This window comes from Quercus lobata, chromosome 2 (genome assembly GCF_001633185.2).
Source record: "Quercus lobata isolate SW786 chromosome 2, ValleyOak3.0 Primary Assembly, whole genome shotgun sequence".
Classification (NCBI taxonomy): Eukaryota; Viridiplantae; Streptophyta; class Magnoliopsida; order Fagales; family Fagaceae; genus Quercus; species Quercus lobata.
In genome coordinates this window covers 25060172-25132260 of record NC_044905.1, presented here as the reverse complement: position 1 = coordinate 25132260, position 72089 = coordinate 25060172, and the positions used below count along the sequence as shown (strand labels likewise).

Here is a 72089-nt window from a genome sequence, read left to right as displayed (position 1 = left end):
GTCTCTCATTTTCAATGCACAGCTCCCAGTACGTGACTAACCAATAGATGTGTGGATCCTAGTACGCGACTTAATCACCAACTTGAGAAAGATGTTGACTGCAAAGTTCTTCAGTTTATCACACGATGAAGATTGCGAAACTCCTTGGTGTCAAAGCCTTACAATGTATAAACATAACAGCTTCTTCAAGAGAAAGATGAACTAGGACAAACTCTGTCTTTGGTCAAAATTTGCATGAACAAAACTCTGCTTCACACTTGCGTAGCCTTTGACGGCCCTTAAAATAATCTTTATATATGTTTAGGGTCATTAGAAAAGAAAGCCCAAACATATACACACGGATTGGATGAAAATTAGCTCTAAAAAATTAAATTCCATAAACCTCTGTTAGGACATATGTGATTCAATGTTGGGAACATATGTCACTATTTTATGTAATTGGCTAATTCTTTGACAAAACACACTTTACTTGTAATTGGGTAGATCTAGGATGTGTTTAATGCTTCAAGAAACAAGGTTTCACGTTCAAGTGTTAAAGTCATGTAAGTCTGTCCAAGAATCAACTGTGAAAAGTGCTGTTCATTAAAGCTCGACAGCTAGCATCTATTGAGACTTAGAGCTCTCAAATCCCATGACTCGACAGCAGCTCGACAGATACCTATCTGTCGAGGTTTATGAAGTTCAGTTTTTCAGGACTGTTTTTCATCCAATCCATGATTATATGTTTGGGCTTTCTTTTCTCACAACCCTAGACATATATAAGGATTATTTTAAGGGCCGTCAAAGGTGACACAAGTTGCACTAGTGTTTAGCAAAGTTTTGTTCAAGCAAATTGTGATCGGAGACAGAATTTGTCCTAGTTCATCTTTCTTGTGAAGAAGCTACTGTGTTTGTACACCATAGGGTTTGGTGACCAAGGAGCTTCTTGATCTTCATCGTGTGATAAATTGAAGAATTTTGCAACCAAAAACCTTCTCTAGTTGGTGATTGAAGTTGCGTATTGGGATCCGCGCAATTGGTTAGTCACGTATTGGGAGCCATGCATTGAATAGGAGAGATTGTCACTACAAAACAAGTCCAATTGGGTATTGAGGTAAGGGTTCAACTGTAGGTTGGTATAAGGTACTGAGATTCCTTTACTTGTAACCGCTTGTTGTGATAATAGTGAATTCTCGGGAGTGGTGACCTTAAAATCACTCGGTGGGGTTTTTGCCGTATAGGTTTTCCCTATTCGTAAACAAATCACTGTGTCAATTTAATTTCAGCTGTATACTTAGTTTAATTGGTGATTTATTTATGCTATCGCGTACATCGCATGTTAATTGGATTAATTAATAAACTTGGCTAATTAATCAATTAATTTATCACAAGGGGTCAATACGTTTTTGACATATCAAATGGTATCAAACTGGGCACACTCTAATTAGGTTTTAAACTTTGCTGTGTGATCCATTGACCCCTGTTTACCATGGATAGAGGACAGTCTTTTATTATACCTCCTTTATTTGATGACACTAACTATGCATACTAGAAAATACATATGAGAGCTTTCTTGTAGTGTTTAGATGAGAAAGTGTGGCAAGCTGTTGAGATAAGCTGGACCAAGTCGAAGGAAGCGCCGATCGATTGGGATGATGCTAAGATTAAGGTAGCAAACTTCAACAGTAGTGCATTGAACACTTTGTTCAATGCAGTCACTAATGAGGAATTCAAGAAGTGTTAGGTTCTAAAGACTTAGGTTTTTATGTATTTAGAACTCTAATGTGTATTGTTGGCAAACCATGATCAAAACAATTTGTTTAGTAGTGTTTAGACTTGCTCAAAGTTATATCTTTTATGTAAAGTTGGAATCGAGCTGATGCAGAAGTTACTATGCATTTCGGCCTGGCTTGATTGATCGAAGCTTAGGCTCGATCGATCGAATCTCGAGCAGAATGCGTTTTTCTACAGAATTCCAACTCAGCCCTAGTTTGTTTAAAACGTTTAGGGTTTTTCTAATTTGTCCTAAGTATAAAAGGAAAACCCTAACCACATTTTAGTGTTGCTTATATTGTTGTTTGTGTAAATCTCTTGTGAGATCTAGATAAGTTTTCCTTTACACAAATTTAGGGTTTTCAAGGATGAGATATTATCTACACCTTGATGATCAACTCAGTTGCTGCCATTGAAGTTTAAAGAAACATAAACGGGTGTGCTTGTATCTAGTGGTGAATCCAAGAAAGAAGGAGTCCGTGGATTCGGAGTTTGCACGTGGTCATGTCAGTAAGTTCTACTGGTGGGTAGCAATAAGAAGTTGAGTGTGGGGGCTTGTAAGTCTTATAGTATGAACTTCGATTCTTTCAAGATAGTGGATTCAAGTTTACCTTGAGGATAGCTAGGTTAAATCCTCCCCAAGTTTTTATCGGTTTGGTGTTGACACCCTATTTTGCAACCCGCATTTAACCTCACATGGAGGGTAAAATGATAATTTCACATTGAAAATATGCATTTTGATTCTGGTCATTAGATCCTTACTCTCATTTTACCAAAATGATCTTAATGTTGTAACAATCAAATCAACAGATTATAAGCCCGAATCGGACCACCAGATTGAAAGTTATCATCAAATTAAGTTTTAATGGCTAAGATGCACCATCACAAATTGAGTCCGACTATATGTGATTATGAACAATTGATTTCAATTGAATATAAGTATAATAAATTTGAGATCAATGATGTGTCATAATTTGATTAGTTAGGACTACATTTTATGGTAGGGTTGCACACATCTAATTAATTAGATAGTTAAACATTAATTATTCAATGAGTAATTTGTATAATTATCTTTTAATTAGAGTGAATTTGGAACCAATTAAGTCTGAAATGGGAGTGATTGGAGCCATTTAATATTAATTGGGAGCTAATTTGGGACTTACTAATATTGATTGTGTTGAAATCATTTTCTAACAAATGACCTCTGCTCACCATTTCATCTATATCTCTCAGAATATTTTAAATCTGTGAATGAGGTTAATTTTCCCAAAAACTAGACATCTGGAGCTTCAATTTGAGCACAAGAACGAGACAATTCCGATTAGAATTGAGTCAGATATGATTTTTCGAAGTTGGCTCTACAGGCTGTTATAGCAGCTACGGGAAAACCGAATTTTGCCTTGCTCCTCACTCCCACCAATCTTTCCATTTAATGCACTAGATTTTCCCAAATACTAAAATGAGGTCTAAGTTCATGATTCTTTGTCAACCTTCATTAAATGGTCTTCCATTCATATTTCCTCAACCACTACTGTATAAACCCCCCCTCTCCTTCATTCTAGGAGACACAAAAAACCCACTCTCTTCTCTTCTCTTGAGTTCTAGTGAAGTTGAGTAGTCTTGTCATATGTTGGTCTTCTTGAGACTCAAGGTATTAAGTGAGATTCACTCTCCCTCTTCTAACTTTACTTTTTCTCCACCCTTAGAACCTCCATCAATAGTCCCCTCCTCTTCCACCATATGGATTTTGCATGAAGGTATAATCCTCTTCCCTAACTGTTTGTTTATGTTGCCATGATGAGAATTTAAGATTAAAGTATGATAATTCCCTTGAATATGTTTGAATGTTCTTAATTGTTCTTATGTGTTCTTCACATATTCTTGGTTGTTCATCAAATGTTCATGTATATCACTAGATTTAATCTTAAATCCACATCAAAAATATGAAGAACATGTTTGTTTAATAATTCTTTCAAATCTTGAATCTAGGTTATCACCATCCACACAGATTCACTAGAATTTATTTTTCAATTCAAATGCAATGTTTAATAAAATGAATTAGGGTTTATCACATGCACATACATTAAATTCAACATGCAAATTGATTGATAACATATTGGATGATGTGATATGAATGTTGGCCACCATAGTCTAGAAGACCGGTTTCACTGGGCAAGGTGGGTGCCTAACACCTTCCCACCTTGTAACATAGCCTCTGAGTTTAGATCAAGGGTTAGTAGATCAAATGCTTATCCATGTAATTTTTGATTTTTAGATTGTAACTAGCAAATAAAGCCATGTACTTTATCTTAGATTGTATCTAGGACCAAAGTCATGTAATTTTCCTATGATCAATGTAAATTCAATTTCAAATTAATAAAATGAGGAATTTTTCAATTATGGTTTTCTTATTTTTCCAATAATTAAATAAGTGGCAACTCCATTGTAAAACTCTTAATCTAAAAGGAAAAATATAACTAGTCAAACCTTCATTTTGAGAGACAATAACACAACTCCACCCATTCACATGGGTTTGGCCCAACATCCTATAAAAACGGGCTGGGGGTGCGGTCTCTTACATTTGGTTTCCTGGGTGATCATATCTTTGTGTTATTTATCTTTCCGTTGCTTTGCATGATATGATTGTTTTGATTGTGATAACCTAGTTTTGTTAAATTGGACTATGTAACAACTTGACTAATTACCTAGGTTAATCTAATTGTGTTTTTAAGGGGTCTAAAAATTATCAAGAAGATATCCTTCATTGGATCTGTAAAGGAAGCATGGATCATTCTCCAGACAACCTATGAAAGAACTAAGACTGTCAAGGATTCGAAACTTCAAAGGCTCACTACAACTTATGAGTCGTTTGAGGCTTACTTCAAAGTTGCTGCAAAGGATGCTATGAATGTTGAACTTGGCATGAAGAAAATTGAATCTCTTGAGCTTGATAAGAAGAATTTACTTGTAAAAATGTTTGATGCTAATGAATTTTTGAACAATGTGAAAATTGAGAATATGCTATTGCTTGATAAAGTTAAATCTTTGGAACTTGATTTATCTGTTGCTAGATCTGCTAGTTCTAAACTTGATCAAATGCTGAGTGTTCAAAAGTCTCATTCTGACAAATCTGGATTAGGTTATATTGAAAGCATCTCTGTGTCTGTTCCCCATTCCATAAACTTTGACCTTTTATCTTCTTCTGGACCTTCTGTGAGTGAGATTGTGAGTGAAACTGTCAAACCCCCTGTGAGTGAGGTTGTCAAACCCATAGAAGTTTCATCATCTAGGAAGATTAGGGTTGATCTGAAAGAGTCTAAACCTAAGAAGCCTACCCTGTCTAAGGACAAGTCACATGATAAACCTGCATGAGTTTGTCATTTTTGTGGAAAGTCTGGACACATTCGTCCAAACTATTAAAAGCTGCAAGCTGCAAAGAGAGCAAACAAACCAAAAGTACCTGTGCCTCAAGTGCAAGATCCTATGATACTCATTGGTGAATTGGTAAAGACTTTAAACCTTTATTCCAATCATAGAGTTGGTAATCATTCTCATGTGAATAAGAACTCCAATGCTCATGGTGCATCTAAAAGGTTTTGGATGCAAAAGACTCGAATTAATTGAGTTTTTTTGACATGGTCCTTGTGCTTCATTGCTCTACCCTTTGTGACCATTTTTTTTGGTTTTATGTTCTTTTGTTTCTAGGATTTACATTGCATAACATTCATACATTTCATTCTAGGTGTTTTTTTTTTTTAATTAAAAAAAAAAAAGAAGGAAAAAAGGAAGAAAAGGGAAGCAAATTGTGTTTTGCACTAGTTTCTTGGTTTTTGAGAACAAGGTTGGTCAATTTATTTTCACATAACATGTCTTTTGTACCTTATTTAGCCTTGATTAGTTTACTTATTGCACATTACTAGTTGAAGCTTTGTAGTGCATGTTGTGTAGGAAAGATGTTTAAAGTTTTGATCACTTTGTCTTGATCTTGAAGTCACATGTTTTTTGACTGTCGGACTTGAACTTTTAGAGAAACGCATAAATAACCATCTCACCACTGTTCACTAGCCAATCATGAACACCTTAGTGCATATCGTAAGATTTTGTGTTTGAGAAAGTGTAGTACATGCACAAAAAGAACATAAGGTATAGCCTCGGTTTAATTGCTTAATACTTAAAATTGGTGTGTACTATTAGGCTTGATGCCAAATTACATAATTAAAATTGGTGTGTACATTATCCTGGCTTTTTAATAAGTTTTTGAATAAATTAAAATTGGTATGTATATTATGAGGCAAAATTCAAGAAACTTACATGATTGCAAGCTTATGATCTAGGAGATGTGGGAGTTATATGATGTAACTCTTTAGGTGATAGTCTCTTTCAAATTCAATGTGATAAATTTTGTAGACTTTGTGATTGATTTCTATTTACATATCACCTCACATGTATCTCAAGCTTTTGCTAGTTGCACACACTACACAAGTTACTCTTTGCTAAACATTGTACATGTTATTGTGTGTGTTTATGGTCTGACCAACCAAGTTTGCAAATACTTTGAATTTTGTGCAAAATTGATTTGATGCTTGAAAATTTATGGAGAATGTAAGAGATTTTAAATTTGGGAAATTTGGGCTTCAATTCTTGTTTTTGAAAATCATATCATCACATACTCATGCATTTTGTTCCTCAATGTCAATGCTTTGAGTTGTTCCTAATTTTTTTTTCAAAAACTGTGTTTTTTCCTCAAATTTAGTGAGCCTCTGCCAGTTTCGATTGATCCAATCTATTTTTCGATCAATCGAATTTTTTAAAATTTTTTTTTTAACGAGCCTCTATTTGTTTCGATTGATTGAAACTGTTTTTCGATCAATCAAAACTCGTGAATCAGGTTTTAAAAAAATTCAGATTTGACTTGTTCAAGCCAAGCACAAGGCCTATAAATTCCCAACCCATTCCTAAGAGTCTACCTCTAATAATAACATAGCACATGCTCAACCTTGAACCGATATAAAGAGGTTCATGTAGCACATAGCAATTTATTAATGTTGACTCCAAGATATCCTAACATGGGAAGCTTAACAAGAGAAAAATATACACAACAACAAAAACCCAAAACAAATGAAACATAAATTTATCCACAAACTTATTAGAAGAACACTTTATATGAATAGCATAATTAATCATGAATTAACACTATGCAGCTACATGTGAAGTGAACGCTAAGAGAGACAACTTAATAGATCTCTATGCTCCAAAATTCATCAAACCATATAAAATTTTGATCTAGTGACTGAAACTCAGAGAGAGAGAGAGAGAGCTGAAGTTTTGGTAGCTGTAAATCAAGAAGCCAATAATATCCAAACTGATCTTCAATTATATTAAATCATGGAATCACAACTTATACCTCTATTTTGGCTGGATATAAACAAAGATGTGCTCTTTTGTATCAAAAGGAAATGTTCCTTTGGAAAGTATTCCCTCCAAATAATTAATAAAAAATCTGAACATATGAATGCAGCCAAATGTGACTAATTTTTTGGACCATCAAAACTTTAGTTCTAAGCCAGGAAAATTACAAAACAAGAGCACTTAATCACAACATGTGTCATAAATTATAAAACATGATCCTAAACTAGAAAAATGACTTGACTTTATGAACCGTCTCATTCCATCCACTTGCAACGTACTTCCTTGAGTCAACGGACCTCCACTTGCAATACTTCCTTGAGTCAAGAGATCTCCTGCACCATCAATTTTGCCATTGGAGTTACGACATCTACTAATCCAACTAAAATTGCAAGAAACCGAAGACATAGCCAAGTCTTGAATGTTAGCAATCAAATGGAAAATAGACCAGGCAGAACAGGGACCATTGGTGTGGATATACTAATAAAGATTCAATCTTTATATAAAAAAAAAAATAAAAAGATTCAATCTTTATCTCAAAAAAATAAAAAAGATACTCAAAGAATCATCCAGCCATTATAAAGATTCAATCTTTATCTCAAAAAATTAAAAATAAAAGTTTAGATAGACTCTAACTTGCATCCAGCCATCAAAACAACAATATAAACTCACGAAGACAACAATATAAATGTAGAAAAATGAGATTGACTCCAAGAATCATCTAGCCATTATAAAAATTCAATCTTTATCTCAAAAAATAAAAAAATTCAAATTCAAATAGACTCTAACTTGCATCCAACCACCAAAACAACAATATAAACTCACCAAGACAACAATATAAATGCAAAAAAAATGATCAAACATCAAATAAGATAACCATAAACAAGTTTTATGGATATACCTTTGTTTTGGCAAGATAGAAATAGAGATGTGCTCTGAACTTGTTCTCTGAAGCTTTGAACGTGTTCTTTGGTTTTCACTTTTCCCTCCTAAGAGAGCTATAACTCTCTCTTTTTTTTTTTTTTTTTTTTTTTTTTTTTTTTTTTTTCAGTAGAATTTGTCTGGTTGAGTTACAGAGCCCTATAGTTTAAGTATTTAACCACAGTTAAGATTGATATTGGGTTAAGTTATGAGCTGTCACATTTTTTGACCCTTGATATTTTTCAAAAAGATCCTCTCCTGCTAGAAACTAACACATACAAATCAGAACAAAGCAACATCTAAGAGCAATATGCTGGGTATATTTCGATTTCCTCAGTGATTAATTAGCTTGCGAAGCAGCCAAAAATGTAAGAGGAAAGTTTTCAAACCACACAACATAATCAGACTTTAGTCATTAAAAAATGTTCCAATCTATAGTCATTTACAGTGTGTTTTGACCAAGAATTTGTTATTTACATAGAAATTTTATATTTGAACATGTGGCTCTTCCATTGTGACAAGGGTGATTACTATGTTAAAAAATTTGTAGTCTTAACCAAGGGCCTCATAAAGGTCATAAAGGACAAAAGCCCCTTGAAAACAACTACATATGCATCAATCCTTGAGTTAATTACAATTGTATAATTGTATATCAACCACACACAATCACGCATAGTTAAGAAACCTCCCTGAGCCATTCTTCTCTTCTGTGTGAACATGGAAAATGCCATAGTTCTATACCCTTTTCCAGGCAGAGGCCATCTGATCTCCATGGTCGAGCTTGGCAAGCTCATACTCAAACATAACCCTTCTTTCAACATCACAATCCTTATCTTTAACAAACCAAACACAAGTACTAACTCCACCGCACCCCAATATGTAGCCAGCTCTACCACCCAATACATCACCGCTGTCAATTCCACCACTCCATCTATCAACTTTCACCACCTCCCACCAATCTCCGAAGTCCCATCCACTCCTTCCCCTATAGCACAAGCCTTCCTAATCCCACGCCTCAACAACCTTAATCTCCATCAAGCTCTCAAAACTATTTCCCAAACCTCCAAACTCAAAGCCTTTATCATTGATTTCTTCTGTGATGCTGCTTTCGAAGTGGCCACAAACCTTGTCATCCCCACTTACTATTTCTTCCCCTCTGGCGCAAGCGCTCTATCTTTGCTTCTATACATACCCACTTTGCATAAAAAAGTGGAAAAAAGCTTGAAAGATCTCGGTGATATGCTTCTTGACATTCCTGGCTTACCGCCTATCCGAGCTTCAGACATGCCAGGAAGTATATCAGATCGTACTGCTGAATGGTATGAGTATTTGTTAAACACAGCAGCCCACATGGCCAAATCAAATGGAATTATTGTAAACACGTTTGATTTGCTCGAAACAAAAGTGGTCAAAGCAATTTCGGATGGATTATGTGTCCAAGATGGACCAACTCCTCCAATATTTTGTATTGGACCTTTGATATCAAGCAGCAATCAAGATGAAGATGAGCATGAGTGTTTGAAATGGCTAAACTCCCAACCGAGTCGAAGTGTTGTGTTTCTGTGTTTTGGAAGCATGGGATTGTTTTCAGCGAAACAGTTGGAAGAAATGGCGGTGGGATTGGAGAATAGTGGGCAAAGATTTTTGTGGGTCGTAAGAAATCCACCGCCAAATAATGAGGAAGAGCCAAACTTGGATGAATTATTGCCAAAGGGTTTCTTGGAAAGGACCAAGGATAGGGGGTTTGTAGTGAAACAATGGGCTCCACAGGTGGAAGTGCTGAGTCATGACTCAGTGGGTGGGTTCGTGACTCACTGTGGGTGGAACTCGGTGCTTGAAGCAATTAGTGTTGGTATGCCAATGGTTGCGTGGCCTTTGTATGCAGAGCAAAGGTTGAACATGGTCTTTTTGGTGGATGAAATGAAGGTGGCATTGGGTTTAAAGGAGATGGAAGATGGGTTTGTGAGTGCAGAAGAGTTGGAAAAGCGAGTGAGGGAGTTATTTGAGTCCAAAGCTGGGAGAGAGGTGAGAGAGAGTGTTTTGGGCTTCAGAGATGAAGCTATGATAGCCCAGAAAGAAGGTGGCTCCTCCCATGTTGCATTAGCCAAATTGGCCCAGTTGTTGGAGCAAACCTGACAATGGTGGCAGCATTATTGTGCAAGTTTAGTTTTGTTTTTTGTTTGTACCATATAAGAAAAGAAAGACATGAGTTCACTCATCAATATGTCTAACAATTTCATGTTTTTTTGCTGAATTGAAGAAAGGGTTTACAATTTCCTTTTTGGCTAAATAAAGAGACAACTTACTATTATTACTATTAGTTAGTGTATGCTTAAATTGGTGTGGATTTGGTCTCCGAGGAGTGGCCTCTACAATGAAAAGGCATGTTCAGCTCTATTATCACAACACTTTACAATAATGAGTAGCTACTATTATTACTATTAGCTAATTTTTCAAAAACAAAGAAAAAAAATTGTATATTACAATTATTTGCTATGCCTGTCATTTGAAAAATCTAAGTAGTAGTATCACTTACTCAAATTATCATATGAACATAAAATATCGAATCAAATAACATTTAGCTTGTAAGAAATAAAATAATTCAATCTAAACACAATTGAGAAACAAAATAAATTTAAACTATTTTTATATCAAATAGTTCTATTTCAATCATGGTTTCTAAAACCGAACCTGATCGACTGGTTCAACTGTGAACCGGTGTCAATACTGGTCAGAATATTTACGGAATCCGAAAATGCATAAAAATTGCTCAAAACCAGAGAACTGGAGGTTGAATCGTCAAAATCAGCAACCGGGAAGGTTGGACCAATTCTTAATGGTAGAGGAGAATGTAGAAAATAGGAGAAGTTTGACCTTTTGAATCTAAACTAACAATGACCGCAAATAGGAGAAGTTTATATTTTCTTTTGATTCAAATGCTTCTAAAAATCTTTTTTTATTATTAGATTTTCTTTGTTTAAACTTTAAACATTTGGAACATATTATTACTTCCATTATATTAATTGAAATTTCACTTACAAATTATTTTAATTACCTAAAAATTTTTAGTAAATATTATTAGTTATTATAAATGTATAATTAATTTTTATTATTTAATAATTATTAATTAAATTATTTATGACTCATCAAATTGACCACCGGTCAGACATCAGTTGGACCACAAAACTAGTAACCAGTCTCATTTTTGGTTTTTTGTCGTACCAATTTTTAAAACCATGATTTCTACTCAATTGAATTACAAAATACATATAAACTAGTTTTTTTTTTTTTTTTTTTTTTTTTTTTAAGGAGAGTGGAAAAGGAGAAACTAACAAAAACATAAATATATATTTAAAATACATATTATACAAAAAGTAACTAACAAAAATCTATATTCAGTTCTAAATACTTTTAATTAAAAAAAAATAGTTACCTTTAGTTTAAATACTTTTATAATTTACTAAATGTATTTAAATTTAAAAAAAAATGATAATGACATCAAATTAGTAGTCATAACGGAAATACTTACAATTAATTGAAATTGACATAAACTATTATATTAAAAGAGTCATACAACAAATAATTAAGTAAGTCAACTAGATAAAAAAAAATTAAGTCAACATATAAAACACCTAAGCGACATAGACTAAGACTTCCCAGTTCTCCCACGTATGCCATGACGAATGACGAAAGAGATGCTACAGTAGTTGAAGTTATGTGGACAGAACCTGTCTAAAAAAAACACAATCATGATGATTGAGGACCTATTTAACACTGTTAATTTTAATATTTAAACAACTATATAACACTTGATACGCATTTTTATAATGTCCACACAATTGTTTTCGCAACAATTAACTTGTCTAGGCAATTTGTTTTGTTTTGTTTTTGTTTTTTTTTTTTTTTTTTGATGGATTGTCTAGACAAATTAAAGCATTAAGTGCCCGTTTGGTTTCAGCTGAAACCTGCGTTCACGATTTTTTTTTTTCTTGCACCGTTTCTGCTTTAGGAGGACAAGAGTACTGTTTATACATTGTTTGGCACTGTTTATGGGTTAAAAAATATTAAAAATAGGTCTCACGATACTATTTACACATTTAAAAATAATTTTGTTACAGTGTTTTTAGTTTTCAGTTTTCAGTTTCAGCAACAATAAATTCAATCCAAACAGACCCTAAAACACAAACCAGAATGATTGAGTATTTATTGAAGTTTGTATGCAAATTATGATTGTTCATAAGCCTTTGAAAACCCCAGCACCATTCTTCTCTTCTTTGTGAAAATGGAGGATGCCATAGTTCTATATCCTTCTCCAGGCAGAGGCCATCTGATCTCCATGGTAGAGCTTGGCAAGCTCATACTCAAACATCACCCATCTTTCTCCATCACAATCCTCATCTTAAGCGAACCAAACACAAATACTAACTCCGCTACACCTCAATAAGTAGCTAGCTCTACCACCAAATACATCACTACCGTCAATTCCACCACCCCATCTATCACTTTCCACCACTTCCCACCTATCTCTGAAGTTCCACCCAGTACTACTTTCTTTGTAGATCTGAAATTCTTAATCCCACGCCTCAACAACCCAAATCTCCACCAAACCCTGAAAACTATATCCCAAACCTCCAAACTCAGAGCCTTTATCATTGATTTCTTCTGTGATGCTGCTTTTGAAGTGGCCTCAAACCTTACCATTCCCACCTACTATTTCTTCACCTCTAGCCCAAGTAATCTAGCCTCGTTTCTTTACCGCCCCACCTTGCACAAAAATAAGGATCAAAGCATCAATGATCTCAACAATATGCTTCTTGTTGATATTCCTGGTTTACCTTCTGTCCGGGTTTCAGACATGCCCAAAATTACGTTTGATCCCACCACTAAAATGTACGAATATTTTCTTAACACTGCAACCCACATGGCCAATTCAAATGGACTTGCTCTAAACGTGTTCGACTTGCTCGAAACAAAAGCTTTCGAGGCAATCTCTAGTGGACTCTGTGTCCCAGATGGACCAACTCTGCCAATTTTCTGTATTGGACCTTTGATATCAAACACCAATCAAGATGGAGAAGAGCACGAGTGTTTGAATTGGCTAAACTTACAACCGAGTCGAAGCGTTGTGTTTCTATGTTTCGGAAGCTTGGGATCGTTTTCGGAGAAGCAGGTGAAAGAAATTGCGGTGGGTTTAGAAAATAGCGGTCAAAGATTTTTGTGGGTTGTGAGAAATCCACCACCAGATACGGATAAAGATCCAAACTTGGATGAATTGTTGCCAACGGGTTTCTTGGAAAGGACCAAAGATAAGGGATTTGTGGTGAAACAATGGGCTCCACAGGTGGCAGTGTTGAGTCATGACTCAGTGGGAGGGTTCGTGACTCACTGTGGGTGGAACTCAGTGCTTGAAGCGGTTTGGTGTGGAGTGCCGATGGTTGGTTGGCCTTTGTACGTAGAGAAAAGGTTGAATAGGGTGGTTTTGGTGACGGAAACCAAGTTAGCTTTGGAGTTAAACGAGTCGGAAGATGGGTTTGTGAGTGCAACTGAGTTAGAGAAGCGAGTGAAGGAGTTAATGGATTCGGAAGTTGGGACAAAACTGAGAGAAAGGGTTTCGGGTTTGAGAGATGAAGCAGTGTCTGCTGTGAAAGAGGGTGGGTCCTCTCATGTTGCATTGGCGAAATTGGCTGAGGTGTGGCGGCAAAACTAACATGAGTTAGTTCACCAATAACTCTTCGAGTTATTTTCTATATATGAAAAGAGCCAATGAGTTATTGTTATAGTGTGCAACGCAATAGTACTTTGGTTTGAACAATTTTGTTTTTGTTTTGTTTTGTTTTTTTTTTTTTTTAACGGAACTTGCTCGACATTACTTTTGCTGTTTCAATTTTCACTGTAATGCTTGCTTATGTTTTTTCTTTTTTGAAACAAATGCTTGCTTATGTTGAACTTGCTTCTATAATAATAATAAAACATTAACTCAACAAATTATCTATATAAAAAAAGAGCCGAGAGTTATTGCTACAGTGTGCAATGCTACAGTTTTATGGTTTGTTCTTTTTTTTTTTTAATTTTTTTAAATTTTTTTGTTGTTGTTGTTGTTTCAATTTCCACTGTAATGCTTGCTGCCATTGAACTTGCTTATATGATAAAAATAAAACATTAACACAACAAATTATCTATATATAAAAATAGTCAATGAGTTATTGCTACAGTGTGCAACACTACAGTATTTTGGTTTGTTCATTTTTTTTTACGGTACTTACTCTATAGTACTTTGGTTGTTTCAATTTCCGCTGTTATGCTTGCCTCCGTTAAATTTGCTTATATTATAATAATAATAAAATATTAAACACACCAAATTATCACAATATTTTTCACAACACAACTAAAAATAAAGGTATTGTGATGAAAAAAAAAAGTACTATATCCACAACATTTTCATAACAAATCTTAGGTGGTAAATTGTCATTCTAATTTAAACTTACCAATGAAGTCACTTTTTTGTCTATCAATAACAACTTACTACTTATGATTTGTAATGAAATTACAAAAATATTGTAAACATAGTATTTCTCTTGTGAAAATATTAAGACATCTTGTTGTCGTAACAATATTTTAACATCCGCTAAGGTGTCAATTCTTTACGAGTCAAAGTAAAATATAACAAAACTGTAAAGATATTATGAAAATGTTGTGCCATTCTTTGTGTTTTTAGAATTATTTTTTTATTAGTCAATTTTTGTTGAACCAAAATTTACTGTTTCATGTACAGTTTTCTTGAGTTGAATTTTTGTATTTTCAAAACTTTTTTCTCTCTCTCCGACTAGGCAAGGCTCCACTGAGATTTTTTTGTCGTTTTCCTCCAAATTTCTTGCAAGGATTCTCTCTCCCTAAGCCGGTATGTCTATTTTACCCTTCCTTTTGCATTATTTTCACATTTTCATGCATTAATCTCATGGTTTTTGGGTAATTTTCAAACTATACATTATTTTGGTTTTTTGATTAATCAAGCCTTGTTTTATGAATTTGATCAATGGGTTTTGTTGCTACAATGATATATTCATGATCTATGTTGGTTTATTTGATTAATTTGGGGTTTTATGAAAAATAAAAAATTCTAGGGCTTGTATTGAACTCGAATTGGGGCTTTTTGTTCAAATTGGTTCAGTTGATAAAATTGGCTTGTTGAATTGATGTAATTGGTCATTATTTTCTGAAATCTATCTTGTATGATGATTAATTCGTCAATTTCTTACAAATTGATCAAGTGGCTTCTCAAAATTTTGGGGTTTTTGTTAGAAACTCTATGCTCAAGCCAAATTTGTGAACTTGAACTTAATTTGAACTTCATTGCATTGCATTAGGCCATGCATCACTTTATTTAATTTGTTCATGCATCATATAGATTTTTGTTTTATATTTTTTTGTGCTAACTTGCAGTCTGCCCTTGGTTTTTTTATTTTTATTTTTTGCTTTGTGTCTTGGTCCTTATCCTAGCACTATGCCTAGGAAAACTAGAGCCCATAGGACCCCCTCCACTTCCTCTGAGTCTCCCTCTAGGAGTGAGGTGTTTAGGAATGACAAAAGTAGAGAGGCCTTTGAGAAACTGAACAGTAAGCATAAGATTTGGGCTGAGCGTTCTGTGATTTTAGATGAGATTGATTCGGCCATTAGAGCTAACTTTGAGTCTAGAGGTTGGTTGTCCCTCTTAGAGATAGATCATCCACCCCCGACCGCCCTAATTAGAGAATTCTTCTTGAATCTCTCTTGCCACGTCTATGATTCCAACACTCTTGTTAGGAGTTGGATACAAGGTGTTGGGTTCACCATTACTCCTCGGGTAGTGGCTGAAGCTGTTGGGGTTCCGGTTGTTCGAGAGCCTAACTATCCCTATGATGAGTCTCCACCCTTAGATGTTGTCATGTCATACATCACTGGGTCTTCTATCCAGTGGGTTTTGATCCTCGGATCACGTCTGCTGAGCTTTTTGAAACTGCTTATCTTTTCTTTAGGATAGCGTGTCATTCTTTGTGGCCTATTTCTCTTCTCCACACCATCCCTCTAAAGCGATGTGTGTTTTTGTATGCTTTTGTTTCTGGTGCGTCTATCAGTTTCCCTCATCCATTCCTTCGTTCTTTGAACGAGGTTCATAGGAGTTCTGCCATAGGGCATGCGCTTATCCATCATATTTTCATTCATAAGATTTTGTTGTTTCTTGGTCTAGATGGTTTTCCTTCTAGTGAGCTTGTTCATGTTGTTGCTTCCATAGGTGCCACCTTTCTTAGGCAGAGGACTGCTCACTTGAGAGTTGCTCCTTCGCGTCCTAGAGGTGCGTCATCTAGTGCTGTTCCCCCTCCTCCCTCTTCTACTGGTGCTGATGCTGCTGAGGTGTCTGGTGCTGATGCTGCTGATGCTGATGTTCCTCCACCGACTACTTCGGATGATTCGGACATTCGACGTACGTTGGATCATGTCTCGACGTACGTTGGATCATGGACATATTTTGGTGGATGTGCTCGATGAGATCCGTGCTTTGTGCACAGAGTTGGCACAGTTTAGACGATCTTCACCGCCAGCTCCCTTTTGATGATGGATTTTGATTGCCCTTTGGCATTCCGTCACAAAAAGAGGGAGTACATATTTGAATTGATTTGAGCTCTTGTAGAGTTTTGTCTTCAGGGGGAGAGTATTTTTTTTGGTTGTAGCTTGTGGAGTTTAGATTGTATCTAGGTGCTTCACAATGTATTTTATCTTTTTAGCTCTTGCCATATTTTTTGTTGGGATATTCATGTTAGGGGGAGTTACTTTTATTGCTTTATATGTTTCTTGTTTTCAACTGTTTATTGATTTATATTTATGAGTTATTCATTGATATATGTCTTTATTGTGTGTTGTTTGAAATCAAAATTTTAATTTATTTATTTGTATTTTTCACACGTGTGGTTATGTATTTTGTTTAGTGTTTCAGGAAATATACAGGTTGATTCAATTGAGCTGCTGTCTACACTTGAAACTGATGGATAATAGTTAGGATTGAGTTTGTTTTATGAGCATTTATCTTGTAAAGGGCTTTTTCTTTGTAAACTTTGAGCTTCTAGTTGTGTTTTGTCATGGATTGCCAAATGGGGAGTTTGTTAGGTTCTAAAGACTTAGGTTTTTATGTATTTAGAACTCTAATGTGTATTGTTGGCAAACCATGATCAAAACAATTTGTTTAGTAGTGTTTAGACTTGCTCAAAGTTGTATCTTTTCTGTAAAGTTGGAATCGAGCTGATGTAGAAGTTATTGTGCATTTCGGCCGGGCTCGATCTATCGAAGCTTAGGCTCGAACGATCGAATCTCGGGCAGAATGTGCTTTTCTATAGAATTCCAACTCAGCCTTAGTTTGTTTAAAATGTTTAGGGTTTTCTAATTTGTCCTAAGTATAAAAGGCAAACCCTAACCACGTTTTAGTGTTGCTTATATTACTGTTTGTGTAAATCTCTTATGAGATCTAAAGGAGCTTTCCTTTATACAAACTTAGGGTTTTCAAGGAGGAGATATTATCTACACCTTGATGATCAACTCAGTTGCTGCCATTGAAGCTTAAGAAACACAAGCAGGTGTGCTTGTATCTGGTGGTGAATCCAAGAAAGAAGGAGTCCGTGAATTCGGAGCTTGCACGTGGTCGTGTCAATAAGTTCTACTGGTGGGTAGCAATAAGAAGTCGAGCGTGGGGGTTTGTAAGTCTTATTGTATAAACTTCGATTCTTTCATATAGTAGATTCAAGTTTACCTTGAGGATAGTTAGGTTAAATCCTCCCCAAGTTTTTACCAGTTTGGTTTCCTGGGTGATCATATCTTTGTGTTATTTATCTTTCCACTGCTTTGTATGATATGATTGTTTTGATTGTGATAACCTAGTTTTGTTAAATTGGTCTAAGTAACAACTTGGCTAATTACCTAGGTTAATCCAATTGTGTTTTTAAGAGGTCTAAAAACTATTAAGAAGATATCCTCCATTGGAACTGTAAAGGAAGCATGGATCATTCTCCAGACAACCTATGAAGGAACTAAGACTGTCAAGGATTCGAAACTTCAGAGGCTCACTACAACCTATGAGTCGTTTGATGAGTTCTATGCCAAGTTCAAGGACATAGTAAACTCAGCATTTAATCTTAGGGAAACCATTCCTGAATCCAAGATTATGAGAAAGGTGCTCAAATCTCTGCCTAAAAGATTCCATGCCAAGATCACTGTGATTGAGGAATCAAAGGATATTGACAAAATTGGTTGGTAATCTGCAGACTTATGAGTTGGGTTTGATGAGGATAGGGAAATCAAGCAAGAGAAAGAGCATGGTTTTGAAGGTCAAGAGTAGTGATACTGATGAATCTTCTGACGATGATGATTCTAAGATGAAGTCCTACATCACTAGGCAATTCAAGAAATTCATGAAGAATGCCAATGCAAAGGGCTTCAACAAGGACCGTAGACAATTGAGTTCTTCTTAGTCTAAGAGCCAAGACAAAGGGAAGAAGAATGCTAGGGATGGCGGTTAGTATACTGTTCCCTTAGGACCAAAGTGCTTTAGGTGTCAAGGTTTCAGTCACATGAAACAAGAGTGCCCCACATATCTCAAGACAATTGGGAAGAGTAAGGCACTTGCAGCTGCTTTAAGCGACATCGAGCCTGAGGATGATTCCGACAATGAGGATGATGGAATCTTGAATGTCTTCACTACCACTGTCAATCCTACTGAGGGGATTGTTGAAGATGTGGATGAAGAAGAGGAATTGATGGAATCCAAGTTTGAGAAGATGGATGAACAAGATGACATCCACACAGCCTATGCAAAGTTATACAAAGTCTTAGAAAAGCATGAGAAGTTGTAGAGGTTGACCACCAAGAAGTTTAGTGATGTGGAGCTTAAGCGAGAGGAAATCTCTATAAAATTTGATAAAGCCAATCAAACTATTGGAGCACTAAGGTCTGAGAATAATTTCTTGGCTAAGAAGATCAAGAAACTTGAGGCAGAACTATTTCAAGTCAAAGCTTTATCAGAGAGGACTTCAAGAGCAAAGCTTGACGAGATACTCAGTATTCAGAAATCTGCTTTTGATCGAACCGGTTTAGGGTATGATTTCTCTTCTCCTAGTATTGCTTTTACTAGTACTACTATTTTTGTTCCTCCTGCTAGTAATATTGAAACTGAGAACAATGTTGTTAAAAATGAATTAGCTAGTGAGAACATAGACAATGGTAAATCTATCTTAGGAGCACTTCCTAAGCTGGATAAGAAAGAAACTAAAAACCCTAGGGCTAAGAAGACTAACTCTCAAAATTCTAAAGAGAAGAAGCAGCATCTCTGTCATTACTGTGGAGCAGCTGGTCATACTTGACCTAATTGATATAAGTGGTTAGCCACTCAATAGAGCAACGACATGATCGCATCAGAAAACCAGAATTAGTTTCCATCCTCTTTTGCTCCCTTTGGAGATCTTCTCAAATCCCTCATGTTCCTTTCAAAGTTGAACGGTTTCAGTTCTTCCCCCTCATCTCTGGTTTAAGGATTCACTCAAAGGAAGGGTTCTTCCAAAGTATGGAAGGAAAAGGGCCCCAAGTGATTCTATTACTTTTTCTCTCTCTCTTCTTGTTTTTGTGTTTGCATTACTTGTGTGTTTTGCTTTCAAGTTCTAAGTCAGTCTAGTTTTTATCCATTGCTTTGGTTAATTTGTTTTTGTTTGTTTTCTTTTTAGTTTTGTTTATTTTGTTTTTCATATAAAAAAATTAAAAAATCAGAAAAATATAAAAACAGTGTGTTATGTGTACATTGGTACTTGTGTACCTTGGATGGCCATTAAAACAAAGTTTTCTAAACTTTGTATCTCTTGTAACTTAGATGAGCATCTCTATGCAAAACAAAGTAAGTGAGCTTTGTGGCTTGTGTTTGTGATGAGTAAAATTAAGTAATCTCTTGTACTTAACACTTGTATCACTCTTTTTGACGGGAAGGACTAAAAAATCCTAATAGAAAGGCATAAATAACCATATCACTATTGTTACCCGCCAATCATGAAATGACATTTGTGTGCTTTAGCATAGCAAAATTGGAATGTCAATTGCTTAACATAATTGAGTATATCTTTTCTATCTTATATATGCCCATGCATGGTTTGCTTAAAAGAAAAATATGCAAAGAAAAAAAAAAGCAAAAAAAGAAAAGAAAAAAAGATCAAAATGCTTTATATATGATTACAAGTGTGTATTCTAGGAAATGTCGGAGTTATAGGATGTACCTCGAAGGTAATAGTACTCATTAAACAGTTATGATTGTGTGTGAGTTAAAGTGATTTTCTCATATCTAAATTCATCATAACATGTAGACATTTATGCAATCTTGCGATATTTTTCACACACTACACACAATATTCTTTGCTACTCTTGATACATGTGCAGGTATAATGTGATTTGGTTATCACAAGGTTTATATATGTTAATGTATGCTCACTAAATTGTCTTGACTTATTTTTGAAATATAAAATTGGTTAGACTTGTTTAGTGTGTGTGTGTGTGTGTGTTTTGGGATCTATGTGCTTAACAATTCTTTGTTGAAAGATGATTTTAAGAGTTTAAAATGTTGTTTGGATCCATGGTTGAGTTGCATGTTCGATTGCATTCATGTTTGTGTTTTTCTCTTCTTGAAAAACTGTTTTTAAACAATCTCGACAACTCCTCGACAGCTCTAGACACCTAGCTTATCTTTCGAGCTCTTCAGTTGCTTTTTATCACAATCTCGACACCTCTCGATAGCTAGGTCAATCAATCGAGAAAATTTCTATCCCCTCAATAGTTCCTTGACAGATCCTTGATCCATCAAGCTTTGTCTTTGCCTTGGACACTTGCTTGATAGGTGCATCTGTCAACCCTATTAGATCTCGACACCTCTAGATCTATCGAGAATTAGTGAGGTTCTATAAATAGGGTTAGCGTGATTCAGCTCTCATTACTCTTGATCTCTCTCGATCTCTCTAACTCCCAACCTCTTCCTCAAGGATTTTTCGGCCTTAATCAACTTTTCTTCACTTGGTAAGTGTCCAAATCCTTCTTTTTCATGCATTTTCATATTTTTTGACCTAAAAATTGGGGTTTCTGGAAAATGTTTAGGATTTTTCAAATTGATGATGTTTTTGCAAATTTTTTTCGGATGGGTTTTAAAGATTTGATCTTAAAAACTTCATGCATTGCATCTCATTTGCATTACAACTATATTTTCATGCATTTAGATGTGTGTTATATATGTGCAATTGATTATGTGCTAGTAGGATTGAATTGGGCTGAGCCTATGATGCAATTTCCTTTGCATGTCACATGTTCATGCATTCCCATGCATACGTACTTTCTACTCAATATATTTTTAGATATATTTTCTTGCTTGGGACTTTTCTGATTGTCTCTTTCTCCCTCTTTCTCTTATGTTTGCTTTAGTCTGCTTCTATGGCACCCAAATGCAAATCTACTCCGTCCCTAAATCCTCTTCGTTCTGGGGCATCCACTTCTTCTGATCCTACACCATCTCATGTCTGGTTCCGTGATGAGAAGGCCAAATCGAACTTCGTTGAGAACTTTTCCCAATGAGACATTCATTCTGAACGCCAAGTCATCTTGTTGGACTTCTTCGACATTGACCTTCCCACTGTCATCCATAGTAGCAAATGGGAGTCACTGTGTGACGTCCTGGTCACTTGTCTATCCATGCTGATCCATGAGTTTTACTCCAACATGCATGGATTTGATTTTTCAGTACCTCTTTTTATTACTCGCGTTCGAGGTACGCACATTGTTGTCACACCGGATATTGTATCCGATGTGCTCCGTGTCCCTAGGGTAGAGCATCTTGACTACCCTGGTCCACTTCTTTTGATCCTACACCATCTCATGTCTGGTTCTGTGATGAGAAGGGCAAATCGAACTTCTTTGAGAACTTTTCCCAACGAGGCATTCATTCTGAACGCCAAGTCATCTTGTTGGACTTCTTCGACATTGACCTTCCCACTGTCATCCATAGTAAGGAATGGGAGTCATTGTGTGATGTCCTGGTCACTTGTCAATCCGTGCTGATCAATGAATTTTACTCCAACATGCATGGATTTGATTTTTCAGTACTTCTTTTTATTACTCGCATTCGAGGTACGCACATTGTTGTCACATCGGATATTGTATCCGATGTGCTCCATGTCCCTAGTTTAGAGCATCTTGACTACCCTGGTTATGATCGTCTTAAGACTATGTCTAAAGACGAGCTTATTTTTGCTTTTTGTGAGCGTCCTTCTGATTGGGGTGAGCGTCAGTTCACTTACTGTTTGGGCTTTGCTAAAGGCCCTTGGTTTCTGAACATGGTCATGACCTTTGTTCTTCATCCCTTATCTCATTATAACTTTATTACAGAGCCCCGTGCTCAGTTTTTACTTTCACTTTTAGAGCATCTTAGTATAGATTTTCCCTCTCATTTCATTCTTTCTATCATAGATGTGTATAGGGATTTGGCAACCCATGATAAGCTTATCTTCCCTTTGGCTATCACGAGGATTTTACGCCATTTTTCTATTCCTTTTCCTGTGTCTGACTACTTCTCTGTTATGGGCGCTATAGATGTCGCTACCGTTAAACGGAGCGAGGCATAGTTTTAGTTAAGGCAATCTGGGTTAGCAGCTCTTCCCACTCCTTCAGCTCCATCCACATCAGCTCCCTCTTCTTCTATGAGCGGTGTGACTCTCGAGGACATCATGGCGCAGCTTCAGCGCATGGATGCTCACCTCGACACTTTCAGTGATGAGTTGTGTTAGGTGAACACCTGTGTTGGTCGTATTGCACGACACCAGGCGGTCATGGGTGGCTTCATTACTTCTCCTCCACCTACTCCAGAAGCTTCTGAGGATGATGATGATGATGCTACTGCTTCCGATGATGATGATGCTATTGCTTCCGATGATGAGGATGATGGAGATGCTAGCTCTTCCAATGTTGACAAGATGTCTACTTGACACTCTTATCCTTTGTCACTCATGACAAAAAGGGAAAGTAGTTTTGGTTATGAGAGTAGTTATAGTTAGGGGGAGAGTTAGTATAAGAGATTTTTGTTAGGGGGAGTGTTGATATTGAGGGATGTAGTGAGGATTTATGTACCTTTTTCTTTTCTCTCCTTTTTAGATACATTGTTCTTATACATGGGTCTTGTGACCATTTTGACATACATTGTACTTATATTCTTTATATATTGATGTATGTTTTTCACCCACCCTTACATGTGTTGTTTCTTTTCTCTCTTTATGCACATGCTTCTTATATTTTGTATGCAATCTATTATTTCTGTTTCACACTAAGATGCGTTGATGAGTTTTGTTTAAATTGTTTCAAAAATACAGGTTGTCAAAGTCTACTTGCCATAAACTCTTTTCTTACAAAGGTTTTCAAGAGTTTGTGTTAGGATAGATTTTATTGTATTTAACAAGTGATTATGAGTTGAGTGATTTATGACTTCTCTTATATGTTCATTTGTTTGTTGTGGTTTTGTCATAAATTGCTAAATGGGGAGATTGTTAGGACATATTTGATTCAATGTTAGGAACATATGTCACTATTTTATGTAATTAGTTAATCTTTTGACAAAACGCACTTTACTTGTAATTGGGTAGATCTAGGATGTTTTTAATGCTTCAAGAAACAAGGTTTCAAGTTCAAGTGTTAGAGCCATGCAAGTCTGTCCAAGAATCAAAGGTGAAAAATGCTGTTCATTAAAGTTTGATAACTAGCATCTATCAAGACTTAGAGCTGTCTGAATCCCGTGGCTTGACAGCAGCTCGACAGATAGGGTATTTGTTGAAGTTTATGAAGTTCAGTTTTTTAGGACTGTTTTTCATCCAATCCGTGATTATATGTTTGGGCTTTCTTTTCTCACAACCCTAGACATATATAAGGATTATTTTAAGGACCGTCAAAGGTGACACAAGTTGCACAAGTGTTGAGCAAAGTTTTGTTTAAGCAAATTGTGACTGGAGACAAAATTTGTCCTAGTTCATCTTTCTTGTGAAGAAGCTACTGTGTTTGTACACCGTAGGGTTTTGTGACCAAGGAGCTTCGCGATCTTCATCGTGTGATGAATTGAAGAACTTTGCAACCAACGACCTTCTCTAGTTGGTGATTGAAGTCGCATACTGGGATCTGTGCAATTGGTTAGTCAAGTATTGGAAGCCGTGCATTGAATAGGAGCGATTGTCACTGCAAAACAAGTCCAATTGGGTATTGGGGTAAGGGTTCAACTGTAGGTTGGTATAAGGTACTAGGATTCCTTTACTTGTAACCGTTTGTTGTGATAATAGTGAATTCTCAAGAGTGGTGACCTTAAAATCACTTGATGAGATTTTTACCGTATAAGTTTTCCCCATTCGTAAACAAATCACCGTGTCAATTTAATTTCTACTGTAGACTTAGTTTAATTGGTGATTTGTTTGTGCTACCACATACATTACATGTTAATTTGATTAACTAGTCGCTAACCCGTGCGATGCACGGGAATGCTAGCAATTTTTTTAATTAAAAATAAATAAAAATTAAGATGAACCTCCAAATGATGTGACATTAGAATTGTAATAGTCATCAAATAATAACAAAATATACATTTTTCTAGATTAAAAGAATGACACAAATAACTCAGTGATTTGCTCATGTGACACTGTTGCACCACTCCCAAATGACACATACACCACAAAATCATTTGGTTGCTTGTTTAGCCAATCAAACAGCAAGCAATTCTTGGACGAGTTACCTGATTGTGTTACTATTGGACCAATTGGGTGCACTGGTCTTTTTAATACATTACAAAATAGTTTATCATCTCTCAAAGCCGTAACTATTTTAGGCCGAAGCTCCTCCTAACAATTTTTTTATTTGCACATATTGGGCGAATGTCCCAATACCATGTCTTTTTTGCTATGGCTTTTTTTTTTTTTTTTTTTTTTTTTTTTTTTCAATTTCATTTATTTCATGTCTTCTACTAGATATTTATTGTATTCATTATATTAAAAAAACGTTGAAGTAAAGCTGTATCCTCAAATAACTAAATATAAGAGTTTAATTCCTCTCTGTTTCAATTTAAAACCAAATTGTGCATAAAAGCAAAAAAGTTTCCTTTGTTCCAATACATCTTTAGTACAAAAATCACAAATCCATTAAAACCAAATTGTTCATAGAAAAGTTTAGAGATTGAAAGACAACTTTAAAGCATTTTTTGTATCTTTTTCCTTTGTCGCTTTGTAGTAGTCCCTGAATATGCCTTTTTGTTTTCCTTGACTACAGATGTTGGTGTGAGTTGCACATTACTTTGAACATCAAGTTTTTGAAATTTTGTACAATCACCATCTTCTTCAGTTAATAAGTTGTTGCTACATTCATTTGAAGTATCACTGATGTAAGCCAGGCAATAGAACAGGTTGAGGAATGTAATACAACATATACATCTTAAATATCATATTTTTAATTTTGCTAAATTAAAGAATACGTACTTCTGTCATTTTATTAAGTTGAATTGCTTTGTCAATTTCTTCAAAAGAGTCAAAAAGTTTCTTGACAGTGTAGAATTCTCATACATACTTGAGATTATAGTCATTTAGTTGTATTTGGAAAACAAATTTTTTTTCCTTTCAGATTTTCTATTTGCACAGGAAGGATGACTTCTTTGGGCTCCTAACAAAAGTAACATTTTTCAAATTGTACACTTAAGTAAAGTTTAGTAAATATTAAATATAAATTTTATCTTCCATATTCTCACCTCTAAACATTTGTTCAAAATGTCTTCTACTGATATGTTGAGTAGTTTTTTTGCTTCTAAATCAAATAAAATGAGTGTGGCCATTCCTGAGCCATCTTCAACCATTAATTGAATTCTATACCTGATAAAAGAAATGACATATATAATGTTAATATCATTTTGTGTACCTTGGGATTGGGAAGCATGCCTTTTTGTTGCAATTGTCACACCATAGTTTTCAAAAAAATTCTTCACTATACACATTTTATCAGCATTGTTGTCTACCATTCTAGAAAGCAGAAGTTTCTCCAATTTTTTTTTCTAGAAAGTAGAAGAATGGATTAGGAGGGGGGAATCTCACACTCATTGAGACATCCCTTAACACTCATTGAATATATCAAAAATTGTAAAACCAAAAAACAACAATACACAGTTTAGTTGCAAACAGAATGTGATAAACCATTTAAAAACAAAAACCCAAATACAAATTTAGTTCTCCAAATACAAAATTTGTATTTAAAGCAACGCAATAGACAATTCAAGTTAAGTGAAACAGTTAAGACTAACACAGTAAGAGTCCAGAGCTATTAAAGACGCAATTTAAAATCTATAAACATAGTACTTGATCTGATTCAGATAATAGGGATAGTTTTTTGAGAACTTTATTTGAATATTGTAGTACGAATCAAAATTAAATTGTTGAAAAACCCTAATAGAACAAAAGAGCCTAAAACAAAATTGGAGCAGAAAATTAGTAATTTCATAAGACCTAAAACTCTAAGCAATCTTTTTTGTAATTTTTGTAATCTATAAAATAGCTTGACTTGACTATGAAAAGAGAGAAACAAAATCATATGAAATCAACATGTTCTCCAGAACCAAATAGGATTACAAAAACGTACCAAGCTTTAGAGGTCAAGACTTGGGCTAGCAAAGGCTATGAATAGAGAGAACTAGACTGAGAGAAGAGGGATGCTCTGAGAGAGGAATGAGGGGCAGTGTGAAGAGAGGAACAAACCTGCATGCTGAGTTTGTGTTTGTGTCTATTGAGTTTTGTTTAATTCTATTTTTAAAAAATAAAATAAAAAGGTTTTTCAATTCTATTTTGTTTAAAAAAATAAATAAATAAGTTTTTTAATTCTATTTTTTATTTTTTAAATACTGTATTGGGCTGACGTGGAAAATTGTGGTGCTAGCAAAGGTTTTGGTTATATATATATATATATAGATTAATAAACTTGGCTAATTAATCAATTAATTTATTACAAGGGGTTAATACGTTTTTGGCCTATCAACCTTGACAAATAGGGTATTTATCGAGCTAACTGTTAAGCATCAAGTTTTAGCTGCTTCTAAACCTCAATAGATGTTAACTGTCGAGTTTTAAAATTTAGCACTTCTTCACTTGTTTCATGGACAGATTTGCATGGCTTTAACACTAGAATTTGAAACATTTTCCTTGAAACATTAAACACATCTTAGATCTACCTAATTACAAGTAAAGTGCATTTTGTCAAAGGATTAGCCAATTCTAAAATGACATATGTTCCTAACATCAAATCACATATGTCCTAACAAGCTCCCTCTTTGGCAATCCGTGACAAAACCACAACAAACAAATGAACATATGAGAGAAGTCATAAATTACTTAACTCATACTCACTTGTTAAGTACAATAAAATATATCCTAACACAAACTTTTGAAAAACTTTGCAAGAAAAGAGTTTATGGCAAGAAGACTTTGACAACCTGTATTTCTGAAACACTTTAAACAAAACTCATCAAGGCATCTTAGTGTGAAACAGAAATATAAGATTGCATACATTGAATAAGAAACATGCACATAAAGAGAGAAAAGAAACAACACATGTAAAGATCGATGAAAGAAAGTAATAACAACCTCAATATATATATCAACATAAGTACAAGGTTTGCTATCACTAAGTGGTCACAAGACCAATGTACAAAAAATAATGTATCTAAACTAAAAAGAAAACAAAAGATACAAAAAGTCCTTATTACATCCCTCATCAACATTTCCCCTATCACAAAAATCTCCTATGCCAACCCTCCCTCTATGTATGACTACTCTCATATCAAAACTACTCCTCCTTTATGTCACGAGTGACAAAAAGTAAGTATATCAAGTAGACATCTCATCATCACTGGGCAAGCTAGCACCATCGTCCTCATCAGCATCATCAATGTCAGAGCTATCGTCACTCTCATCCTCAGAAGTTGGTGGAGATAGAGAAGAAGCAATAGTGAAACCACCCATGATAGCCTGTCGTCGTGTGATAAGACCAACACGGGTGTCACTTGACATAACTCATCACTAAGAGTGTCAAGGCGAGGATCCATGCGCACAAGCTATGCCATGATGGCCTCAAGTGTCACTCCACCCACAGAAGATGAAGGAGTGGAGGTGGATGGAGCGGTAGAAGTTGGAGGAGTCGTCATCTCTATCCGGGACTGCCTTGGTCTGAGCTATGTTGCACTTCATCGAACGATAGCTGCATCTATGGCACACATCACCGTGAAGTGAGGAGACTTAGGAAAAGAGATAGAAAAATGGCGGAGGATTCGCGTGATAGCCGAAGGAAAAATGAGCTTATCATGGGTCCCCGTATCCCTATAGACATTTATAAGGGATAGAATGAAGTGAGAAGGGAAGTCGATAGAGATATCCTCTAAGAGGGATAACAAAAATTGAGCACGAGGCTCTGTAATGGAGTTATCCTCTTAGAGATATCCTCTAAGAATGAAGAATAAATGTCATCACCATGTTCAGGAATCTTAGAAATTTTGCAAAGCCCGAGCAAGGGGTGTTTTGACAGTCACCCCAAGATGAAGGTGTCTCACAAAAGAGAGACGAGAGTTCATCTTTGGACACAATCCGCAGACAAGCACAACTAGGGTAGTTAGGATGCACTACCCTAGGAATGTGTAGTACCTCGGATACAATATCTAGAATAACTACTATGTGCGTACCTTAAATGCGAGAGAAGAAATGAGGTACAAAAGTATCTATTCTGTGCATATTGGAGTAAAACTCCTGTATGATCACAGAGGGACAAGTGACCGGGATGTCACATATTGACTCCCAACCCCTACTGTGAATGACAGTGGGTCGGTTAGTATCGGAAAAATCTGATAAGATGACTTGGCATTCCAAATGAATGCCTCGTCAACAAAAGTTCTCCGAAAAGTCCTTTCGGGCTTTATCATCACGGAACCATACATGAGAAGGTGTAGGGTCAGAAGAAGAAGAAGATTCCCCAGAATGAAGAGGATTCTAGGATAGAGTGGATTTTCGTTTAGGTGCCATGATGCAACTAACCGAAAGAAAGAGAGAGGGAGAAAGAGAGACACGCAGAAAAGCACCAAACACATCAATATATAAGAATATAAAGAAATGAAAGTACGTACGCATGAACATGTGACATGCAAACCAAAAAAAATATCATAGGCTCAGCCCAATCCAAACCTAACAGCACACAGCAAATCAACATATATAGCACACATCTATAATGCATGGAAATATAGTTATAATGCAAGTGTGATGCAATGCATGACATTTTAAAACTCATTTAAGCAAAACCCAACCCAAAAATTTTGCAAAAACCTCATCAATTTCAATAAACACCAAAAGTTTTCAAAAAATCCCAAAATCTAGGTCAGAATGCATGAAATGTATGATTAAAGGCTAGAAAAGAGATCATACCTGTGAAAAATGCAATGAAAAGACCAAAGAATGAGTAGGGAAGATGAAGAGGTTGAGTTTGAGGAGTTTTGGAGTGAGAGAAGAGAGAATCTATATAGAGAGATCAGAGAAAAATGAGAGAAAATTGCGCGGATCCAATATATAGAAAAACATAATTCTTGATAGATCGAGAGGTGTCGAGGATTAAAACGCGTGTTTTATCTGTCGAAGAGCTGTCTAGAATCTGTCGATAGGTGTCCACAACTAAAGGATCTTGATGGATTGAGGAAGCTATCGAGCATCTAGAAAGTTTCTTGATGGATTGAAGTAGCTATCGAGAAGCCGTCGAGAATGTGATAAAAAGCAGCTGAAGGGTCTTGATAGATAGCCTAGCTATTGAGAGGTGTCTAGCAGCTGTTGAGATTGCTTAAAAACTGTTTTTCAAGAAGAGAAAAACACAGACATGAATGCAATCAAGCATGCTGCATAACCAAGGATCCAAACCATATTTTAAGCTCTCAAAATCATCTCTCAAAAAAAAAAATGTTAAGCATATAGATCCAAAACACACACACACACACTAAACATGTCTACCCAATTTTGTATTTCAAAAATAAGTTAAGATAGTTTAGTGAGCATACATTAACACATATATTCCTTGTGATGGCCAAATCACATTGTACCTGCACATGTATCAAAGGTAACAAAGAATATTGTGTGTTGTGTGTGAAAAATATCGCAAGATTGCATTAATGTCTATATGTTATGACGATTTGAGATATGAGAAAATCACTTTAACTCAAACACAATCATAACTATTTGATGGAGACTATCACCTTCGAGGTACATCCTATAACTCCCATATCTCCTAGAATACACGCTTGCAATCATGTATAAAGCATCTTGATTTTTTTTTTTCCTTTTGTTGTTCTTTGCATTCTTTTTCTTTTAAGCAAACCATGCTTGGTCATAAGAGATAGAAAATATATACCCAATGATGTTAAGCATTTGACATTCCACTTTTGCTATGCCGAAGCATACAAATGTCATTTCATGATTGGTGGGCAATAGTGGTGAGATGATTATTTATGCATTTCTCTTAGGATTTTCTAGTCCTTCCCGTCAAAAAGAGTGATATGAGTATTAAGTATAAGAGATTACTTAATCTTACTCATCACAAACACGAGCCACAAAGCTCACTTGCTTAGTTGTGCATAGAGATACTCATCTAAGTTACAAATGATACAAAGTATAGAAAACTTTGTTTCAATGACCATCTAAGGTACACAAGTACTAATGTACACAAACACATGCTGTTTTTGTATTTTTTTGATTTTTCAATTTAAAAAAAAAAAAGCAAAACTAAAAAGTAAACAAACAAAAACATGTTAAACAAAGCAATGCATAAAGCTAGACTGACTCAAAACGCAAAAGCAAAATGCAAAAGCAAAACACACAAGTAATGCAAAAACAAAAACAAGAAGGAGAGAGAGAGAGAGAGAGAGAGAGAGAGAGAGAATCACTTGGAGTTTTTTTTCCTTCAACACCTTGGAAGAACCTTTTCATTTAGCAAGCCCTTGATCTGGTCGTGAGGGGGAAGAATTGAAATTGTTTAAGTTCGAAAGAAACATGAGGGCTTTGAGAAGATCTCCAAGAGTAAACAAACAAAAACATGTTAAACAAAGCAATGCATAAAACTAGATTGACTCAAAACACAAAAGCAAAATGCACAAGTAATGTAAAAACAAAAACAAGAAGGGGAGAGAGAGAGAGAGAGAGAGAGAGAGAGAGAGAGAGAGAGAGAGAGAGAGAGAGAAAGTGACAGAATCACTTGGAACCTTTTTCCTTTCACACCTTGGAAGAACCTTTCTATTTAGCAAGCCCTTGATCCGGCGGTGAGGGGGAAGAATTGAAACCGTTCAAGTTCGAAAGAAACATGAGGGCTTTAAGAAGATCTCCAAGAGGAGCAAAAGTGGATGGAAGCTGATTCTGGTTTTCCGATGAGATTATGTTATTACTCTCTTGAGTGGCTAACCACTAATAGCAATTAGATCGAGTATGTTCAGCTACCCCACAATGATGACAGAAATGTTATTTTTTCTGTTTAGACTTTTGAGTATTTCCCTTCTTAGTCCAAGGGTTCTTGATCTCTTTCTTATCAAGCTTAGGGAGTGCTCCTAAGATAGATTTACCCTTGTCTATGTTCTCACTAGCTAATTCATTTTTAACATCATTATTCTCAGTTTCAACATTATTAGCAGGAGGAACAAAAACAGTAGTATTAGAAGTAGCAATACTAGGAGAAGAGAAATCATACCCTAAACCAATTTGATCGGAAACAGATTTCTGAAGATTGAGCATCTCATCGAGCTTTGCAATTGAAGTCCTTTCCAACTGGGCTCTGACTTGGAACATTTTTGCCTCAAGCTTCTTGGTCTTCTCAACCAAGAAATTATTCTCAAATCTCAGTACTCCAATGGTTTGATTTGCTTCATCAAACTTTGTGGAAATTTTTTCTCGTTCAAGCTCCACTTCGCTAAGCTTCTTGGTGGCCAACCTATACAAATTCTCATGCTTTTCTGAGACCTTGTAAAATTTTGCATAGGCTGTGTGGATGTAATCTTACTCATCCATCTTTTCAAACTTAGACTCCAACAATTGCTCTTATTCATCCACATTTTCAACAATCCTTTCAATATGATTTACAGTGGCAGTGAAGGCATTTAGGATTTCATAATCTTCATTATTAGAATCATCCTTAGGCTCAGTGTCTCTCAACATAGCAACAAGTGCCTTGCTCTTCCCAATAGTTTTGAGATATGTAGGGCACTCTTGTTTCATGTGACCGAAGCCCTGACACCCAAAGGGCTTTGGTCTTGAGGGAATAGTGTATTGACCGCCATCCCTAGCATCCTTCTTCCCTTTATCTTGGCTCTTAAATTGTGAGGAATTGGATTGCTTTCGGTCCTTGTCAAATCCTTTCGCGTTGGCATTCTTCATAAACTTCTTGAATTGCCTCGTGATATAAGATTTCATCTTAGAATCTTCATCGTCTGAAGACTCATCAGTGTCACTGCTCTTGGCCTTCAATGCCATGCTCTTGCTCTTGCTTGATTTCCCTATCCTTGTCAACCCCAACTCATAGGTTTGCAGATAACCAACCAACTCTGTCAAAGGAATTTATCAATATCCTTTGATTCCTCAATTACGATGATCTTGGCATGAAATCTCTCGAGTAGAGATCTAAGCACCTTTCTAACAATCTTGGGTTTATGAATGGTTTCTCCAAGATTAAAAGCTGAGTTCACTATGTCCTTGAGCATGGCATAGAACTCATTGAATGACTCATCCTCCTCGATCTTAATCTCTTTAAAGCTTGTAGTAAGCCTCTAAAGTTTTGAATCCTTGACAGCCTTGGTTCCTTCATAGGTTGTCTGGAGAATGGTCCATGCTTCCTTTGTGGTTTTAGTAGAGGATATCTTCTTGAATTCTTCATTCATGACTACACTAAATAAAGCATTCAATGCCCTGTTGTTGAAGTTTGTTGCCTTGATCTTAGCATCGTCTAGGTCGGCCGGTGCTTCCGTAGGCTTGGTCTAGCCTATCTCCACAGCTTGCCACACCTTTTCATCCAATGACTGCAAGAAAGCTCTTATGCGTACTTTCCAATATGCATAGTTAGTGCCATCAAATAAAGGAGGTATGATAAGAGACTGTCCTCTATCCATAATAAAACAGGGGTCAATGAATCACACATCAAAGATTAACGCCTAATCAAAGTGTGCCTGCTCTGATACCACTTGATAGGCCGAATGTATTGACCCCTTGTGATAAATTAACCAATTGATTTAACCAAGTTAATTAATTAATTCAATTAACATGCAAAATGCGTGGTAGCACAAACAAACCATCAATTAACTAAATGCAGCAAAAATTAAATGGATATGGTGATTTGTTTACAAATGAGGAAAACCTACATGACAAAAACTCCATCGGGTGATTTTAAGGTCACTAATCTTAAGAATTCACTATTATCACAACAAGCGGTTACAAGTAAAGGAATCCCAGTACCTTATACTAACTTACAGTTAAACTCTTATCCCAATACCCAATTAGACTTGTTTTGTAGTGACAATCTTTCATTTTCAATGCACAGCTCCTAATACTTTACTAACCAATAAATGCGCAGATCCCAGTACGCGACTTACACTACAAAAAAAACGACCTATAGCGGCGGGCCAAAAAACGCCGCTAAAGCCTAAAAACCGCCGCTAAAGGTCGAATGGACCTTTAGCGGCGGGTGCTATTGCGGCGGGGAAAAAAAGCGCCGCTATAGATTCAACTTTTAGCGGCGGTTTTGATCTATTGCGGCGGGCATAAACCCGCCGCCATATGGCATTCAAATTCGTATAAACTGACTTTTAGCGGCGGGATATACCCGCCGCTATTGTGTCCACCTTTAGCGGCGGGAGATATCCCGCCGCTATAGGCGATTCAGTAAAGCGGGCTAATTGCCCCTTTAGCGGCGGGTATGCCCGCCGCTATAGGGTTTATTTAAACTGCAAAATCTGAACTATTGCAGCGTTTTTCGACCGCCGCTATAGGCCTTTTTTTTTTTTTTTTTTTTTTTTTTTTTCCCTCAGTGGGCTTTAAAACTACCATTCTCACTGAAGATATTTTTTAAACCTGTGACAAATATATTGTTCAGAGCTATTTCAAACCTGTAACAGTTTTAGCTCTACTAACACATTACCACAATTGTAATTAATTAGCAACACTACAAATGTTTCCAAATTAACGTAATATTAATATAGAAGTATCAATTATCAAATACATATATAACGTTATCTATAACCACCATCATAAGCTTAACAAAAAAAGATGTGGTCCTTTTATCTATAACCACCATCATAAGCTTAACAAAAAAAGATGTGGTCCTTTGACTAAAGCAACCGCTATCCAACACTTGCAAAAAATGTGGTTGGTCTTCCGTAGTTCTTTGTACACAAAAAAGTTCTTGAACACCAAGATAAAATTTATAAACTACTTGGTTGATAGGATGCGGCTGACGATTTTTGGAGAGCTGGAGATTGTTGAGGCAAAGGAACATCCTACATACAAAATATGATAACTCAATAAGTATACATAAATGAAATAGGATGAGAAGAAAATATTACTAAGGCAAAAAATGGAAATAAGTTAAATGAAGACATTTATATGCACTCACAACAACAACGAAGTGCTTACAAAGAGAAAACATTGACTAAGTCTTTGTTAATATACCTGATTGCATTGGGAAGAACTTTGTTGCATTTGTTGAAACATGCGAGCCATTCTTTGCTCCATTCTTTGCTCCATTTCTTCAAATTGACTAAGTCTTTCCTTCATTTCGTCAAAACTTTCAAGTTTATCCTGCATAGTAGCCAAGGAAGCCTTCAGTTGTGCAACTTCATTGTCCCTTGCTTGACTTGAGTGTATTTCAATGTCTGTGAGAGCAGTCTTGCTACTTCGAGCACTTGGGCTTGGACCAAATCCTACCCCACGAATACGACCTTTGCGCTCCTTACCCATCACTTTGGCAAACACATCCTCTGTTGACCATACAATACTACCAGTTATCTCAGATGACTGCAAATGATTCGAAGAATCATCCAACAAATCCTTCATTTTGTCCTGATATTTGGGTTTGAACAAAACAGAAAAAGTTAGAAATCATATAGTTAAAATGACACTACAACATATATATACATATATATAGGATGAGACAAGCAACTACCAATATAAGAAAGATTATCCATACTGCTGGCAAGGAAATTAGTTATGAGTTTAATCAACAAATTGTGAGTTTCAAATTTTCACTTTGCTGCAAGAATTGGAAATGGGAAATGGGAAATGGAATGGATGAGTTGGTAATCATGCTAGGTGCACCCATTGACAAAGTGTGGACCATGGTTTCTCAAACTAAAAAGCTACCTGAATGGAAGCAAGCATTCAAACAATATTGGCTCATCATCACATAGTTATATTTATAGAATGGAAGCAAGCAATATTGGCTTAGATGGGTCTCTAAATTCATTAAAACTTGTAGATTATGGTGATGATTCAACATTGATTAACTGGTCTTTTGAGATAAACCTTATAGAAGGCACATGCAAGGACAGCATTATTGATTATCTAGGATTTCTGTATAAATCTAGCATTAACAAAATTGAAGTGCTATTGAAGCAGCATTCAAACAAGGTTGAGAAGTGTGATTTGTGTGGTCATCTCACCTATGTAATGAATTCCACATGTATATGTGTATGTTGTGGAAAAATGTCAACTTCAAAAATGTTGTCACCTGATGGAAACATTGGAATTACATCTTGTTATTTTGTATCTGGTTCTTCAAGAAATGTCTAGGCAATTCAAACCTAATCAATCGGAGGGAGTTACACCTTTCATGAAATCATTCTTTAAAAGAAAAAAAAGGAGGGTGTCATATTAATCCCATCATTTCAATCATGAAGGTGAAACATTGATAATAGTATATACTTACCCTTCTTTAATTCAATGACAAAAAAAAGATATTTATAATGGTACAGTAAAAACACATCTAGCAATAGCCATGACATAATTAGCTTTGAGCTTACTTCTCTCTTTATCATTCCAAAGCTAGGCACAAACTACTGGTCTACACTACTAAGAACCATCAAATTTTACCATCAATCATTAACAACAATTATCATTAATTGAATTCCTATTTTGTTTACCCCCCACTACAATGGAGAAATTACTCACCATCTTTGCTTTCACTACAGGATTAACTGCAGATCCATCTTTACGAGTATGTAGTATTGGATATAATACTGCACGCTCTACAGGACGTCCATCCGTTTTTGCCTACATTAAGAACAGCATATTTATATAGTGATAAATATCAGTTCCACATAAACTTTAGGAGAAGTGAAAATCATTTAGAAAATAGTAATAATACTTATTACCTTTTTTGCAGCGTGCACAGCAAAGCTACAAGAACCAGCAGTATGTAAGTCATCCTGTTTTGCACGACGCTCCTTATTCTTATCTGACTCTAACTACATTCAACAAAATTATATGTTTATATACAGTATGCTTTGAGTATCTAAAGCCACTTTTAGCTAAAGCCAAAATGCAAACAATATGAAGTGCATAAAATTAAGTATCATTCATTAAATAAAATCCAATATGTCAAAATCCAAAGCCACTTTTATCATAATCATGAGTTTTTCACATGAAATAAAAATTAAGTATCATTCATTAAATTCCAATATGTCATTTCAACTTTGCATAACATAAAACATTGAATAAAACAATGAATCTCTAGTCTACCTTTCATGTGCATAAAATATGATCTTCACACAGTACATTGTCAAGCTTCTTCATCACAAAGCAAGCATGGCAAACAAAATTAAATGCTTAATCATTTTTGTAAATACACTAAAACCAAACTGCAAATTTTTTTTGATAAGTAAAAAAAAAAAAAAAAATTGCAGTTAATATTGTTTGTCATGCTTGCTTTGTGATGAAGAAGCTTGACAATGGCTGTTATAGACCTTTCTTCTAGGATTTATGGATATTTTGCCAATATTCTGGTAAATATTTGGAATTCATAAAATTACATGTGATTGATAATGAATCATAAATTAACTTTTTTAATTGTTATGGGTTATATCTTCCATATACTAGTTGGACTTTAGATGGTTTTGATGTGGGTCGTGCCATCATATGCCAGATGACATGGTGGGCCGGACAACAAATGACTTTTGCATGAAAGCAACATGACTAATTTGTTAATCCAATTCATATTTCAATTATTTTACTTTTCTTAATTGAATTACAGATAAGATTTATGAGGGAGCTTGGTTGGTGGGTCCACCATCGACCTAAAAGATTTATGTTGATACTTAACTTTGTATTCAAGGCATTGACACCCTATACAGGCACTACAGAACATTGTAGCAAGTCACATGCACGTTCGAAAAAAGAAGAAGCCAAATATTGTTATGTTTATTTTTTATTTTTTTATTATTTAAAAAAAAAAAAAACAAATTCACCAAATTCTAAAATTTTATTTTTTCTAATGTTTATACATAATAATTATTTTATCAATTCTCAACGAGTTCAAATTACAAAAGAGTTTTTTTTAAACAAAATAACTAAAATAGTTATTAAATTTTTTGTGTGTATGTTTCCTTGATATAATATCTATATTATAATTATTCAAATAATTGAAATAAGATATAAAAAAATTGTTGTTTCTTCAAGTTGTTATTATTATTATTATGATTATGAACCAAGGTTGAGTAGAATAGAAAGAACCAAGTAACAACACCTATTGGCAAAACTGGTAGTTAATCTTCTAACCAAGCTAACCATAGTCACTTTAATGATTTTGTTATAAACTCTATCCTTATGTTTTCTCTTCACTTGACAATATTCACCAAATTATACTTTCCAAAAGAGAAAAGAGAAATAACCAAAGGTGAATTATGTGAAAACAATGGGTGTTAAAAAGGTGAGTTTTTTTATTATTATTTTTATTGTTTTGTATTAAAATGTGAGATTAAAAGAATTTTTAAAATATGACTAACGATAGGAATCTCCAATTTTATCAAATAGAAGAGAACGTAAAATTCATTTTTGAATAATACTTTTGAAGTTGCTGCAAGTCAGGCTTCATGAAACCCAAAAAATTTAGTATTACGTACATTGGATGGTAAAATACTAATGATAAAACAAAATATGGCAACACTCCAATTGTCTAGAAAATAATAATAAATTCAAGACCAAGCAAATAAAAAACGTTTCACAGAACATATATAATCTTTCATCATTATTTCAAAATGTAAATTGACCTTATTTCTAAGGCTAAACTAAATGAAGTATAGACTGTATAGTCATGTTGGGTCCAAATTTTTCAAAGAGTGTTATGCCATTATGTCCCATCTTCTTTTTATTTATTTATTTTTTCAATACAATCTACGTACTAGAACAGGAGTATAGACTGTTTGCCATGCTTGCTTTGTGATTAAGCATATAACAATGGTGAAGCCACAAAAGGAGTTTAGCATAAAACAACGACAAGCCATCTAATTCAGTACTAACAAACTATACACCATCAAAGAGCTTTGTTGAATTTTATCTTATGAAATATGAAACACAACTTCTCATATATACTAATTTCACCAAAAAGTCCACAAAAGTAACAAATCCTATGTTAAAGCAATCCAATATTATTCTCTCAATTTCTCAACAATCATTCTTGTTTTCATATGATCCATGATGGAAAAGAGAGAGAAAACAAACATACCACTGCATCATCGGTATACCAATGCTCAACAAGTATTTCCCAATCTTGTGTTATGCATCCCGGGGGTGTGTGGCTCTTTACGCATGCTTTGTTTCTTGAATGAGGAATATAATATTGTTTCTTCAACTTAGACTTATGATCCCTCCAAGACTTCCCAATTTTTTGCAAGGTAAATGTCTTCAAAGCCGCATATGCAATAGGATCAGCAGGGGCACTGTATTTTCGCTACAGTCAAAAAATTAAATTATCAAATTACAAATATTTTCATGCTAAAATGCTTATGTAAAACTTAGTACGAAATGTCATAATTATAAGTATTATAACTTCTTTAATACCTCTACAAGACGCCAACACTCTTCTTTAAATTCTTCTGCTACCTTCTTCCAATTAAGAAATCTTATCGGGCACATGTGAGGTTTCCGCGCAATCGTACCCAAGAAACCAGTGAAAGTCCTCGCCCCCTCATCAACTGGCTGATGCATACTATTTAGCGGCAACTCAATTTCTTCTTCATCGGGAAGATCCCAAATATCCAAGTACTTGCTTGGCCCACGAGTAACACGTACAGGAGGCTGCACATCTGAATTTTGAAGAATATAATATCAACCAATGTCAAACAACAAGGCATACAAAGCTAAGGATGAGTGTAAATATTCTATTAAACAAGTGGTCATTATATGCTAAAGAAAACAAAATATTAGAAACATGCTGAATTATACTTATACTACACTCATATTACTTGTATAGTACTCATATGTTTGCCTATATAAAGACACTTTTTTTTACATTTTTATTCATATCAATATACCAAGAATTCCTTCTTGAATCCAAACACAACATAAACATCATAACATCAAAAGTTTTGATGGGATTCAGTGTATTAGTATTGGGTATGCCAATCCTTTAGATTTATAAGACATGTTTCTTTCTGGCTACAGCCTACATGTCATGATTTAGACTAGTCCTGTGTACAAAAGTATTAGATCAAAGTTAAGTTTCAAAATGAATGGGGCCTTTTTGGGCAGGAATAGAAGAGACTAGTTATAGGCTTATAGGTATAACTCATTAATTAGTATGAAAATCAGGCAAATAAACTACAATTTAAGGGGCACTTACATTTTTTTTAAATTAAAATTGTTGATAGTGCATAATACAAATTAGGGTATTGTGTATAAGGGTTCACAACTTACATGCCCATATCTTGTGTATAAATGGTAAACTATTGAGTAAAAAGCCCATACCTTGTGTAAAAGCTTCATGTATTTCTTGATTCCCCACTTCATCCACATCTTGTGAAGAAGCTCTTTCCAATGTTACACTCTTGGAACGAGTGCGCAGCTTTGTCTTTCGTTTTCCCATTTCAAGAGTCAAAGTCTAAAATAAACAAGTATATAATTAGCATAATGACAATTAATGGTACAAGTAATTGCAATACTAAAACTTCTCATAAAGCAAATCTATATAAGACTACCCTTAAACAATGAAAATACAATATTTTCAACAAGAGCCCCAAATATTGAGCTTATTTCAGTAGCATATATCACAAATTTTAGCATCTAACAATTAGATTAGAGAACATAAAAGGGAAACTAAAGAAACAATTACACCATCGAAATACCCAAAATAAGATAAGGTTTCATAGATAAATTTTCATGCAATTTTACAAGCATAGAAACGAAGACCTAAAATATAATAAGTGATACAAAAGTATTAACTAGAGTCATCACCACTAAAGTCATCATAACTAGACTCATCATCACCACTGAAGTCTAAAATAAACAAGTATATAATTAGCACAATGACAATTAATGGTACAAGTAATTGCAACACTAAAACTTCTCATAAAGCAAATCTATATAAGATTACCCTTAAACAACGCAAATACAATATTTTCAACAAGAGTCCTAAATATCTCTCTTATTTCAGTAGCATATACCACAAATTTCAGCATCTAACAATCAAATTAAAGAACATAAAAGGGAAACTAAAGGCCAGATTACACCATCAAAATACCCAAAATAAGATAAAGTTTTATAGATAAATTTTCATGCAATTTCACAAGCATGGAAACCAAGACCTAAAATATAATGAGCGATACAAAAGTATTAACTAGAGTCATCACCACTAAAGTCATCATCACTAGATTCATCATCATTGGACTCATCATCAGTAGACTGATAAACATCATCACTAAGCTCTTCATCATCAATAAAATCTTGTTCAAGCAATTCATCCTCACTAATCAATGGTGTATCATAAATGGTTCCTTCTTCATTAACTCGAGCCCAAGCATGATTGTCATTTGCATCATCACATGCATCATCAGTAGTTACATTATAAGGGACATTCTCCATATATGTATCCACTTCTTCATCATCATCTACAACTTCAATACCAACATCAAACACCTCTCTAGGTTTTGTTTTGACCACCACCATCCAATCTTTATGTCTCACATCCTCCACGTAAAATACTTGCAAAGCTTGAGATGCTAATACATAAGGTTCGTCAATCAATCGATCACCCGTGTGTATCAATCTTGAAAAATTAACAAGGGGAAATCCAAAGTCATCTTTTTTGCATCCTCTCCCACTAATAACATCAGCCCATTGACATTTGAATAATACATATCGATACTTATCAGAATAGTTTAACTCAATAATATCGATTAGTACACCATAATAAGTAGCACCACCTTCAGTAACAACACAAACTCCACTATTTTGAGTTTTCCTAGCTGTCTCAGAATCTTTGGTGCGAAACTTCAAACCATTTAGGACATAACGCTTGAACCGTTTTGCTTCATTATCTGGATATCGAGAAAACCATCTAACTTTATCAGAGAGTTCCTTTCTCTCAGAGGCATCCCTTGACATCACCTATTATAGAGAAAGACTTTTATTATAAGTATACTATCTAAAGTGTTACGACCAAAAATAGTTCTATATATATATGCTTTACTTACATATTCCCTAAACCAACTGCAGAATTCCTCTATATGCTGCTTTTGAATAACATTATCACTCACATCAAAAGGCAAACCAGCCTTGATCTCCGCTATGTGTATACTGCGTAGACAAACATGTTAGTGTTAATCTAGAGTATTATATTGGAATGTAGTTAAAGGATACGCAAAGACATAACTTACTCGCGAAATGGGGTTATTTCTGCACAATTGAATAACACATAACGATGTGCTTGGATCCATGAATTTGAATCTAGTGTAATGCTTACCACCGCACCCATGGATTCCTCAACATTCCTTACAGGCCGATTGAATGCAGTTTCAACAGATTTAAAATAGCGTGAGCAGAATGTCAAACATTCCTCTGCTATATACCCTTCTGCAATGGAACCTTCTGGATAGGTTTTATTATGCACGTAAGATTTAAGTCTTGATAAGTACCTATTGGAAGACCCAAGATCAATAACGGAAAATTGGTAAGTTAAATAAAACCAAATAGACCAAGTTAATATATGTTACCTCTCAATAGGATACATCCAACGATAATGAACTGGGCCAGCAACTTTGGCTTCACTAGCCAAATGCATGACTAGATGCACCATCACTGTAAAGAAAGAGGGAGGGAATATCCTTTCCAACTCGCACAATGTCACTGCAATTCTCTTCTCTAGAGCCCCAAGTTCCTCCACATTTAGTACTTTAGAACATATCTCCCTAAAGAAACAAGATAAGTCAATTAAACTCCTACTCACTTCAGGGGGCAAAGATCCGCGTATTGCTATTGGAAAAAGTTGTTGCATTAAGATGTGATTATCGTGGCTCTTCAACCCACTAATTTTGCGTTCTTTAAGTTTAACGCAACGTGAGATGTTCGAAGAATATCCATCTGGCACTCTTACATCTTTCAAAACTTGCAAAAAACCATCTTTTTCACTAGCATTCATATGGTAGCAAGCATGTGGCATACGTGTCTGATCATTCCCAAACTTTTCCAAGTGAAGTCCACTTCTTATACCCATATCCTTTAAATCTTGACGTGCCTTCAAATTATCCTTTGTCTTGCCATCCAAGTTCAATAATGTACCAATTATATTATCGACTACATTCTTTTCAATGTGCATCACATCAAGATTGTGACGCAACATATGGTCCTCCCAATACGGCAAGGTAAAAAGTATACTTCTCTTCTTCCACACAGTTAATGATTCCTCCCCTCTTTTTCTTTTATTGGTCAAATTAACTTTTTTCTTCCCAAACACATGATCGGCTACAGCATCCGTTTGTAACATGATTTCCCCTCCGGATATTGTAATAGGAGCTGATCTCATATCAACATGCCCATCAAATGAGTTTTTTTGCTTACGAAATTTATGATCCCTATCCAAGAATCGCCTATGTTCAATGTAACTAAATTTCCTTCCATATCTTAACCAACGAGACTGATTATCATAGTTACAAGAGGGACATGCAAGAGAACCTTTGGTACTCCAACCCGAGATATCACCATATGCAGGAAAATCATTTATGGTCCATAATAGTGCAGCATGCATTTGAAAAGATTTTTTGGAAGACACATCAAACGTTTCTACTCCAACATCCCATAACTCTTTCAGTTCTTCTACTAGAGGTTGTAAGTACACATCTATATCATTCCCGGGTGAGGTTGGACCAGGAATCAATAATGATAACATAAAATAAGACTTTTTCATGCACATCCATGGAGGGAGATTGTATGGGATCAAAATGACAGGCCATGTACTATGAGTAGTACTCATATTTCCATACGGGTTAAATCCATCGGCTGCTAATCCAAGCCTTACATTACGAGGCTCGGATGAGAACTCTATGTACTTAGAGTCAAATGATTTCCAAGCCTTAGAATCAGCAGGATGTCTCATTAACCCGTCATTCACACGACCATTAGCATGCCACTTCATATGATTGGCTGTTTCAGGAGACATAAATAGTCGCTTCAATCTTGGCTTTAAGGGAAACCACCGTAGGATCTTTGCAGCTTTCTTTTTTCTTCTCTTAGAGGAAGCATTAGTGCTTTGTTGACCTTTAGACTCATCACTTTCCCATCTTGAAAGGTTACAGTTTGGACAAGTTTCAAGGTTGGCATTGTCCTTCCAGTATAAAATACAATCTTTAGGGCAAGCATGAATCTTTTCATAGCTCAAGCCCAGATCCTTAATAATCTTCTTAGCCTCATAACAATCTTTTGGCAATTTAGCATTTGAAGGAACAAAATCAATCAAAAATTGCAGCAACATGGTAAATGATTTGTTGGTCCAACCATTAAGACACTTCATGTGGTACAAATGCACAATGGCTGACAATTTGCTAAAATGCTTACAACCTTCATAACAAGGTTGATTAGCATCTTCAAGCAATTTCATAAACTGAACTGCATCTTCATTAGGACCTTCTGTGGGCTGGTGCACACTAGGGACTTCTTCCGTTGGCCCAGATGCCATATCTGTTATGGGAAACATGTCATGCAACATGTCACGAAGATCAGCATACTCTATCGGGTTTTCTTGGACATAACTATTAGGAATTTCAGTAGAAGTCTTTGCAGACGATGATTCCCCATTAAAAATCCAAGGATTATAACCCCTACAAATCCCTTTTGATACTAAGTGAGCTTGTACAACATCTATAGGCCACGAATTTGTATGCACACATTTTCTACACGGACATGAAATCGTTCCATCTGGATGTGCATGGTTAGATGCAAAATTCAAAAATTGTTGAACTCCATCTAAATATTCTTGCGACCTTCTATTGGTAATTTTCATCCAACTCTTATCCATTGCTATAAAGTAGTTTACAAAAAATACCTATCATGTGATGTCATGAAAACAAAAACCAAGAGTTAACACACATTTCATTTACACAATTTCACTTTAATTTAAGAAACAAATCATTTTTAATCATTCACTTTTAGCTATTTTCCTAATCAAACAATGAATTTAAATGCATAAGGAAGTTATCAATACATTTGGCAACTATAACATCGTTAGTAACAATATTCTTTAGGAAGAGCTCATCTCTTTAAATATGCAATTCTATTTTAGCGTTTCACATGTGTATGTCAAAAAGATAGAGAAAAGCCCTTAAAATGAATTAATCAAATAAAAACAACTCAACAACAATCATCTAATATTACACAAAACAACCAACACTCCCTCTTTGTTTAACTAGTAAATTAATTTTTTTTTCCTTCTTAAGAAAAAAGAAGAAGGTAGCATTGGTGCAAATCATATTGAATCAATTAAAGAAGAAAATTCTGATCGGATTTTCTACATTAACATTTGATGAGACCAAACTTCACATGCCCCAAGTTGAGAAGTTGAATTAAAGTAGTGTATCAGAAGATTCAGAACCATTTGGAGCATTGTAAAGGCTTGTGGGTCATGGAGTACTGGATGATAGCTAATGTTGCTTGGGTGTAATGTGTAGGCTGTTAACTAACAGAGAGGTGGACCAAGCAAAGAAAAGAACAAAAATGGCTGATTAAGAACATTATTTTAATGCCACTTTGTTATTGAAAAAAGAGAAAAAGGACAAGAGGTGGATTCATGTGGGAATTGCAGTTACTTACTGGCTTTCTATACTTTTATTCTATTCTTGTCACTGGCTATAATATATGTGTGAGAGAGAGAGAGAGAGAGAGCCTTTCTTTGTAAACAAAATAATGAAACCTAAACCACGCTTTTGGTTGTGGTGGTGAGTGGTGACAACCCAAGCCAAACACCCATAGTTCTCTCTCTCTCTCTCAAAGTGTTTATCACATTCCCTCCCACTGAAAAGAAAAAAAACCAATCAAAAAGAAGATGAAAAGGACTCTATATCATGCACTTTTCATGAATTACAACATGCCTTTAAGAACACAACACAACTTGCTTGAAAATCAAACATTTCAAATAATGAAAATCATTTTGAACATGAGGCATATATGGTTAAATACATGATTAAAGATACCAAAAAGTCTCTTGGAATGAGAGATCTAGAGTTCCTAAATATAAAAAAATTAATTAATTCTTAAGTGTCGATGGATAAAAAGTAATCATGTAGTGAATTTTATAAATGAAATTCTTATCCTCTAAATAAAAATGACAAAAGGGTGGCGAGGAGGTGCGTCCTTCAAAAACATGCTACATGAGTGGCAAATTTAATTGGCGACACCGCCCCCACCCCCCGAAGAAATAAAAAGAAAATTGACCGAGCCCAGCCCCAGCCCCAGCCACAGCCCAAGCATCATAACATTATTGCTACCTCATAATCCAGATCAGCAAGACTAGCTTATCTATGTCTTGTCTTGTGGACACCACCAGTCAGCTGTCCGGTCATGCTTGCCCCTTTCTCTCTCTCTCTCTCTCTCTCAGCGCCCAATACCAAAAAAAATGTATGTCACATGCATTAATTTATAAAGATGGGCATTTTTATTTATTTTTGGTATACACTGGCATACATAAGATAAAGTAACATACAACATACATATATACATACATACAAACATCATGGTGTACGTGAGCTATTTTGAATTGTGAAGTGAGGGGCAGAGTATTAGCGAGAACAAAGTACATATCAGAGTTTAATATTAGAAAATTGGGGAGAAAAAAAAAACAATATGCATATATATAGTTGGATTGATACATTCACAACATGAAAAAGTCCTTTTACCCTAAGCCAAATATACAAAATAATTGCTTTGAAATATGACATTCTTGGTAATGATTCATTGTTTGACAACAAAAGCAAACTAAAAAGACAGGATGCAGAAGAAAATCCATGGAACAGGGAATTCATCCTCACACAACCAGAAGCTTGCTTGGAAATAAATCCAAAGAATAGAACTCATGAACATCAATTATTGCCATGATTAATTGTTATCACTATGACTAAGATTATCATTATATTGATACTTCCTGTAATTATTCACTTCTATTAACAGTATTACTGGTATATATACTGATTAAATACAATCTTTTCAAACAAAAGGTACATTAAGGCAGCCAAAAGTGGCTCTAGCAAGCAATGTCTATCAATAGACAATTGGTTAACTAAAAACAGAATATTTCAAGTACTTTCCTTCTAATCAATCCCAATCTAACATCTCTGTCCTACATGTGATTAGTTAGAAGTATCTCAGATGTGATAATTTCTTTTAGAGGACTGAAAATCATGCTTGAATATGACTTAACTCAATGGTGAAAATAGACTACAAAGGCAGTTAGATTCAACAAAGTGAAGGTTAAAAAAAGCACCTTTGGTTCCTTCACGAAGTGACTTGGCAACACGAAAAGGGGTCTTCTTCAGACCCTCTCTATTAATATCCTCCCCTAAACCATGCAATAGAACTCTGACAGCATCTTCAATGGCTATAGTCTCTGGTCAATGGAACCTAGTTTCTCTAGAGTTCTCAAGCTCCAAATCCCCACAATCACCAATCCGAGGAAATAAAAACAACATATATCAATAGTTATATAGACATATGCACAAACAAATTCAATGTTACAATACCTTAAAAAATTGAAAGAAAAGTAGATAGAGAGAGAGAGAGAGATACCTGAACAAGACGAGAAGGTATTTTTGGGATTGTGAAGAAATTGGTCTGAGGCTGAACAAACTTTTTCTCTCACAGACAAACACACAGTAGCAGAAGCAAAGCAATCCCTTAAAGCAAACCAAAACCCCAAAGAATTTTGCGTCACTGTACACAATTTTGGGATTACATTTTGTCATACAATGTTAATAATGATATGAAGTTTCATTCTTCAATCTTCATGTTATTTTGCATTAGATTTTTTTTATTAATTGTTAACTATATTTCTCTACTCATATATAAAAAATCAAAAATTAAAAATTAAAATATAAAAATATTAAAAAAAGTGTCTGAAGCCGACATTATCAAGCAAGTTGTTATGCTTGTGATAATTTGTGTTGATGTGTCAAGTAATTTGGTACCTTTATAATAAAAAATTAAAACAAAAAATCTTTGGCCTAAAAGTTACATGCAAGCAGCTTAATCGGATTTAAATTGCATGTAACCACTATGATAAATATTTATTAATTAATTTAAAAATATAATAATGTGAGCCTTCATGATAGTCATGTGACATTTTTTAACTACATAGGTTGCTAGTGAATCGCTTGGTGTATAGTGATACACATTTTAATTATATAATATCATATTTTTATTATACAAAAATAGAAAACAATACAAAGCCTCCTATCATATAGAATACAAGGGAAAGTAATTGCATTCAGCTAACATATTCTCTAAAGAAATAGACACCCCTAACAAATATAAAAGTAGCTAGCAGCCACTATCAAGCAAGTGTTAATTAACCATGAGTTGGTATGAAAAAATTATTTTTTATGCAACATTTAACAGTAATTCAGCCTTTGACATACAAATACAGAACTTATAACAGATAACATAAAAGAAGCATTCAGGCATTAACCATGTTTATCAAGATTTGATTAGACCCATCAGCGCAACTAGGTGTTTTTAGGCACTGTACAACTCAGAAACAAAAAAAGTGAATCCTCAAAATAGGATTCTTAAGAAATGCAAACAGTTGAATTAAATATGTTGTAAACATGGATAAAAAATAAAAGAAATTTTGGTACATGCATTTTAAGTTCTAATTTAATGGCGTGAACAAATGTTTATAACCTGTGATATTGCCTCTTGTTCTTTACAGAGTTGCACTTGATCTTTAAGCTGCAAAATTAACCATAGCCATCAGACAAGCATACCAAGACAAGTGAAAGTATAAAAGGGGTGACAAGTCAGTGAATAGTTTCTAGCTAACTAACTGTAAAGCACATAGCTTCTAACTAATCAACAATTAAGCACATGACACAATCAATTAATAAGCAAGTGGCTCTAAACCCTCAATTACAAAGATGATACAAAACTTTACTAAATTCTCAAGTACATAGTATCTATTGATATTTCTGGAGCTATCAAAGTTCTCACCTGAAGAACCTCTTTATGAAATAGTGCACAGCATTACCTTTGTTTAATGTTTCTGCCAAAACTCCCAATTTCCTTTCTGATTCGTTTCCTAAAGCTCACTTTGATGGTTTCAATTTCTATTGTTGAGTCCCATGCTTCACTGCAGCTGAGGTATGTGTTCTATGGAGATGAGGGTATAGAGCTTATAGGTGATGAGAGTCCTGGTCCTAGGTTGAGGAGCTCAAAAGGGCTTAAATTGCCTTCTATGGGCTCAACAATTATGGGCTGCCCCTCCAGAATTGGGATTGCATGTAGGTTTTGCTAGTGGGTTTTAGTGACAAAGGTCGGGTGATAGTTGTTATTGTTGGTTCTTGGATCAGCTCTAATATGGGCTTCATTGGTTTGTGGATCAATTAAACTTGGCTCATGACTTGAACCCCCTAGTTCAAATCTGAATCTCCCGTGGTTGACCAGAAACTCCTCTTGGGAGAATAGTAGTTTGCATCCTGTAATAGGCTAGTGGTGATAGAACAGATTTGATGAGCACAGTGTACCCGCTTGGGACAAAAGTTTGGATTGCCAATGACAAATTTTGTTGTTGATTCTATCAACTACAGGGGTGAAGGCATTATTTGTTTTCCTAGTCCTAAGAAGAGGCATCCCTAAATATTTTCCTAAGTCTGTAACTATTGGCATTTGAAGATGAGTGGCAATGGTTTGTTGCATCTGTGTTGGTGTTTTCCTGGAAAAGAAGATTTTTTATTTTTCTTTACTACAAACCTGACCCAAGATGTTATAGAAGTTATGAAAAATATTTAGGAGAGTGTTGCAATCAGGAATGGTGGAATGAGAGAAAAGAAAAATGTCATCAGCAAATAAAACATGATTAAAGAGGATAGGATGTCTACCAACTCTAATAGTTTTTAGCTGTTTAGAATGAAGAGCTTGATCAAGAGTCAATGATAACTGATTTAGACAAAGGATAAATAAATAATTGCCATTCCATAAGATGCTTCTAAATTTTTTGGACAAATAAATGAAATGAGAAGACAACTTTTTTTCATAACTGCTTATTGATAATTCATTAGTTGGGGGAAGGGAGATTTGAATCCTCGATGTCTCCATTAGAAACACCTAGAGGTGCATAATAACAGTGGTGTCATTTCTCAACAAAAAAAAAAAAAAAAAGAAGGTGGTGTCACTAGCTAAGCCTACTTGAAAATGTCCTAACTCCAATCACAAGGGGTTGGACTAAGTTGATTCCTGACTCTTTTGTCCTCTCAAAGTAGGTCTCTTTTTTACTATCAAAGTAGGTTGTCAATGAAGTTTACTAATCAATAAAAGTGCCTCGTTCTATTCATTTGGTGTTGATAACATCTCCACCACCTCTACTCAATGGGCTTCCTGTTTGTTATTATCTATAGTCCACAATGAATAAGAAATGCAAGCCTACCACATTTCTGCTTAAAAGTAAAGTAAAGCCATTCTCAAAAAAAAGTAAAGTAATGCCATTTGGGCCACATGATTTATTCCAACATAAGACTTGAATTATCACTTTAAAGTGATAATTCCTTCCTTTATCTTCCTTTTCCACCATCACAAACGTTGGGTTTCAGAAAAGCAAGCTCTCTCCCTCACACAAACACAGTGCACCATTTAGTACTCCTTCAAATTTTAAAACAACAAATACACATATAGCATAAAATCCCAGCAAACAATCAGAAGCATAATCAATCATGGAAATTATTTTTATTTAAAACAACAACTTAAATCTCCACCACTTTGTGATATTCAATGAGAATCTCAAAACTCCACAAAGCCCTACAAAGAGTTTCTTTATGAAGAAAGCAAATTCACACGATCAACACAAACTTGAACCGCCAACAAGGAATTACCATTAAAAAGCTACAGACTATTCTGAATTAGAATACACACTAATACCCAAGAAGATCATCTTTAATGGCTGATACCCAATTGCATTTAACAAAAAAATAATAATAATAATAAAGCAAAACCAAACAAGACCGTGACTGAAACCCTAGAAACTCAAAAGTAAAAGTAAAAAAGAAGCAGTACTTTTAGGCGATCTCCATCAATAAAATTGGGTTTGTTTTGTTTTGTTCCCTACAAGCTTGCTAATAATAATGGAAAGGAATATTATAATTATTAAGAGATACGTACAACCGATGATGTTTCCAAGATGGGGGACATTGTTGACATAAGGCAAGGCGCTGGTGATGAGGATGTTCCGTTTACCCTTAATAGGAACCTCCACCGCCATTTTTACAGTTGCCTGCTTTTTTTTAATTCAATCTTCACAGAGTCAGCTATTTTTTTTTAATTTTTTTTTCAAGGAGAGCTATATTTGTATTGGTATTTTCATTCCTAGCCAAACCCCAAATCACCAAAATACACACATTCATCATCACACTTGCAATAACACCCATTAAATACCCAAAAGAAAACGCAAAAACAAAATCAAAATGCAGTGCAAACTTTGTGGTTGCAGAATCATAGAAGACCTAGATCTAGCGAATGAAATAGGAATATGCATATACCAAAATAACAATATTGAGTATATCTAACACACTATTAACCCACTACTATGAATTTATCGAACACACTCACAATCTCAAACACTCAGCAGCTGCAAAAACAAAAAACACAGAGACTCCAAACACAATTACATAACACAGATTCACAAATTCAAACTTAATTCACAATCACCCTCAGCCAAAAAAAAAAGAAAAAAAGAACCCACAATCAAAGATTCACAAACATTAAGGAGTGGAGAGAGAAAAAACACAGATTCACATATTCAAATTAAATATGAAAATCAATGTTAGGCTTTGAAGTTGAAGGAGAGAAAAAAAATACTTGAAGCATATGAGATGCGGGATGGGTCAGTCACTGCCGCAATGGGTTGATTAGCTGGTGTGAGACTTGTATGGGTGGCCGATGGCGGCGGCGGCGACGTGGTCTTAAAGTTTTCTCTTTTTCTTTTTTCCTGAATTAGGTTAAGTTGAAATGTTGGATTGGGCTTTCAATATTTTGTGCCCTCTCTTGCTCGTCCCTCTCTCTCTCTCACCGATTTCCCATGGGTGCGTCACAGTGCTTCGGCAGTCACTGTGGGTCACTTCGTCATGGTGGGTCTAGGTCGTGGGTCAAAGTTTGGTGGTGGATCGTATTTGGTGTTTGTGATGGTGGTTGTTTTGCGATTTGCGATTTGGTGATTTGGTGGCTAGGTTTTTGTTTTCTGATGGGTGTTTTGTGATGGTGGTGGCTAGTGGTAGGTTGATTTTGGGTTGGGGTTTACGGTGGTGGCAGGTGGGTGGGTGATGGTGCCTGGCGGTGACTGTGGGTTTGCTGTGGGTTGGGTTGGCTAGCGGTGACTGTGGGTTTACATGTTTTTGTTTGTCATTTGGTGGTTGGGGGTTGGGTGGTGGCTAGTGGTAGGTTGATTTTGGGTTGGGGTTTACGGTGGTGGCAGGTGAGTGGCTGATGGTGCCTGGTGGTGACTGTGGGTTGGGTTGGCTAGCGGTGACTGTGGGCTTACATGTTTTTGTTTGTGATTTAGTGGTTGGGGGTTGGGTGGTGGTGGTGATGGCCATGGTTGTGGGTGGTGGTGGCTGGGCTGTGGGTTTGTGGGTAGTGGTAGAGACGAAACAGGGAGGGGCTTCTCGAAGTGTCTGAGAGAGTGTGTGTCTGTGTGGGAGACGAGCTAAAAACGAAAAGGCGCTAAAACTGAAAAGGGGAAAAAAAAAACAGTGGGAAAATTTAGGTCTGGGGCGAAATGCAAGGGTCTATTGCGGCGGCCCATTGACCGCCGCTATATCCATCCTTTGGGCCGCTAAAACATACCTATTACGGCGGGCCATTGGCCCGCCGTAGTAGTACGCCGCAATAAGTAGAACTATTGCGGCGGGCCTGTTGGCCCGCCGCAATAGATCTCATGTGCAGCGGCGGGCCCAAAACCCGCCGCAATAGGCTACATGTAGCGGCGGGTTTCGCACCCGCCGCAATAGATACGCCGCAATAGGTCAGTTTTTTTGTAGTGTTAATCACCAACTTGAGAAAGATGTTGACTGGAAATTTCTTCAGTTCATCACACGATGAAGATTGCAAAGCTCCTTAGTCACAAAACCTTACGGTGTACAAACACAACAACTTCTTCAAAAGAAAGATGAACTAGGGAAAATTCTGTCTTTGATCAAAATTTGCATGAACAAAACTTTGCTTCACACTTACGCAACCTTTGATAGCCCTTAAAATAATCCTTATATATGTTTAGGGTTGTGAGAAAAGAAAGCCCAAACATATACACACGAATTGGATGAAAATCAGCTCTGAAAAACTGAATTCCATAAACCTCGACAGATAGGGTATCTATTTAGTTGTTGAGCATCGAGCTTTAGCAGCTTTTAAACCTCGATAGATACTAGCTGTTAAGCTAGCTGTCAAGTTTTAAAATCCAACACTTCTTCACTTGTTTCTTGGATAGATTTGCATGGTTTTAACACTAGAACTTGAAATCTTGTTCCTTGAAGCATTAAACACATCATAGATCTACCAAATTATAAGTAAAGTGCATTTTGTCAAAGGATTAGCTAATTCTAAAATGACATATGTTCCTAACATCAAATCACATATGTCCTAACAAGAATTTTTCCATAAGAACGAACCAGATGAGTTTAAATCCATTGATCACAAGAAATTTACTTTCAGCGTAAATGGTATTCATTAATTACAAAGAGACATTACCTAGATTTTAAAGTTTTCTAGGTTATGTGATCTTTGAATGTTTGTCATATATATTTATGTTGCATGCACTACATGTAAATCTTACCAAGATTTAAATATAATCCCAATATGGATGATCGTGATATTATATGCCTGAACATGTAAACTAATACAGTTCTCCCCCTCAAAAAAAAAAAAAAACAAAAAAAAAAAAACAGTTCTCAAATAAGAAAAAAGTCAAATCATCAAAAACTGTGTTAGTTTGCATGCATGCAATGTATGTGTTATATGGAAACTAAACTATGTTAGTTTGCATGCAATGGATGTGTTATGTGGAAACTAAATAGGATTTAGAATCATATATATCTGCGTACATTACCTTTTCCAAGTGATTTGGATGGCGCGGATTATCTCGAGATTGTGGATCATTTTGCTTCTCTTTTATCCAGGGGTCAATCCACTGAATTTTCACTTGAGCATTCGAGGTATTTGTGCTTGTGGTTTTGAGTAGAAGATTAGCACGTATCTAGTGTTTGAAAGGTGATTGTAGAGATTGTTTATGAGAATTCTTCGAGTATTTATTCAAGGCTCATTGAAGAGAGTGACGTTGTACTGAAACCAAGGACAGATTCAGGATTTTAAGCTATAGGGGGTCGGAGTATATAGAAAAGAAAAGAAAAACTCTAAATAAGCATCTATATAGTATTAAAAAAATATAAATACTCAAAATCGTTGTTTCTAAATACATTAAGATACAATCATTTACCAACAAAGATAAACAAAAACAAAATAATGTCTTTTTTAATACTAGACTGGCTAGGATTTTTTTTTTTTTGGTTGAAGTTAGAGCATTCACATTGGTGGTGCTAAAAATCTCAAAAAGTTACTTTATCTATTTTACCACCCTAATTTACAATACACCCAATATCAAATGTTTTATTTTTATTTTTAATTTCATTTAAAATAATATAAACAATTCATTAAAATAATAAAATAAGCGAGGGAATTTAAGTTTTTTAATTGAAAGAAGAGATATAATCTTAATAAAATATTTTATTTTATTTTTAACAACTTGCTACAGTCAACTGATATTTATACTAGTTTACTGTAGTTGCAAAAAAATTTAGCTTTAACTTCTCCAATAACATATGATTTTTTGATTCTTTGGTAGTAAAATAGTTTTTTTTGCTAAAATACAATTACCATTGTGAATATTTTTACTGTTTTTATTAAGTTTTTTTGTTGGATAGTTGCAATTTGGATGAGGCTAATTAGGCTTATTGTGGAAAAAGGACCTAACTACAAAAATGAAAAATATTATAACAATAAAAAAAAAAAAAAAAATTGGACCCATAAAAAAAAAAAAAATTTGGACCTAGCGGGGGCCCAGGCCTCCACTTGGATTCGTCCCTAACTGAAACAACTGTAATGCTTCCCTAACTCTATGTTTGGTTCAGCAGGAAAATTTGCAGAGTTTCTCATGGCATTAGAAAATTTTTGGGTACCATTTTAGGTGATGGATGCTTTTATATTTAAGAAAGAGAATGAATTCCTCTTAAATAAAATAAAATAAAATAAAGAAAGAGAATGAATGGGTGGTAAACTTGAAATTCCCTCCTAACGTGTTATACATGCATTTTTTTTGAAATCATGGTTACGGTTTGGCCTTAAATTATTTTAAATTCAGCTTGAACAAGAGTGCTAATAATCAAAATTCTGAATTTACTATGCTTAAGCCCTTGTTTGGGAGGAGATAATGGAACAAAATGGAATGGAAAGAAATGAAAAGAATAATTTTAGAATATTATTTCCTTTCCTTATTTTGGAGTTTTAGGGTGTGTTTATTTGGAGGTGAAATAGGGTAGATGGAAAACTTTGGAGAGAAAATAGGAAGAAAATTTTTTTTAAGTGTGTTTGGTTGGGTGGAGAGAAAGAAAAATAAATGGTGGAGCCCAGATGTTTTCTCCCCAAGCCCACCAAAAATTTTTCTCCCCAAAATGGAGAGAAAACTGAGTGGGGATGAATTTTTTCTTAATTGACAAAAATGCCCATGTGTGCATTCTTTAAGTTGCCTTTATTTTATTTTATTTTTTTTCACTTAGCAGTACCGTTGCCCTTTTTTTGGTTTATTTTTTAATTTTTTATTTTCTCGGGCCTGGTGCCTCTTTCTTTCTTTCTTTCTTTCTTTTTTTCCCCTAGCAATAACATTGCCTCTTCTTTTTTAGGGATATTATTTTTATTTTTATTTTTTAATAAATTTGGATGATTACTCTTCTTTTTGTGTGTGTGTGTGTGGTTATTTGTCACTTTTTTTTAATCAAGCATTCTTTAACAAGGGCATATGAGTAACTTTATTCAAACTCATTTTTTCCATCCACCCACTTTTCCATTCCCAATCAAACAAAAAGGAGAGAAAATAATTTTTTTTCTATTCTTCCACTTGTCCATCCTCCCACTATTTTCTATCCTCCCCTTTTCCACCGCTCCAACCAAATGGACCCTTAATTGAGGGAATAGAAAGTTTATTCCCTTGTTTGGGAGTTTAAGTGGGAGGGAATAGAATAAGTATAGGGAACACTTATTCCTCTCTATTCCCTCAAAACCTCAAATTTTCATTCCCCCTAAAATTGGGAGGAATAAGAGGGAATGAAGTTAGATTTAACGAATTTTTTACTAAAACTTCAAAAGTACCCCTATATATTCAACCCTTTATTTTAAAGTAAGGGTCTAATAGTAATATTGTTTTAAAATGATTCCATTCCATTTCCTTTATATTATTGCCAACAAAATTTCTTACATTACATTCATTTTCATTCATTTCCATTCCTTTATTTTAAAACATCCAATCAAGGTTACTGTAGATATTCAGTTTTGCACCCATAATTTAATCTTGGGAGGTGACCAAAATAATCATTCTAAGTATCCAAAAATCATGATTGCATTTCATGTATTAAATTATTCATCACATATCATAAAAATGATTTTGAGATTCTAACGATCGTGACTATATGCCCGGTTCCCAAATCGAACCATTAGATTGAAAAATATCACAAAATCAAGTTTTCATGGACTGCATGCATTTATTAAGTGGAACTGATCACATGTGATTAATTGAAATTAATTTTGATTGGTGAATAATTAAAATTAATTAAATAAATTTTTGTGATTGGTTGTTGATTTGATTAAAAATAAGTTTGGTTGTAGAGGAATAAAATGAATAATATGATAATGTTAAAATTGGATTTATGATTAAGTTTATAAGATAATTATCTTTGAGATAATTATTTTTAAAGATTTAATTATCAAGTTAAAATGGATTTTATTAAGAATACAAGTCCAAAATACATCAAAGTACAATTCTTGGCCTAGAAAAATGCCCAAAAAATAGCCCGAAATGTACAAGAAGAGGAAATTGAAACACCCTCAAGGTTTTCAGGATTTGGCTCAAACTAGAAGGGGCAAAATTGCGGGGTGGCATTTTCCTATAACCAAACAAACAAAACTTTAGAGTTGGATAAACCTCAAAGAAAAATAATAGTATACAAGAGATACTAAAGCTTTTACTATTCTTATGACTCTAAGCATACAGGCGCACAGCTCCTAACAGTTATCAAACCATAAAATACCCATTGACTATCCAATGATTGAAGCCTATTCTTCCACATCCTATACAAAAACATCAGAAGTCCTAATTGTCTACAGAATCATAACCTAGAGCTCTAATACCAACATTGTCACGACCCAAATCCATGGAACATGAATTTAGATGCATGACTAACTTGCTAAACTTATATAATTCCATAAACATAATTAATCCAAAATAAATCAATACTCCAAAGAAACAGTACTCTTGAAAAACCTCTTACAAAATCTAAACTCCACAAATGGGAAATTAATCTCCACCATAACAAAAAACATGAATTACAAAATAAAGGTAACTAAATTCTATAAGTCTTCAATTCATACTGAAGTCGCCTACAACTTCCATGCTCTACCTTGCACCTTACAAAGCGACCCAACAGTTCTATATTCCCAACTATACTTTAATCTGAAAAAATAGTAATTGATTGGGTAAACCACACATCTAGTAAGTAATTATATAGAATACACAACGGAATAGAGTCAAGCAAAGCACGAGTATTTTGATTTTTCACAAACTCATTCAATGATATCAAAATAATTATTCCAAAACATATATTGAATCACTTAATACATATATAATCGCATCTTAAAGTCATTTGAAATCACATACATAAAATTGATCAGAGCACAGTGTCACATATACACATCACATATTCTCACATACAATCCTGTAAGCGGATACCAACATCTAATCCCTGCTAGTGAAGGATCAACACATATTTTCACATACAATCCTGTGAGTGGATTTACACATATATCTGATATATCTAATCAATTCCAAAAAAAAAACACTTATTTGAGTCACATATCACAAAGAAAAGTTTATACAAAATATAATAATTTACTTGGTATTAACAATTTCTTTTCAAATGCAGAGGCATATCAAAGATCATAATATCGAATAGAACATAAATCAAAGGATGCTTGACTCTCTTAGGGAACGAATAGAGACTGAGGAGTTTATGTAAATATATTACAATTCTTGAGTAAATCTGAAAATTAAATTTGCTAAAAGAAACATTTTAAATACCATTTGGAGAATAGGAATATGACCTTGAAATCACTTGGTTTTAACAAATTTAAAGAACAAGAACCTTTTTAGAAAACTTACATTGAAACTCAATTATTTACGGAAAATAGTTTAATTTAGAAATCATCTTTTAAATGAGATTTGGACATTCAAAACTTATTTAAAATTCGAAGTATCTCTTTATTTAATAGTCAAAATTTCTCTTTCAATGATACAAAAATACTTTTGACAAACTTTGGAAAATACAAGTTTGAAATACAAAACTTTTGAAAACTTTTAACTTCTAAGAACCTAATGGACAAAATTTGTGCATATTATGCATAATTACTTACAACATTTGAATCACTCTGACAGTCCAGCTGAAACAACCTCCAAAAAGCCTCAAAACACTCTTAAATAGGACCTATAATTAATCATGAAAATATACTTAATATCCTCTACAAAATATAATGCTTATAGAACCATACAAATGGACTCACTAGGATTATATTTTGCTGAACTAATAACACTTTTAACACTAAGTTAAAGTTTCTCTAATCCAATGATGCTCTAACCAATAATATTCCCTTATATTAATCGAAACTCATATTGCCATGAGGAAGGCAGTAGTCAAAAATATCATTGACCTAAGATTTAATATAAAACCCCAATGAAAATGTAAGAGCCATATACTTGAATAGATATTTGTAATCCATGGCTTGTTCTAGAGACACACAGTGGCCAACCTAGGATTTAATTATATAACTCCGATGAAAAACGTGAAGGCCATGTTCATTAATAATATTTTGATCCATGACTATTTTCGTGGGTACACACGGTGGCAAAATCATTGACTTCAAATATATTATATATGTACATGTCCGTAGGAAGACATATGCCATAACCATAGATCCTTGAAATTCAGTGGCTCAACTTTTGGATTATATATATATAAATATATATATATAAATATATATATATATATATATTTATATCCCAACGAAAAAACGTTAAAGGCTTAAAGCCATCCTAAAATTAAAGCCATCCTATAATATATATAAATATATGTTAACCACAGTTGAAGCTTTACAGCCGTGTTCTTGAATTAGGAATTGAAATTCCATGAATTTATTCAAGAACCCACATACTGGATAGTGGGCAAACCAAGATTTAATAGTGTAAACCACAATTCTAATAAAAAAAAAAAAAAAACCCTTTTTTTTTAACAATCTACACATCACTAAAGTTTTCCATGATAAAATTCTAACACCTTAATTCTTAATTTGTTTCTAACAGTGAGAAGTTATACCTTGAAAAGTCTGATTGTTTCCTCACTGGTATGCGCTCTAGACTCCAAGGAAAGCACCTCCTAGCCTCTTTGATAAAACCCTTTCTATGAAAACCCTAATTTATCTTTTCCTCCACCTTATATTTTAACACATCAGAGATGTGTGCTTGGTGGGGTAGTGGGCTGGAGTTTAAAATCCACTTGAGCTTATCTCTTTAGTCTCCAAGAAGCCCATAAAACATCTTCATCCTTTATTTATTTATTTATTAGTTTAATTGCCGCACTAAATTGTATGCATTAAAACTTTGATTTTCCTCGCCTATTTGTAGCACCACAAAATTGTCTACTCCCATCTTACTATGCATACACATATAGTACATCAAATTTATATTAAAATGGAAAGGTACGGTGATAATCATAAAAACAAAATTGGGGTATTACATTGTCAGTGTCAAAAATGAACTTGCTTGCATGAGAATAGAGTGGATAATCAGATAACAAAGATTGTGGATAATCAAGACTTTTTGGAATATTTATCTACAAGATAATTATCACTTTAAAGACCTGAATATCCGAAAAAATGGATTAATTTTTAGAATATGGGTTAAAAATGCATGTAAGTGCAATTCCCAATTGAAAAAATCCTAAAAAAAGGGGTCCAAATTGGACCAAAATTCAAATGTGAGCTCGGCACCCAAGAGAGCCATTCAGCACTCTTGGAGTGCTGATCGGCACTTCCTATGTGCCAATTGGCACAAATTCGTGGCTTGGCCTGAGGACTCCTGGATTGAGATAAACCTTACCTTTTTCGATTTTTTAGAGATAAGGATGCATTCCAATTCGTATCTAATCATTCAGCTAATTTTTCAAAGCATTCCAACCTCTATAAATAAGGGATGCTTCTCAAAATTCAGCACACTTTCTGACCTCCCCTCTTTCTGGCTCTTCTCTTCTAACTTTTCAATTCCCCTTACTTTAAAGATGTTCTGGAGGCTTTTACTTTAGGAACTTCTTTTTTGTAAGTAAAGTATTTTAGGCTTCAAAGTGGTGAACAAATTTCTTTGAATCCTAAAATATTCTTTCATTAGAGGAGCATGCTCATGCAAGAGGTATTCTGTTTTTCTTCTTTCATTAATTTTGGTTATTGTTTGATGCATGAATATGTTTAGCATATTTTTATTATGTTTTGTTCTTGATATGGTTACCATGCTAGAATTTTCTTTAACATGTGATTAGGTGATTGTTTATTGTAACTCTTTTTCTTAAGTTTCAAAATCTGCAATGGCTAACAAAAATTCTTTTATGAAAAAAAAAAAACTGATTTGTATTTTTCATATCTGATTTTTTAGTTCAAAAACTGATCTGTATTTTTAGATCTGATTTTCTCTAAACACAAAAACTGACCTGTATTTTCAGATCTAATTTCTTTTAGTTCAAAAAACTGATCTATATTTTCAGATCTGATTTTTTTAGTGCAAAACTAATTTGTATTTTCATTAAATATAGATTTGACTTTTTTAACACAAAAACTAATCTGTATTTTCAGATTTGACTTTTTTAGTTCAAAAACTAATATGTATTTTCATTAAATATAGATCTGACATGTATTTTCATGGAATATCATTCATTATTAACTGTTTCGGATTTTCTTTTTTTATTAATATGTATCTTAATTTTTTTTATTAACTGGCAAATTCGAAACAGTTAATTAAGAAGAAGAAAAAGATTTTCATTTATTTTTATGGAATATCATTCATAAGGAAAATTGATTTAAATTATTTTCTATCGTCTGTTCAACATATCATTCAACATCATGCAAAAAAGGGTATACTGGTCATTAGAGTTTAAAAGACTAGACTTTGTCTAGGCAGAATGAGTGCCTAACACTTTCCCATTCCGTAACCTAGCCCTTGAGCTTAAGATATTTGGATAGGTAGATTAGTGTTTTGTCTTTTAATTTTGGTAGATTGTAACTAGGACCAAAACTTTGTATTCTTTTGCATAGATTGTCAATAGGACCCAAAGCCTTGTAAGGTTTATGAAAGCTCGAAAATGTGTTAAAACACAAGAGCTGTTTAGACCCCCAAATTAAAGATTATAGCTCGATTGATTTTACTCTAACTTTTACAAAGTTCGGAAAAGAGTAAATGCGAGTGAATAAACAAACAAACTACTCTAACCCATAATCATTATAACACAACATTAAAATGAAAGGTAAAAGAGTAGGGAAGAAGAATGCAAACACAGGATAACACGTCGATGTGTTATCGAAGAGGAAACTGAAGTACTTAGCGTAAAACCTCTCCGCCGCCCTCCAAGCAGTAATTGATCCACTAGACAATCAGTTGGGATACACGAATAGTAAAAGACCCTGCAAGCCTAGTCTACCCAATGTACCTAAGCCCTGTAAGCTCCTACTCCAACAAGGCTTCTCAGAACCGTGTCTTCTCTAGCCCTCCGGATCCCGCAATACGCCTGATTGCATCCGCCAAAGCTTGGCTTCTTCCAATACTTCCCAACAGCACTAAAACCTCACTTGACACTCTAAAGGGTGTGGTAAGTGTTTGGGTTATCAACATCTCAATGGTATGGAAATGGAGAGGTAGGAGTTGAGGAAAATCTACAAGTAATTGTGTAGAGAATTGTGGGTATAACAATCTCTAACTCTCAATGTTTGTGGCTAGGGTTTTCTCTCAGAAGCATTCCTCAACATATGTGGGTGATGGGGGTATATATAGTGTGGGTAAGGATAGAGTGTATCAGAAATGACAATCTGGCAAAACAGAATGTTTCGCGGGTGTCTCGCGGGAAGGCCTTACCTGTGAGACACTCACGAAAACCAACTGTCTCCATCCTGTCCTGACTCTTCGCATTCCAGTCATGTGCAAGGCACATGCATCACTTCACGAGAAGCTTACTTGCGAGCTACCTGCGAAAACAGCTTGAGTCTTCACACACACTCTCTCTCACACACAACCCTTACAAATAAAACCCATGTGAAATACAGGGTACATAAGATTGAACATAATTACAATCAAATTTGGCACGGAATAAAAGCCAACAAATACATAGTTGTAATTAGTTTAATTTACCAAAATTTTACTTGTCTTTATTCAATCAATGACATTCGAAATATTTTGATAATGTAATTTGTATTTATTTTTTCTTGTTTTTTTGTATAAAAAATAAGTGGCGGCTCCACACCACTTACCCAAAAAGAGAGGTGCCCTTAAAAGCACCCAAATTTCTTTTTTTGAGAGTGCTTAATTTTCTGGTCTCTCACAATTAGTTTAAATTTTAGCATGTTGATTGATTAACATGCACAGATCTAGGGTTAAAATTTCCTTTAAGATTTTAGATTTGCAACAATAAATTTGTCATGAAAGTTTCACTCGTTTCTACTTTTAAAACCAGATCAGTATTTTTCATTAAAATAAGATCAGTATTTTTTAAGCCAAAAACATATTTGTATTTTTCATTAAAATTAAATCCGTATTTTTTTAAGCCAAAACCAGATTTGTATTATTCATTAAAATCTTATCTATATTTTTTTAGACAACTAGATATGTATTTTTCATTAAAATTGGATTTGTATTTTTTTAAACCAAAACCAGATTTGTATTTTTCATTAAAATCAGATCTGTATTTTTTTAGCCAAAACCAGATCTGTATTTTTTTAAGTCAAAACTAGATCTGATATAGATCTGTATTTTTTCAGTCAACCGGATTTGTATTTTTCATTAAAAATTTGTCTTTTAATAAAAAATAAAAAAATTGTTTTCTCTCACATTTATAAAAATAAAATTAGATCTGAATTTTTGTAAAAAAATTTCATTCTTTTTCACCATGGAAACTTAGATTTAAATTTTTCATCAAGTAATCTCATCAAATCTCTTTCATACAAAATTAAATTGCAAATCTAGGGTTCTTAAATAATATTTTAATCTTATATCTAGAATTTGACATGGCATTTGTTGCATATAATTTAACATTTTGAATAAGGGTACTAAAATTATCATTCAAAGTCTAGAAGACCGGACTTTGTTCGGGCAGAATGAAGGCCTAACACCTTCCCATTCTATAACCTAGCCCTCAAACCATAGATTTTGGTTTGTGGAATAGTGCTTTATCTTTTCTTTTGGTAGATTGTATTTAGGACCAAAGCCTTGTAATATTCTTCTACCAAATTGTATTTACATTTAATTAATGAAACTTGAGGTATTTTAGATATGTAGATTGTATATTGTAGTTTTTATTATTTTTTGTAGTAAAAAAATAAGTGGTGACTCCACATAACCCCTAAAGAGAGGTGTCAATGCCTTTCTCTTTTGATTTTAGAGCACCCAAAAAATCCCAGTCTCTCGCAGTTACTTAATTCCATTCCATTCCCTTATGATCATTCCATTCCATTTCTTTATGAACTCCCGAAAATAGCCTAAGTGCCGATCGACGATATAGGTTCTAAATCTAAGTGCCAATCAACAATCCCTCTTTGCAATTGTTTGGATTTTTGGCTCAAGTTTTAAATTTTAAGTGTGTGTCACTTGCTTTTCTGATTACTTTAAGGGCAATTACGACTTTATTGTATTTAAATTCAAATCAATTATATGTGCTACAAGGAAATTAATTAAAATTTTAAAATCATAATTATCGCTAAGGATTTGTCCATAGTTTTAATTAATTCTTATTTCAGAACATAATACAATGGGATAGACCACTCAAAATTAATTGATCAGAATCACATGGCTTATGCTGTAAATTACGAGAGTGTAGTTTGACAATAAAATCTTGATATTGGTTTGTTCCTTTTGATATAATGGTCATCCAATGTGGCATTTTGATCGTTGTAAAATCTAGTGTATTTGTAATTGATTGTATGTTCACCAAACGGCATGGAAGGTGTTTTTTCTCTTTCATAATGGAAAACTGGTAAGTAGTTTGTGCTTACACACGAGAATGGTGAATTGTAGTGGTGCTATTGATATTAGTTTGGATTATTAAACATATAAGACATAAATCGACCAAGACATTTGGAGGTACTAAAATAATTTTTCCTTGCAATTTTTATGATATGGGTTATTCCAAGTTTCTCATTACATTGCTATTATGTATATAATTTTGAAAATCACTATTGGATACTACATATACAATATCAATTCCCAATTATTGTATGTGAAATTCTACTAAATATAACACAAAATAAAATAATAAATTGGTCAAAATAGTATCTCCTAAATTGAATGGGGATAGGTGCATAAGATCGTTCAGCTCAGTTATAGTTTGTTACGTTCAATATCTTTGCATACAAAATATCTGAATAGAAATAGTATAAAAAAGATGCTCATTAGTTTAGAGAAAAAATAACAGCAAAATCCAATTTTGATTATAATTGAATTTTCTCTAAACTTTGTGTGGACACCCCCCCGCCCCCAAAATTTGAATTTTTTTTCCGGGTTTTGTCACACATTGGGTCTTTGGCGACGTGACTCTTGTGTGCTTATGTCTCTAGGGTAGGGTATGTGTGTATGTGAGTCCCTTTTTCTTATTTTTATTTTAAGAGTCACCACCAACTTTTGGTTTTGTATTAGATGTGATCGGTCACCTAGATGTCTAATTCATTTTAGATTACCTAATTAACTAAACCAAATTTTAAGGGTTCATTAATTGAGGCATACCAAAAAGTCTTGAACCAAAGATCATGGACTCAGAAGTTTGGTTACATGTGGGGAAGGTGTTAGGCACCCCACAATGCCTATCTGAAGATAGTACTTTATTTTAATTTATTTCAAACTTTATCTTTTTATGAAGAAATAGAATACTTGGCATTTTGATTTTCTTTGAAAAAGGTTTTTGCAAAAAAAAGACATACATACATACATACATACATACATACATATATATACATGTGAATAAATATTTACATATAACTAGCATGTGAATATTAACTCCAAAGAATATTTACAATCAAGACATGTGAGATATGTACATAAGTAACATGTGAAAGATCATTTAAAACAAACACAAAGACATGTGAATAGAATATTTAATATATACATAACAAGTGAATACTAGCTGTTATAAGTATACAAGCTAATAACTCAACAAAAATGAGGAGTTGGAAGAATAGAACCTTGTTGTCATCCACATTTTTCTCATTTTTATCATGCAAAAAAGATGACAAATGAAGTTCATTAGTGCCAAATAAAATGATAGGGACGGTAAAGGGTGTTTAAGGACTCAAGGGAATGAGCTATGAACACAAACCCTTAACTACAACTATTCTAAGAAAAGGCTTGAAATTAAAGTGTATGAAGAAAGTAATAAGGTTGTCAGAGGCGAAAAAGTTTTTCCTTCTGACAAATAAGATTTGAGTTAGGTTGGGGGCCTAAACCGAAACTCGACAATGGGCTCGAGGCACGGCCTAAAGGCTATCGGCGAAGATCCAAAGAACTCACTTTATTTTATGCCTTAGTCTTAGATTGAAACTGACAAGAATGACCCATAAACAATTCCTACAGCAGACATATCAACATGATCAAAAAGCATACTGTAAGAAATAGCCCAGCAGTGAAATGTTTCTGCAGAAAATAACCCAGCGGTAAATGAGATAGAACAGAATAAACCTCCAACTGTTAGCTATCTCATAGATTAAAGAAAGAATCCACATTTTCAGACTCATCATCCATTGGCTCTGGAGAAGAGTCCTCTAACACAACAATATGAGGTAAAAATTATATAGTGACAATTACATCATAACCTTCAATAGTAAATGAGTAAATGAATATTATGGGCTCCATTATAACAAGTAATGAGGAAAACTTAGTGTGAGATGAAGGGAAAGAGAGAGATTCCAGCTAACGCAGCAAGATCATTTTGGTGCCAAGACATGCTCGTGAATATAGTATGAGTAGTGAGTAATGAGAGTCATTTGTGAGTAGTATAAGTAATGAGTGAGAGGGTATAGTAAAGTTGATGGAGCTTTCTGCCAGGGACAGATAAGTGTTTACAAGTAATGGTATAAGGAGTGTTTGTGAGCTAGGAGCTGGAGAACTTAGTTTCTAAGCTTGAAACTAAGAACTCAGAACTTTGCTAGAGTTTAGAGAAGGTTTAGACAGAGAAGTTAAAGAAGAACTCTTTCTATCAGTCTGTCCCTTAATGTATGTGGGTCCCCCTGAAGGATTAGTGGAGAGTTCTATTTATAGTTGAGTTTAAGGCGGTAATTAGAAAATAATCTCTGCTAAATCTTCCTCAATCTTCAGAAAATCCTTAGAGAATTGTTCCTAGGATCTTTGGCCAAGAATAGTAAGCTCAGCTTTAGAATGTTCCTGCTATTTTAGGTAATACAGCTGGGATTTTGGCCTAGCATTAAATGCAGATTTGGCCTTAGCTGATGGGATTAAAGTATGTATTAGGCTAATGATCTTGGTTTTGTTGTTGCTAGAATCAGAGTTCCCTAAGGCAAATTATATCACCCAAGCCAAGTGTCAATCTTGGAGCCCTACGCTGGGAACTCTACTGGGATCCCTTTGGTGCCCTCCAACCCACATTTCCCTAAGTTTTCCCCATTTAGGTTCATGTGCTTGGTCCATGAACCAAAAATTACATGTTTTTGGCATGATAGTGAACTGATTTCATGTTGTTCTAGAAGCTTTCATGGCCTAGTTATGACTGCCTTTGGTGCTTGACCGAATGGGTTGGAGAAGGAAGGAGATACAGTTGGCTAAAGCTTCCCAGCCTTTTTTCATGTCACCTCAGCTTTATGTCACATGAGAAATGATGGAATTCAACTTGGCAAGGAAGGGTTTAACCCCTGCTGGACACGTGTCCCTTTTTTGATCTTGATTGGACATGCTGGAATTGATGGTGATGGGCTCCAGCTGTTTGGTTGTGCTGAAGTTTGACTGGACAGCTCACGTGAGCTTCAGGTGCTGGGATTTGTATATGAATTGGGCTAGCTTAGCTGGGCTTTGTGCTTCCTTGGGCTTGGTCATCCCTACAAAAATGAATGGTTTTGCCATGGGTAATATACATGGGCTTTTGTAGTTAGTTGATTATAGAAAAATAAGCATAGTTCCCATAAACTTTGTGAGAGAAATATTTTTGAGAGATGAGTAATTTATATTTCCCATAAGTTAGGGAATTTAGTATATATTTTGCCAAGAGATAGTTTTGGGCTTTGAGCATATTGTAATAGTTTTTGCCAAAATAATATTTGGGCTTTTGTAAATAGGTGCCAAAGTATTATTGGGCTTTATGACTAGTTGCCAAAAATAATATTTGGGCTTTATAAAATAAGTGTCAAAATAATATTTGGACTTTGTAAAAATGGATGCCAAAATAGTATTTGGACTTTGTAAAATAAGTGCCAAATTAGCATTTGGGCTTTGCAAAATAAGTGCCAAAATAGCATTTGGGTTTTGTAAAAATAGTGCCAAATTAATATTTGGGTTTTGTAAAATAGGTGCCAAATTAGTATTTGGGCTTTGTAGGATTTCGTAAAAATATTGCCATGTAGCAACGGACTTAATAAGAATGTCGTGTAGCAACGGGCTTTAGAGGTGCCGTATCATAAAGGGCTTTAGAGGAGCCATATCATAACAGGCTTTTAAAGTGTCGTGTCGTAACGAGGTTCAGAGGTGTCGTATCGTAATGGGCTTTTAAAGTGCCGTGTCATAATGGGCTTTAGAGGTGCCGTATCGTAATGGGTTTAGAGGTGTCATATCATAATGGGCTTTAGAGGTGCCGTATTGTAACGGCCTTTTAGAGTGCCATATCATAATGGGCTTTAGAGGTGCCATATCGTAACGGGCTTTTAGAGTGCCGTGTAGCAACGAGCTTTAGATGGGGTTTTGTTGGGCTTTTTGGATTTTCTCACAAGGTAAATGTTTTTTGGGCTTTTTTGTGGAGATAGTATAATTTTGTGGCCCAATCTTGGTAGTAATATAATGAGTATTTTTTGTGGAAACCCAAGTTGGATAATATGTGTTAATATGTGTGAGAGGGCCTAAGATAATTTTATGGGGCTTATATAGGGAATATTTGTGAAAGCCTAAGTTGGGTAATAATGTGGAAAATATTTATGTGAGCTCAAAATAGTTCATGGTCTTATGTGGGTATTTTTGTGAGTGTGCTAATGAAATTAAGGCCCGAAAATTTGTACCTCAACAAAGGTTAACTTTTATCATTTTGAAAAAGTACATTTTTTTAGAAAAGATTTTATTGAGAAGTTTTGAGAATTTTTTTTCTTTTTTTTTAAAGACCTTTATTTATTTTTAAAAGAATTCCGTTGTGGTAAAAGAAACTATTTAAAAAAAAAAAAACACAATTTTCGGATTTTTAAAAAGGGAAGAATATTTTTGAAACATTTTCTTTAAAACCATCTTTTTTACGTGTTAAAAACTCTTTTTATTTAAAAGATTTTTTTTTTTTTTTAAGGAAGGGAGAAAACATTTTTTTTTTGAAGGGAAATCTAACGTCGTAAAACACATTTTTCTTGAGGAAACATTCTTTTGAAAACATTTTTATTTTTTTTTTTGTACGTAGGGAAAACGTTTTAAAATTTTATTTCTGAAAACATTTTCTTGGAAAAAACATTTTTTATGTAGTAAACTTTTTGAAAACATATCAATTTTGGATTTGCCTTTAAAAAAAATTATTTTGAAAACACTTAAAAAAAAGGTTCTTAGGAAAGCATCTTTAGAAAACTCTTTTTTTTTAAAAAAAAAAATTGAAAGACTTCATTTTTTTTAAGAAAGAAGTTGAAAAAGATTTTGAAAAGCATTTCCTTAGAATAGTGTGTAAGGGAGTTGTTTTACCCAACCATATTTATTTTATGGCAACATTAATGATGAGAAAAGTAAAGGGACAACAATAATAAAGTACAGAAAATAAATGGCAAGGAAAGTAAAGTGTAGAAATTTAAATGACATTAAAAGCAAAGAGTTGAAATTTAAATGACATAAAAGTAAATAGCTGAAATATTGTAAAATTTGATTAAAAAGTTTTTTTAATGTCCCTCTTAAATAAATTTTAATCTCTTTCAAGCCTTATGGTCCTTCATCATAAAGAAATGAGAGTTTTAAGCCATCGACCATTCTTATGAGACATACCCATGTTGTGCTTTATTTGAGGTTTAAAAAACAATTAAGAGGGATGAAATAGAAAATATTATATATATATATATATATATATATATACACACACATGTATAAGTGCAATAAAATAAAGGGGGAGAGGGATTGTGCAAGAAATTAAAAGGATGACATAAACTAAAAGGGAAGGGAGATTGGTTGAAAAATAAAAGGGATGACATAAGTTAAAAGCAAGAATAGTAAAAATCCCTAAGGGTACTTCCTATACAAATTCTAGGAGATGGTCTAATACCCATCTAGGGAAACAAGCACAATAACACAAACAAACAACAATAATATGAACATAAAGATAAAGAGAGAGATATATACACAAAAGCATTGGAATATAAAGCAACTATAAACAACAAACAAGATAAAGAGAATGATTTTATATATGGAATGTTTACATGATAATATGAGAGGATGGGATGAATGTAGTTATTGAGGAACTAACCCATCCCTACAAGCTTACCCACAAAATAAACAAAAATGGATGAGGCTCTTTTTTTTTTTTTTGGTGGTGGGTTTTTGAGAGTGTGGACACAACGGGGAGTCACCGCCTACTTTTTGTAATGGTCTAGGAACCACATATATAGGGTCCTTTCGAGAAAGGACCTTTTTGATCTCACTATCAGAGATATGGGTTCGGAGTTTAGGTATGGTTTTGGGAAAGTGTTAGGCACCTAAAACTACCTAACCCTAAGGTTGGCTTCCTCTCATTGTGTCTTATGTCTTAACCCTATTAATGGCATACTCAATATTGTATTCTAACTCACACACACACTAGCATACATCTAAGCATACAACATGACATCAATATTCACAAAAGACTTAATCATTCATCTATCATGGCATACCCTAACATACATCTATCATGGCATCTCAAATCAACCTAGCATCCATATATCATCATGTAAACATATCATATCCAAGGCAAAAGCATATAAACAACTATATTAAGGCAGAACATAGGCGGCAAATAGTCATGGTATCATCAAGAGATCATTGGAAAGTATTAAGAACACAAACATGCCTATTCAAATCACCATATCATGTTCATCAATCCTAAACAAGATTACAAACAAAATGCATGTACATACGAATGCATGACTTACCTTACTGCATCTCAGAACCTATGGCATTAATGTATGAACATGTGAATGCCTGTCCATGGCATCAAAGCAAGGAAGCATGAGATAAACCTTAATTCTAACATGTGAAAGCAAACAAACAACAAGCATGTGAAACAGAAGCCCAGAACCACAAATTTATATATAAAGGATTTAAAACAAAAACATTACATGTGAAATAAGAAACAGAATTAGAAAAATTAGGGTTAGGGTTTTTGTGTAGGATCATGCACATAGATGAATAAGCCTATGTGCGCATAATCTAGCCTGCGTGCACAGGCAGGATTATGCACATGTGGAATCCACCCCAAAAACCCTACCCAAGAACACAGTAACATAAAAAACAGAGAAGGACTTTAAAATAATAAATCTAACATCCTAACATGCTTTAAAACATAAAAACTATACAAACCTGAACTACATAAACACATATAAACATAAAACAAGCAAAGAAACAAGATTAAAAGCAAGATTAAAACAGAAAAGAGAGAAAAGAGTTTAGAACTCAATACCTCCAAAAAAAAAAAAGAAAACTCTTAGGCTTGATTTTTGACTATTCCCCACTTGATAGGTCAAGAATGTATTAACCCCTTGTGATAAATTAACCAATTGATTTAGCCAAGTTAATTAATTAATTCAATTAACATGCAAAACACGTGATAGTAAAAACAAATCACCAACTAAGTTAAAGTGTAGTGGAAAATAAATTGACACGGTGATTTGTTTACGAATGAGGAAAACCTACACGGTAAAAACCCCACCAGGTGATTTTAAGGTCACCATTCCCAAGAATCCACTATTATCAAAACAAACGGTTACAAGTAAAGGAATCTCAGTATCTTATACCAACCTACAGTTGAACCTTTACCCTAATACCCAATTGGACTTGTTCTGTAGTGACAATCTCTTTTTTTTAATGCACAGCTCGCAGTATTTGACTAACCAATAGATGCGTGGATCCCAATACGCGGCTTACTCACCAACTTGAGAATGATGTTGGCTGCAAAGTTCTTCAGTTCATTACACAATGAAGATCACGAAACTTCTTGGTCACAAAATCCTAAGGTGTACAAACACAGCAGCTTCTTCAATAGAAAGATGAAACTAGAGCTTCTATCTCCGGTCACAATTTGCATGAAAACAACTTTGCTTCACACTTGCGCAACCTTTGACGGCCCTTAAAATAGTCCTTATATATGTTTAGGGTTGTGAAAAAAGAAAGCCCAAACATATATACATGGATTGGATGAAAATCAGCTCTAAAAAACTGAATTCCATTAACCTCGATATATAGCTTATCTGTCGAGAAGCTGT

The 72089-nt window shown here is 34.5% G+C and overlaps 4 protein-coding genes across 7 annotated transcripts; 2 read left to right on the top strand and 2 right to left on the bottom strand.

Moving 5' to 3' along the window:
* The first annotated feature begins 8742 nt into the window (after window positions 1-8742).
* On the top strand, window positions 8743-10366 carry LOC115975063 (anthocyanidin 5,3-O-glucosyltransferase-like). Its single transcript, XM_031095701.1, has one exon. The coding sequence runs from the start codon at window positions 8797-8799 to the stop codon at window positions 10213-10215; it is 1419 nt and encodes a 472-aa protein (XP_030951561.1). The 5' UTR covers window positions 8743-8796; the 3' UTR covers window positions 10216-10366.
* Window positions 10367-12267: 1901 nt separating this feature from the next.
* On the top strand, window positions 12268-13928 carry LOC115975064 (anthocyanidin 5,3-O-glucosyltransferase-like). Its single transcript, XM_031095702.1, has one exon. The coding sequence runs from the start codon at window positions 12887-12889 to the stop codon at window positions 13784-13786; it is 900 nt and encodes a 299-aa protein (XP_030951562.1). The 5' UTR covers window positions 12268-12886; the 3' UTR covers window positions 13787-13928.
* A 20531-nt stretch (window positions 13929-34459) lies between these two features.
* LOC115961915 lies at window positions 34460-39204 on the bottom strand. The gene is made up of 6 exons (XM_031080815.1): window positions 39169-39204; window positions 38899-39123; window positions 36551-36643; window positions 36348-36449; window positions 34851-35240; window positions 34460-34678 (listed from the first exon to the last, which is right to left on the bottom strand). The coding sequence occupies exons 1-6, from the start codon at window positions 39202-39204 to the stop codon at window positions 34604-34606; spliced, it is 921 nt and encodes a 306-aa protein (XP_030936675.1). The 3' UTR covers window positions 34460-34603.
* LOC115975061 lies at window positions 39111-52357 on the bottom strand. Of its 4 annotated transcripts, XM_031095700.1 has the most exons (7): window positions 42383-43244; window positions 42047-42304; window positions 41864-41966; window positions 41021-41777; window positions 40140-40272; window positions 39234-39478; window positions 39111-39123 (listed from the first exon to the last, which is right to left on the bottom strand). In XM_031095700.1, exons 1-5 carry the CDS (start codon window positions 43189-43191, stop codon window positions 40259-40261), a joined length of 1941 nt encoding a protein of 646 aa, XP_030951560.1. In that variant the 5' UTR covers window positions 43192-43244; the 3' UTR covers window positions 39111-39123; window positions 39234-39478; window positions 40140-40258. The 4 variants fall into 4 exon arrangements, 1 of the variants encoding a protein (XP_030951560.1); XR_004088065.1 differs by lacking the exons at window positions 39111-39123; window positions 41021-41777; window positions 41864-41966; window positions 42047-42304; window positions 42383-43244 and adding exons at window positions 47137-47296; window positions 47439-47582; window positions 48552-48599; window positions 51714-52357 and having other exon boundaries at window positions 39240-39478; XR_004088067.1 differs by lacking the exons at window positions 39111-39123; window positions 39234-39478; window positions 40140-40272; ... (2 more) ...; window positions 42047-42304; window positions 42383-43244 and adding exons at window positions 50213-51132; window positions 51714-52357.
* Between the last annotated feature and the right edge of the window lie 19732 nt (window positions 52358-72089).

Excerpts from the sequence above, each read along its gene's own strand:
- LOC115975063 (XM_031095701.1), top strand. The coding sequence starts at position 8,797 with ATGGAAAATGCCATAGTTCTATACCCTTTTCCAGGCAGAGGCCATCTG.
- LOC115975064 (XM_031095702.1), top strand. The coding sequence starts at position 12,887 with ATGCTTCTTGTTGATATTCCTGGTTTACCTTCTGTCCGGGTTTCAGAC.
- LOC115961915 (XM_031080815.1), bottom strand. The coding sequence starts at position 39,204 with ATGACATTTCGTACTAAGTTTTACATAAGCATTTTA. Across the intron at positions 39,124-39,168 it reads AGTTTTACATAAGCATTTTA|CGAAAATACAGTGCCCCTGC; the intron begins GCATGAAAATAT and ends TTTTGACTGTAG. Across the intron at positions 34,679-34,850 it reads GTTCTTCCCAATGCAATCAG|GATGTTCCTTTGCCTCAACA; the intron begins GTATATTAACAA and ends TTTTGTATGTAG.
- LOC115975061 (XM_031095700.1), bottom strand. The coding sequence starts at position 43,191 with ATGAGATCAGCTCCTATTACAATATCCGGAGGGGAAATCATGTTACAA. Across the intron at positions 42,305-42,382 it reads TGGATGTATCCTATTGAGAG|GTACTTATCAAGACTTAAAT; the intron begins GTAACATATATT and ends GTCTTCCAATAG. Across the intron at positions 41,778-41,863 it reads GCAGTTGGTTTAGGGAATAT|GTGATGTCAAGGGATGCCTC; the intron begins GTAAGTAAAGCA and ends TCTCTATAATAG.